This window comes from Scyliorhinus torazame, chromosome 31 (assembly GCF_047496885.1).
Source record: "Scyliorhinus torazame isolate Kashiwa2021f chromosome 31, sScyTor2.1, whole genome shotgun sequence".
Lineage (NCBI taxonomy): Eukaryota > Metazoa > Chordata > Chondrichthyes > Carcharhiniformes > Scyliorhinidae > Scyliorhinus > Scyliorhinus torazame.
The window spans coordinates 3,506,309-3,577,963 of NC_092737.1; the positions used below are offsets into that span (position 1 = coordinate 3,506,309).

The 71,655-nt window shown below is 54.1% G+C and overlaps 1 long non-coding RNA gene across 1 annotated transcript; it reads right to left on the reverse strand.

Annotated features, from left to right (window-relative positions):
• Positions 1-3,833: 3,833 nt before the first annotated feature.
• Positions 3,834-4,842, reverse strand: LOC140404795 (uncharacterized). The gene is made up of 3 exons (XR_011938582.1): positions 4,367-4,842; positions 3,966-4,019; positions 3,834-3,910 (listed from the first exon to the last, which is right to left on the reverse strand). It is a non-coding gene; the product is annotated as an uncharacterized lncRNA (long non-coding RNA).
• Positions 4,843-71,655: the final 66,813 nt, after the last annotated feature.

The following is a 71,655-nucleotide window of genomic DNA, read 5'->3' on the forward strand; positions in this document are numbered from 1 at the left end:
GAGGGTAAAAGAGGTGGGGGGGTGGCATTGTTAATTAGAGATAGTATAACAGCTGCAGGAAGGCAGTTCGAGGAGTATCACCCCAATGAGGTAGTATGGGTTGAAGTCAGAAATAGGAAAGGAGCAGTCACCTTGTTGGGAGTTTTCTATAGGCCCCCCAATAGTAGCAGAGATGTGGAGGAACAGATTGGGAAACAGATTTTGGAAAGGTGCAGAAGTCACAGGGTAGTAGTCATGGGCGACTTTAACTTCCCAAATATTGAGTGGAAACTCTTTAGATCAAATAGTTTGGATGGGGTGGTGTTTGTGCAGTGTGTCCAGGAAGCTTTTCTAACACAGTATGTAGATTGTCCGACCAGAGGAGGGGCAATATTGGATTTAGTACTGGGTAATGAACCAGGGCAAGTGATAGATTTGTTAGTGGGGGAGCATTTTGGAGATAGTGACCACAATTCTGTGACTTTCACTTTAGTAATGGAGAGGGATAGGTGCGTGCAACAGGGCAAGGTTTACAATTGGGGGAAGGGTAAATACAATGTTGTCAGACAAGAATTGAAGTGCATAAGTTGGGAACATAGACTGTCAGGGAAGGACACAAGTGAAATGTGGAACTTGTTCAAGGAACAGGTGCTACGTGTCCTTGATATGTATGTCCCTGTCAGGCAGGGAAGAGATGGTCGAGTGAGGGAACCATGGTTGACAAGAGAGGTTGAATGTCTTGTTAAGAGGAAAAAGGTGACTTATGTAAGGCTGAGGAAACAAGGTTCAGACAGGGCATTGGAGGGTTACAAGATAGCCAGGAGGGAACTGAAGAAAGGGATTAGGAGAGCTAAGAGAGGGCATGAACAATCTTTGGCGGGTAGGATCAAGGAAAACCCCAAGGCCTTTTACACATATGTGAGAAATATGAGAATGACTAGAGCGAGGGTAGGTCCGATCAAGGACAGTAGCGGGAGATTGTGTATTGAGTCTGAAGAGATAGGAGAGGTCTTGAACGAGTACTTTTCTTCTGTATTTACAAATGAGAGGGGCGATATTGTTGGAGAGGACAGTGTGAAACAGACTGGTAAGCTCGAGGAAATACTTGTTAGGAAGGAAGATGTGTTGGGCATTTTGAAAAACTTGAGGATAGACAAGTCCCCGGGCCTGATGGGATATATCCAAGGATTCTATGGGAGGCAAGAGATGAAATTGCAGAGCCGTTGGCAATGATCTTTTCGTCCTCACTGTCAACAGGGGTGGTACCAGGGGATTGGAGAGTGGCGAATGTCGTGCCCCTGTTCAAAAAAGGGACTAGGGATAACCCTGGGAATTACAGGCCAGTTAGTCTTACTTCGGTGGTAGGCAAAGTAATGGAAAGGGTACTGAAGGATAGGATTTCTGAGCATCTGGAAAGACACTGCTTGATTAGGGATAGTCAGCACGGATTTGTGAGGGGTAGGTCTTGCCTTACAAATCTTATTGAATTCTTTGAGGAGGTGACCAAGCATGTGGATGAAGGTAAAGCAGTGGATGTAGTGTACATGGATTTTAGTAAGGCATTTGATAAGGTTCCCCATGGTAGGCTTCTGCAGAAAGTAAGGAGGCATGGGATAGTGGGAAATTTGGCCAGTTGGATAACGAACTGGCTAACCGATAGAAGTCAGAGAGTGGTGGTGGATGGCAAATATTCAGCCTGAATCCCAGTTACCAGTGGCGTACTGCAGGGATCAGTTCTGGGTCCTCTGCTGTTTGTGATTTTCATTAATGACTTGGATGAGGGAGTTGAAGGGTGGGTCAGTAAATTTGCAGACGATACGAAGATTGGTGGAGTTGTGGATAGTAAGGAGGGCTGTTGTCGGCTGCAAAGAGACATAGATAGGATGCAGAGCTGGGCTGAGAAGTGGCAGATGGAGTTTAACCCTGAAAAGTGTGAGGTTGTTCATTTTGGAAGGACAAATATGAATGCGGAATACAGGGTTAACGGTAGAGTTCTTGGCAATGTGGAGGAGCAGAGAGATCTTGGGGTCTACATTCATACATCTTTGAAAGTTGCCACTCAAGTGGATAGAGCTGTGAAGAAGGCCTATGGTGTGCTCGCGTTCATTAACAGAGGGATTGAATTTAAGAGCCGTGAGGTGATGATGCAGCTGTACAAAACTTTGGTAAGGCCACATTTGGAGTACTGTGTACAGTTCTGGTCACCTCATTTTAGGAAGGATGTGGAAGCTTTGGAAAAGGTGCAAAGAAGATTTACCAGGATGTTACCTGGAATGGAGAGTAGGTCTTACGAGGAAAGGTTGAGGGTGCTAGGCCTTTTCTCATTAGAACGGAGAAGGATGAGGGGCGACTTGATAGAGGTTTATAAGATGATCAGGGGAATAGATAGAGTAGACAGTCAGAGACTTTTTCCCCGGGAGGAACAAACCATTACAAGGGGACATAAATTTAAGGTAAAAGGTGGAAGATATAGGAGGGATATCAGAGGTAGGTTCTTTACCCAGAGAGTAGTGGGGGCATGGAATGCACTGCCTGTGGAAGTAGTTTAGTCAGAAACATTAGGGACCTTCAAGCAGCTATTGGATAGGTACATGGATTACGGTAAAATGATATAGTGTAGATTTATTTGTTCTTAAGGGCAGCACGGTAGCATTGTGGATAGCACAATTGCTTCACAGCTCCAGGGTCCCAGGTTCGATTCCGGCTTGGGTCACTGTCTGTGCGGAGTCTGCACGTCCTCCCCGTGTCTGCGTGGGTTTCCTCCGGGTGCTCCGATTTCCTCCCACAGTCCAAAGATGTGCAGGGTAGGTGGATTGGCCATGATAAATTGCCCTTAGTGTCCAAAATTGCCCTTGGTGTTGGGTGGAGGTGTTGAGTTTGGGTGGGGTGCTCTTTCCAAGAGCCGGTGCAGACACAGGGGGCCGAATGGCCTCCTTCTGCACTGTAAATTCAATGATAATCTATGATTAATCTAGGACAAAGGTTCGGCACAACATCGTGGGCTGAAGGGCCTGCTCTGTGCTGTATTTTCTATGTTCTATGTACTCGGAGTTTAGAAGGATGAGGGGGGATCTTATTGAAACTTACAGGATACTGCGAGGCCTGGATAGAGTGGACGTGGAGAGAGACCTGGATAGAGCGGACATGGAGAGAGACCTGGATAGAGCAGACGTGGAGAGAGACCTGGATAGAGCGGACATGGAGAGAGACCTGGATAGAGCGGACGTGGAGAGAGACCTGGATAGAGGGGACGTTGAGAGAGACCTGGATAGAGGGGACGTGAAGAGAGACCTGGATAGAGCGGACGTGGAGAGAGACCTGGATAGAGCGGACGTGGAGAGAGACCTGGATAGAGCGGACAGGGAGAGAGACCTGGATAGAGCGGAGGTGGAGAGAGACCTGGATAGAGCGGACGTGGAGAGAGACCTGGATAGAGCGGACGTGGAGAGAGACCTGGATAGACCTGGATAGAGCGGACGTGGAGAGAGACCTGGATAGAGCGGACGTGGAGAGAGACCTGGATAGACCTGGATAGAGCGGACGTGGAGAACTGGATAGAGCGGACAGGGAGCGAGACCTGGATAGAGCGGACGTGGAGAGAGACCTGGATAGAGCGGACAGGGAGAGAGACCTGGATAGAGCAGACGTGGTGGAGAGAGACCTGGATAGAGCGGACAGGGCGAGAGACCTGGATAGAGCGGACGTGGAGAGAGACCTGGATAGAGGGGACGTGGAGAGAGGCCTGGATAGAGTGGACAGGGAGAGAGACCTGGATAGAGCGGACAGGGCGAGAGACCTGGATAGAGCGGACAGGGAGAGCGACCTGGATAGAGCGGACAGGGAGAGAGGCCTGGATAGAGCGGACAGGGAGAGAGACCTGGATAGAGCGGACGTGGAGAGAGACCTGGATAGAGCGGACAGGGAGAGAGACCTGGATAGAGCGGACGTGGGAGAGAGACCTGGATAGGGCGGACATGGAGAGAGACCTGGATAGAGCGGACAGGGAGAGAGACCTGGATAGAGCGGACGTGGAGAGAGACCTGGATAGAGCGGACGTGGAGACCTGGATAGAGAGGACGTGGAGAGAGACCTGGATAGAGCGGACATGGAGAGAGACCTGGATAGAGTGGACAGGGAGAGAGACCTGGATAGAGTGGACGTGGAGAGAGACCTGGATAGAGCGGACATGGAGAGGGACCTGGATAGAGCGGACATGGAGAGAGACCTGGATAGAGTGGACAGGGAGAGAGACCTGGATAGAGTGGACGTGGAGAGAGACCTGGATAGAGTGGACAGGGAGAGAGACCTGGATAGAGCGGACGTGGAGAGAGACCTGGATAGAGCGGACAGGGAGAGAGACCTGGATAGAGTGGACGTGGAGAGAGACCTGGATAGAGCGGACAGGGAGAGAGACCTGGATAGAGCGGACAGGGAGAGAGACCTGGATAGAGCGGACAGGGAGAGAGACCTGGATAGAGCGGACAGGGAGAGAGACCTGGATAGAGCGGACAGGGAGAGAGACCTGGATAGAGCGGACAGGGAGAGAGACCTGGATAGAGTGGACGTGGAGAGAGACCTGGATAGAGCGGACAGGGAGAGAGACCTGGATAGAGCGGACGTGGAGAGAGACCTGGATAGAGTGGACGTGGAGAGAGACCTGGATAGAGCGGACGTGGAGAGAGACCTGGATAGAGTGGACAGGGAGAGAGACCTGGATAGAGTGGACGTGGAGAGAGACCTGGATAGAGTGGACAGGGAGAGAGACCTGGATAGAGCGGACAGGGAGAGAGACCTGGATAGAGTGGACGTGGAGAGAGACCTGGATAGAGCGGACGTGGAGAGAGACCTGGATAGAGCGGACGTGGAGAGAGGCCTGGATAGAGCGGACGTGGAGAGAGGCCTTGATAGAGCGGACGTGGAGAGAGACCTGGATAGAGCGGACAGGGAGAGAGGCCTGGATAGAGCGGACGTGGAGAGAGACCTGGATAGAGCGGACAGGGAGAGAGACCTGGATAGAGCGGACAGGGAGAGAGACCTGGATAGAGCGGACGTGGAGAGAGACCTGGATAGAGGGGACGTGGAGAGAGACCTGGATAGAGGGGACGTGGAGAGAGACCTGGATAGAGCGGACAGGGAGAGAGACCTGGATAGAGCGGACGTGGAGAGAGACCTGGATCGAGCGGACAGGGAGAGAGACCTGGATAGAGCGGACAGGGAGAGAGACCTGGATAGAGTGGATGTGGAGAGAGACCTGGATAGAGCGGACGTGTAGAGAGGCCTGGATAGAGCGGACGTGGAGAGAGACCTGGATAGAGCGGACAGGGAGAGAGACCTAGATAGAGCGGACGTGGAGAGAGACCTGGATAGAGCGGACAGGGAGAGAGACCTGGATAGAGCGGACAGGGAGAGAGACCTGGATAGAGCGGACAGGGAGAGAGACCTGGATAGAGCGGATGTGGAGAGAGACCTGGATAGAGCGGACGTGGAGAGAGACCTGGATAGAGCGGACGTGGAGAGAGACCTGGATAGAGCGGACGTGGAGAGAGACCTGGATAGAGCGGACAGGGAGAGAGACCTGGATAGAGCGGACAGGGAGAGAGACCTGGATAGAGCGGACAGGGAGAGAGACCTGGATAGAGCGGACGTGGAGAGAGCCCTGGATAGAGCGGACAGGGAGAGAGACCTGGATAGAGCGGACGTGGAGAGAGGCCTGGATAGAGCGGACAGGGAGAGAGACCTGGATAGAGCGGACAGGGAGAGAGACCTGGATAGAGCGGACGTGGAGAGAGACCTGGATAGAGGGGACGTGGAGAGGATGTTTCCACTTGTAGGAAAAACTAGAAGCAGCGGACACCATTTCAGACTAAAGGGCCGATCCTTTAACACAGATTTTTTTTTTTAAATTCAGAGTTCCCAATTATTTTTTTTCCAATTAAGGGGCAATTTAGCGTGGCCAATCCTCCTACCCTGCACATCTTTGGGTTATGGGGGTGAGACCCACGCAGACACGGGGAGAATGTGCAAACTCCACACGGACAGTGACCCAGGGCCGGGATTCGAACCCGGGTCCTCAGTGCCGTTGGCAGCAGTGCTAACCACTGTGCCACGTGCTGCCCCCTTTAAAACAGAGATGAGGAGGAATTTCTTCAGCCAGAGGGTGGGGAATCTGTGGAACTCTTTGCCGCAGAAGGCTGTGGAGACAAAGTCACTGAGTGTCTTTAAGTCAGAGATAGATAGGTTCCGGATTAATAAGGGGATCGGGCATCACGGTGGTGCAGTGGTTAGCACTGCTGCCTCACCGCGCCGAGGTTCGGGTTCGATCCCAGCCCCGGTCACTGTTTGTGTGGAGTTTGCACATTCTCCCCGTGTCTGCGTGGGTCTCACCCCCATAACCCAAAGATGTGCAGGGTAGGTGGATTGGCCACGCTAAATTGCCCTTAGTATTCAAAAGGCAGGTGGGGGTTACGTGAATAGGGTGGAGGCGAGGGATTAAGTGTGGTGCTTTTTCCAAGGACTGGTGCAGACTCGATGGGCTGAATGGCTTCCTTCTGCACTGTAAATTCTATGCTTTTATTTAAATGGCGAAAGACTGCAGATAGCAAAGAGGATTTGGGGGTCCACATGCAAAAAAACATAAAAAGCTAGCCCGCAAGGTCAGCGGGTAATTGGGAGGGGAAATGGAATAGAATTCCATTTCCACTGCTAAAGGAGCAGTGGAAAGTATTGTTCTGTGTGCAGCTCAGACAGATCGTTCCGTACTTGAAAAGAAAATACATAATAGGGCAAACATAAAATACACAATGTAAATACATAGGCACAGGCATCGGGTAGATGCTGAGAGGGTGTTTCCCCTTGTGGGAGAGACTGGGAGCAGAGGGCAGGATCTCAGAGTGAGGGGTCACCATTTCAGACAGAGATGAGGAGGAATTTCCTCTCTCAGAGGGGAGTGAATCTGAGGAATTCCTTCCCGCAGAGAGCTGTTGAGGCCAGGTCGATAAGGCTGAGCGAGAGAGACAGGGTTTTTAATCAGGGAGGAATCGAGGGTTTTGGGGTTAAAGCGAGGAAGTGGAGTTGAGGATTATATCTGATCAGCCGTGACCTCATTGAATGGCGGAGCAGACTCGATTGGTTTCCTTACCTGAGAAAGGACGTACTGGCGCTGGAGGGTGTGCAGAGGAGATTCACTAGGTTAATCCCAGAGCTGAAGGGGTTGGATTACGAGGAGAGGTTGAGTAGACTGGGACTGTACTCATTGGAATTTAGAAGGATGAGGGGGGATCTTATAGAAACATATAAGATTATGAAGGGAATAGATAGGATAGATGCGGGCAGGTTGTTTCCACTGGCGGGTGAAAGCAGAACTAGGGGGCATAGCCTCAAAATAAGGGGAAGTAGATTTAGGACTGAGTTTAGGAGGAACTTCTTCACCCAAAGGGTTGTGAATCTATGGAATTCCTTGCCCAGTGAAGCAGTAGAGGCTCCTTCGTTAAATGTTTTTAAGATAAAGAGAGATAGTTTTTTGAAGAATAAAGGGATTAAGGGTTATGGTGTTCGGGCCGGAAAGTGGAGCTGAGTCCACAAAAGATCAGCCATGATCTCATTGAATGGTGGAGCAGGCTCGAGGGGCCAGATGGCCTACTCCTGCTCCTAGGTCTTATGTTCTTATGATGGGCCGAATGGTCTGCTTCTGCTCCTACACCTCATGGTCTGTGGGCACAGACATCGAGTCAGTAGATTTTGTGGATGGTGGAAGTGTCGATACCTAGAAGGACTTTGGTTTCTCCATACGCATTTCACAGCAGGTTAGCCTGCAGGTACAGCAAGCAGTTAGGGAGAAAATGGTGTTGGCGTACAGAACCATGGGCATCTGACTGAAATGATACAGCATTGCACTGTGACTGCACTGGGAGTGCCGTGTGTCGCTTTGGCCTAACTCCTAGGCAAATGGAAAGTTAGACTTGATTCAAAGAGAGTCTGATAAAGGTTTAATTGGACCGGTTACCGAGATGAGAGGTCGTCCTATGAGGAGAGGTTGAGATGAATGGGCCTTTACTCCCTGGAGTTTAGAAGAATTAGAGTGGTTTAGCACACTGGGCTAAATCGCTGGCTTTTAAAGCAGACCAAGGCAGGCCAGCAGCACGGTTCGATTCCCGTACCAGCCTCCCCGAACATGCGCCGGAATGTGGCGACTAGGGGCTTTTCACAGTAACTTCATTTGAAGCCGACTCGTGACAATAAGCGATTTTCATTTTCATTTCATTTCACTTTGCAATGTTGATACCGGGAGGCACAGCTCCCGGCGGGGGAGTCGATAGCTGGAGGTTATAATCTTAAGATAAGGGGTCAACCGTTTCGGGCTGAGATGGAGAGGTCCTTGTTCAGTCACAAGATTGTGAATCATTGCAACTGTCTGCCTCAGCGGGCTGTGGTTGGACATGTTCAACGCTGAGATTTGTAGATCTCGAGGTTAACGCAGATCATGAGCTTGGTGTTCAACCATGACTTTAATTAATTGGAATCAGTAAAACAACAGAAGATTCTGAAAATCAGTGAACAGACGGTTCGATAACTTGCTGCCTCTGAAACAGCGGGAACGCAGTTGTGAAAAAATGCTCACTCAGAACGAAGGCTGAGGGCCAATTAGACACCAAACACATTCCTCAGGTCATCATTCCTTTCCAGTGTTTCCACGCACTGCCTTTAACAGCAGCTTGAGTCTGTTGTGGGCCTCAAGTTCCCAATCATCTGAGTGCGAGGTCAGGATGTTACCAATAGAATAGACTCCCTACCGAGCAGAAGGAGGCCACCCGGCCTATCGAATCGGCACCAACCCTCTGAAAGAGCACCCTATCCCCACCTCACCGTTTGGACACTATGGCAGTCTCTCCCCGTGCTCTGTCAGACTCTGTGCTTCAGTGTGCACCTGATTGGCTAAGACAGCAATAGCCCCAAATCACCCTGCCGCTTGAGGGAGAAAGTCAGTGTTAACATTCCACTCTGCATCTCTCTTCCCAAGCCAGCTTGGAAGCAAATCTTTCTGGAACATTCCACACACACTTCTGTGTGTCCTGTACATAAACGATGTAAATAAGACGTGGTCCACATTGGCACTAACGACATAGGTAGGAAAGGGGACAAGGATGTCAGGCAGGCTTTCAGGGAGCTAGGATGGAAGCTCAGAACGAGAACAAACAGAGTTGTTATCTCTGGGTTGTTGCCCGTGCCACGTGATAGTGAGATGAGGAATAGGGAGAGAGAGCAATTAAACACGTGGCTACAGGGATGGTGCAGGCGGGAGGGATTCAGATTTCTGGATAACTGGGGCTCTTTCTGGGGAAGGTGGGACCTCTACAGACAGGATGGTCTACATCTGAACCTGAGGGGCACAAATATCCTGGGGGGGGAGATTTGTTAGTGCTCTTTGGGGGGGTTTAAACTAATGCAGCAGGGGCATGGGAACCTGGATTGTAGTTTTAGGGTAAAGGAGAATGAGAGTATAGAGGTCAGGAGCACAGATTTGACGTCGCAGGAGGGGGCCAGTGTTCAGGTAGGTGGTTTGAAGTGTGTCTACTTCAATGCCAGGAGTATACGAAATAAGGTAGGGGAACTGGCAGCATGGGTTGGTACCTGGGACTTCGATGTTGTGGCCATTTCGGAGACATGGATAGAGCAGGGACAAGAATGGATGTTGCAGGTTCCGGGGTTTAGGTGTTTTAGTAAGCTCAGAGAAGGAGGCAAAAGAGGGGGAGGGGTGGCGCTGCTAGTCAAGAGCAGTATTACGGTGGCGGAGAGGATGCTAGATGGGGACTCATCTTCCGAGGTAGTATGGGCTGAGGTTAGAAACATGAAAGGAGAGGTCACACTGTTGGGAGTCTTCTATAGGCCTCCAAATAGTTCTAGGGATGTAGAGGAAAGGATGGCGAGGATGATCCTGGATAAGAGCGAAAGTAACAGGGTAGTTATTATGGGAGACTTTAACTTTCCAAATATTGACTGGAAAAGATATAGTTCGAGTACATTAGATGGGTCGTTTTTTGTACAGTGTGTGCAGGGGGGTTTCCTGACACAGTGTGTTGACAGGCCAACAAGAGGCGAGGCCACGTTGGATTTGGTTTTGGGTAATGAACCAGGCCAGGTGTTGGATTTGGAGGTAGGTGAGCACTTTGGGGACAGTGACCACAATTCGGTGACGTTTACGTTAATGATGGAATGGGATAAGTATACACCGCAGGGCAAGAGTTATAGCTGTGGGAAGGGCAATTATGATGCCATTAGACGTGACTTGGGGGGGATAAGGTGGAGAAGTAGGCTGCAAGTGTTGGACACACTGGATAAGTGGAGCTTGTTCAAGGATCAGCTACTGCGTGTTCTTGATAAGTATGTACCGGTCAGGCAGGGAGGAAGGTGCCGAGCGAGGGAACCGTGGTTTACCAAAGAAGTGGAATCTCTTGTTAAGAGGAAGAAGGAGGCCTATGTGAAGATGAGGTGTGAAGTTTCAGTTGGGGCGATGGATAGTTACAAGGTAGCGAGGAAGGATCTAAAGAGAGAGCTAAGACGAGCAAGGAGGGGACATGAGAAGTATTTGGCAGGAAGGATCAAGGAAAACCCAAAAGCTTTCTATAGGTATGTCAGGAATAAGCGAATGACTAGGGAAAGAGTAGGACCAGTCAAGGACAGGGATGGGAAGTTGTGTGTAGAGTCTGAAGAGATAGGCGAGATACTAAATGAATATTTTTCGTCAGTATTCACTCAGGAAAAAGACAATGTTGTGGAGGAGAATGCTGAGCTCCAGGTAAATAGATTAGATGGTATTGAGGTACGTAGGGAAGAGGTGTTGGCAATTCTGGACAGGCTGAAAATAGATAAGTCCCCGGGACCTGATGGGATTTATCCTAGGATTCTCTGGGTGGCCAGGGAAGAGATTGCTGGACCATTGGCTTTGATTTTTATGTCATCATTGGCTACAGGAATAGTGCCAGAGGACTGGAGGATAGCAAATGTGGTCCCTTTGTTCAAAAAGGGGAGCAGAGACAACCCTGGCAACTATAGACCGGTGAGCCTCACGTCTGTAGTGGGTAAAGTCTTGGAGGGGATTATAAGAGACAAGATTTATAATCATCTAGATAGGAATAATATGATCAGGGATAGTCAGCATGGCTTTGTGAAGGGTAGGTCATGCCTCACAAACCTTATCGAGTTCTTTGAGAAGGTGACTGAACAGGTAGACGAGGGTAGAGCAGTTGATGTGGTGTATATGGATTTCAGCAAAGCGTTTGATAAGGTTCCCCACGGTAGGCTATTGCAGAAAATATGGAGGCTGGGGATTGAGGGTGATTTAGAGATGTGGATCAGAAATTGGCTAGCTGAAAGAAGACAGAGGGTGGTGGTTGATGGCAAATGTTAAGAATGGAGTTCAGTCACAAGTGGAGTACCACAAGGATCTGTTCTGGGGCCGTTGCTGTTTGTCATTTTTATCAATGACCTAGAGGAAGGCGCAGAAGGGTGGGTGAGTAAATTTGCAGACGATACTAAAGTCGGTGGTGTTGTCGATAGTGTGGAAGGATGTAGCAGGTTACAGAGGGATATAGATAAGCTGCAGAGCTGGGCTGAGAGGTGGCAAATGGAGTTTAATGTAGAGAAGTGTGAGGTGATTCACTTTGGAAGGAATAACAGGAATGTGGAATATTTGGCTAATGGTAAAGTACTTGAAAGTGTGGATGAGCAGAGGGATCTAGGTGTCCATGTACATAGATCCCTGAAAGTTGCCACCCAGGTTGATAGGGTGGTGAAGAAGGCCTATGGAGTGTTGGCCTTTATTGGTAGAGGGATTGAGTTCCGGAGTCAGGAGGTCATGTTGCAGCTGTACAGAACTCTGGTACGGCCGCATTTGGAGTATTGCATACAGTTCTGGTCACCGCATTATAGGAAGGACGTGGAGGCTTTGGAGCGGGTGCAGAGGAGATTTACCAGGATGTTGCCTGGTATGGAGGGAAAATCTTATGAGGAAAGGCTGATGGACTTGAGGTTGTTTTCGTTGGAGAGAAGAAGGTTAAGAGGAGACTTAATAGAGGCATACAAAATGATCAGGGGGTTGGATAGGGTGGACAGTGAGAGCCTTCTCCCGCGGATGGAAATGGCTGGCACGAGGGGACATAGCTTTAAACTGAGGGGTAATAGATATAGGACAGAGGTCAGAGGTAGGTTCTTTACGCAAAGAGTAGTGAGGCCGTGGAATGCCCTACCTGCTACAGTCGTGAACTCGCCAACATTGAGGGCATTTAAAAGTTTATTGGATAAACATATGGATGATAATGGCATAGTGTAGGTTAGATGGCTTTTGTTTCGGTGCAACATCGTGGGCCGAAGGGCCTGTACTGCGCTGTATTGTTCTATGTTCTATGTTCTAAGACCATGCATTGTCAGAAATATCCTTTGTTTTCTGCTTAAATCAACAGACAGGGTAATTCAGTCAGAGTTCGGGCAGCATTTTAAAAGGATCCCATTAAATGGGTGGACTTAGCAGATGTGTCCAGACCTGGGATTCCGAAGGTGGTGACACAAGACACAATACTGAGGATATGTGTAGCACAGCGGTTAGCACCGTTGCTTCACAGCGCCAGGTTCCCAGGTTCGATTCCCCGCTGGGTCACTGTCTGTGCGGAGTCTGCACGTCCTCCCCGTGTCTGCGTGGGTTTCCTCCGGGTGCTCCGGTTTCCTCCCACAAGTCCCGAAAGACGTGCTGCTGGGCGAATTGGACATTCTGAATTCTCCCTCTGTGACCCGAACAGGCGCCGGAATGTGGCGACTAGGGGCTTTTCACAGTAACGTCACTGCAGCGTTAATGTGAGCCTACTTGTGACAATAAAGATTTTTTTAAAAAATATTTTCTCTGGGGACAGGAAGCTACAATGATATGTTTTTTTAAGGAGGCTATTGCTCTTGGGGCTAAGGGAACAAAGGATATGGGGGAAAGCGGGATTATTACGTTGGGTGATCAGCCATGATCATAATGAATGGCGGAACGGGCTCGAAGGGCCGAATGCCTCCTCCTGCTCCTATTTTCTATGTTGCTAAAATGGTTTCCGATTGGTTAACAGAAGAGGGGAACCGAGTAAGATACTTTTGAATCCTCGATGTGTAAATTCTTTTTTTAAAAATAAATATTTTTATTCAAATTTTCAGTTTACAAACATATAAAATATTCAACCAGATTCATCAAAAAAATAGCCCCTCCCGACCCAACCCGTCTCCCCAACCTAAAATAATATATTATTCAGTTAACAATTTTCGAGAACAACATCAATACAGCCATTCGATGTGTGAATTCTGACCGGTCGCTGGGTGACGCTGAAACAGCGGGTAGAGTCTGTGACAGCACGGAAACAGGCCCTTCGGCGCAGCTGGTCCATGCTGCCCGGTTTCTATCACTAAGCTAGTCCCACTTGCCCACATTTGACCCCTCTATACCCACCCTGCCCATGTTACTGTCTACCTGCTTTTCAAAGGAAAGCCTCTGCCACTGCCTCTGGCAGCTCGTTCCAGATACTCACCGCCCTCTGTGGGAAGAAATGTCCCCTCTGGTCTCTCTTGTATCTCTCCCCTCTCACCTTAAACCTCTGCCCTCTAGTTCTAGACTCCTCTCCCTTCGGGAAAAGATGCCGACTATCTACCTTATCGATGCTCCTCATTATTTTATAGACCTCTATAAGATCACCCCTGAGCCTCCGACGCTCCAGGGTGAAAGTCCCAGCCTATCCAGCCTGTCCTTATAACTCAGACCATCAAGTCCTGGGAGCATCCTCGTCAATCTCTTCTGCACTCTTTCTAGTTTAACAATATCCTTCCTGGAATAGGGTGACCAGAACTGAACACAGTATTCCATGTGTGGCCTTACCAATGTCTTGTACAACTTCAACAAGACGTCCCAACTCCTGTATTCAATATTCTGACCAATGAAACCTCGCCTTCTTCACCACCCTGTCCACCTGCGACTCCACCTTCAAGGGGCTATGAACTTGTACCCCCAGATCTCTTTGTTCTGTAACTCTCCCCAACTCCCGACCGTTAACTGAGTCGGTCCTGCCCTGATTTGATCGACCAAAATGCACCGCCTCACATTTATCCAAATTAAACTGCATCTGACATTCATCGGCCCACTGGCCCAATTGGTCAAGATCCTGTTGCAATCCTGACTCCCTCGCATCGACTCCCTCACATCCTGACTCCCTCACGTCCTGACGCCCTCACGTCCTGACACCCTCGTGTCCTGACTCCCTCACGTCCTGACGCCCTCGTGTCCTGACTCCCTCACGTCCTGACTCCCTCACGTCCTGACTCCCTCATGTTCTGACTCCCTCATGTTCTGACTCCCTCGCATCGACTCCCTCACGTCCTGACTCCCTCACGTCCTGACTCCATCGCATGGACTCCCTCACGTCCTGACTCCCTCACGTCCTGACTCCCTCACGTCCTGACTCCCTCGCGTCCTGACTCCCTCACGTCCTGACTCCCTCGTGTCCTGACTCCCTCACGTCCTGACTCCCTGACGTTCTGACTCCCTCACATCCTGACGCCCTCGTGTCCTGACTCCCTCACGTCCTGACTCCCTCACATCCTGACTCCCTCGCATCGACTCCCTCACGTCCTGACTCCCTCACGTCCTGACTCCCTCACGTCCTGACTCCCTCGCGCCCTGACTCCCTCATGTTCTGACTCCCTCGCATCGACTCCCTCACGTCCTGACACCCTCGCGTCCTGACTCCCTCACGTCCTGACTCCCTCACGTCCTGACACCCTCGCGTCCTGACACCATCGTGTCCTGACACCCTCGCGTCCTGACTCCCTCATGTCCTGACACCCTCATGTCCTGACTCCCTCGCTTCCTGACTCCCTCGCTTCCTGACTCCCTCACGTCCTGACTCCCTCATGTCCTGACACCCTCGTGTCCTGACTCCCTCGCTTCCCGACTCCCTCGCATCGACTCCCTCACGTCCTGGCTCCCTCACATCCTGACTCCCTCACGTCCTGACTCCCTCGCATCGACTCCATCACGTCCTGACTCCCTCACGTCCTGACTCCCTCACGACCTGACTCCCTCACGTCCTGACTCCCTCGCATCGACTCCCTCACGTCCTGACTCCCTCGCATCGACTCCCTCATGTCCTGACTCCCTCACGTCCTGACTCCCTCACGTCCTGACTCCCTCACAACCTGACTCCCTCATGTCCTGACTACCTCACGTCCTGACACCCTCACATCCTGAGTCCCTCATGTCCTGACTACCTCGCGTCCTGACTCCCTCACGTCCTGACTCCCTCACGTCCTGACACCCTCACAACCTGACTCCCTCATGTCCTGACTACCTCGCGTCCTGACTCCCTCACGTCCTGACTCCCTCGCGTCCTGACTCCCTCACGTCCTGACTCCCTCACGTCCTGACACCCTCACATCCTGAGTCCCTCATGTCCTGACTCCCTCGCATCCTGACTCCCTCACGTCCTGACTCCCTCACGTCCTGACACCCTCACAACCTGACTCCCTCATGTCCTGACTCCCTCACGTCCTGACTCCCTCACATCCTGACTACCTCGCGTCCTGACTCCCTCGCATCCTGACTCCCTCACGTCCTGACGCCCTCGCATCGACTCCCTCATGTCCTGACTCCCTCACGTCCTGACTCCCTCACGTCCTGACTCCCTCACGTCCTGACTCCCTCACAACCTGACTCCCTCATATCCTGACTACCTCGCGTCCTTACTCCCTCGCATCCTTACTCCCTCGCATCCTGACTCCCTCACGTCCTGATTCCCTCATGTCCTGACTCCCTCACGTCCTGACTCCCTCACATCCTGACTCCCTCGCATCGACTCTCTCACATCCTGACTCCCTCACGTCCTGACACCCTCACATCCTGACTCCCTCACGTCCTGACTCCCTCACATCCTGACTCCCTCACGTCCTGACTCCCTCGCATCCTGACTCCCTCACGTCCTGACTCCCTCACATCCTGACTCCCTCGCATCGACTCTCTCACATCCTGACTCCCTCACGTCCTGACTCCCTCACGTCCTGACACCCTCACATCCTGAGTCCCTCATGTCCTGACTACCTCGCGTCCTGACTCCCTCACGTCCTGACTCCCTCACGTCCTGACACCCTCACAACCTGACTCCCTCATGTCCTGACTACCTCGCGTCCTGACTCCCTCACGTCCTGACTCCCTCGCGTCCTGACTCCCTCACGTCCTGACTCCCTCACGTCCTGACACCCTCACATCCTGAGTCCCTCATGTCCTGACTCCCTCGCATCCTGACTCCCTCACGTCCTGACTCCCTCACGTCCTGACACCCTCACAACCTGACTCCCTCATGTCCTGACTCCCTCACGTCCTGACTCCCTCACATCCTGACTACCTCGCGTCCTGACTCCCTCGCATCCTGACTCCCTCACGTCCTGACGCCCTCGCATCGACTCCCTCATGTCCTGACTCCCTCACGTCCTGACTCCCTCACGTCCTGACTCCCTCACGTCCTGACTCCCTCACAACCTGACTCCCTCATATCCTGACTACCTCGCGTCCTTACTCCCTCGCATCCTTACTCCCTCGCATCCTGACTCCCTCACGTCCTGATTCCCTCATGTCCTGACTCCCTCACGTCCTGACTCCCTCACATCCTGACTCCCTCGCATCGACTCTCTCACATCCTGACTCCCTCACGTCCTGACACCCTCACATCCTGACTCCCTCACGTCCTGACTCCCTCACATCCTGACTCCCTCACGTCCTGACTCCCTCGCATCCTGACTCCCTCACGTCCTGACTCCCTCACATCCTGACTCCCTCGCATCGACTCTCTCACATCCTGACTCCCTCACGTCCTGACTCCCTCACGTCCTGACACCCTCACATCCTGAGTCCCTCATATCCTGAGTCCCTCGCATCGATTCCCTCATGTCCTGACTCCGTCACATCCTGACTCCCTCACGTCCTGACTCCCTCACGTCCTGACTCCCTCACGTCCTGACTCCCTCACGTCCTGACTCACTCACATCGACTCCCTCACGTCCTGACTCCCTCACATCGACTCCCTCACGTCCTGACTCCCTCACATCCTGAGTCCCTCACATCCTGACTCCCTCGCATCGACTACCTCGCGTCCTGACTCCGTCACATCGACTCCCTCACGTCCTGACTCCCTCACATCCTGAGTCCCTCGCATCGACTCCCTCACGTCCTGACTCCCTCACATCCTGAGTCCCTCGCATCGACTCCCTCATGTCCTGACTCCCTCGCATCGACTCCCTCACGTCCTGAGTCCCTCACGTCCTGACTCCCTCGCATCGACTCCCTCACGTCCCGACTCCCTCATGTCCTGACTCCCTCGCATCGACTCTCTCGTGTCCTGACTCCCTCACGTCCTGACTCCCTCGCATCGACTCCCTCACATGCTGACTCCCTCACGTCCTGACTCCCTCACGTCCTGACTCCCTCACGTCCTGACTCCCTCACGTCCTGACTCCCTCACGTCCTGACTCCCTCACGTCCTGACTCCCTCATGTCCTGACTCCCTCGCATCGACTCCCTCACGTCCTGACTCCCTCACATCCTGACTCCCTCACGTCCTGACTCCCTCACGTCCTGACTCCCTCACGTCCTGACTCCCTCGCATCGACTCCCTCACGTCCTGACTCCCTCACGTCCTGACACCCTCGCGTCCTGACTCCCTCTTGTCCTGACTCCCTCGCTTCCTGACTCCCTCGCATCGACTCCCTCACGTCCTGACTCCCTCGCGTCCTGACTCCCTCACGTCCTGACTCCCTCACGTCCTGACTCCCTCACGTCCTGACACCCTCGCATCGACTCCCTCACGCCCTGACTCCCTCACGTCCTGACTCCCTCGCATCGACTCCCTCACGTCCTGACACCCTCGTGTCCAGACACCCTCGCGTCCTGACTCACTCACGTCCTGACTCACTCACGTCCTGACTCACTCACGTCCTGACTCCCTCACGTCCTGACACCCTCATGTCCTGACAACCTCGCGTCCTGACTCACTCACGTCCTGACACCCTCGCGTCCTGACACCCTCGCGTACTGACACCCTCACATCCTGACTCCCTCATGTCCTGACACCCTCATGTCCTGACTCCCTCGCTTCCTGACTCCCTCACGTCCTGACTCCCTCATGTCCTGACACCCTCGTGTCCTGACTCCCTCGCTTCCTGACTCCCTCACGTCCTGGCTCCCTCACATCCTGACTCCCTCATGCCCTGACTCCCTCGCATCGACTCCCTCACGTCCTGACTCCCTCACATCCTGACTCCCTCACGTCCTGACTCCCTCACGTCCTGACTCCCTCACATCAACTCCCTCACGTCCTGACTCCCTCACGTCCTGACTCCCTCACGTCCTGACTCCCTCACATCCTCACTCCCTCGCGCCCTGACTCCCTCATGTTCTGACTCCCTCGCATCGACTCCCTCACGTCCTGCCTCCCTCGCGTCCTGACTCCCTCACGTCCTGACTCCCTCACGTCCTGACTCCCTCATGTCCTGACTCCCTCACATCCTGAGTCCCTCACGTCCTGCCTCCCTCGCGTCCTGACTCCCTCACATCCTGAGTCCCTCATGTCCTGACTCCCTCACGTCCTGACTCCCTCACGTCCTGACTCCCTCACGTCCTGACTCCCTCACGTCCTGACTCCCTCACGTCCTGACACCCTCACATCCTGAGTCCCTCATGTCCTGACTACCTCGCGTCCTGACTCCGTCACGTTCTGACTCCCTCACGTCCTGACTCCCTCGCATCGACTCCCTCACGTCCTGACTCCCTCACATCCTGAGTCCCTCGCATCGACTCCCTCATGTCCTGACTCCCTCACATCCTGACTCCCTCACATCCTGACTCCCTCGCATAGACTCCCTCACGTCCTGACTCTCTCGCATCGACTCCCTCACGTCCTGACTCCCTCGCATCGACTCCCTCACGTCCTGACTCCCTCACGTCCTGACTCCCTCACGTCCTGACTCCCTCGCATCGACTCCCTCACGTCCTGACTCCCTCACGTCCTGACTCCCTCAGGTCCTGACTCCCTCGCATCGACTCCCTCACGTCCTGACTCCCTCACGTCCTGACTCCCTCATGTCCTGACACCCTCGTGTCCTGACTCCCTCGCATCGACTCCCTCACGTCCTGACTCCCTCACGTCCTGACTCCCTCGCATCGACTCCCTCATGTCCTGACTCCCTCACATCCTGACTCCCTCACGTCCTGACTCCCTCACGACCTGACTCCCTCGCATCAACTCCCTCACGTCCTGACTCCCTCACGTCCTGACTCCCTTGCATCGACTCCCTCACGTCCTGACTCCCTCACGTCCTGACTCCCTCGCGTCCTGACTCCCTCGCGTCCTGACTCACTCGCGTCCTGACTCCCTCGCGTCCTGACTCCCTCACGTCCTGACTCCCTCAAGTCCTGACGCCCTCGTGTCCTGACTCCCTCACGTCCTGACTCCCTCACGTCCTGACTCCCTCGTATCGACTCCCTAACGTCCTGACTCCCTCACGTCCTCACTCCCTCACGTCCTGACTCCCTCAAGTCCTGACGCCCTCGTGTCCTGACTCCCTCACGTCCTGACTCCCTCATATCGACTCCCTCACGCCCTGACTCCCTCGCATCGACTCCCTCACATCCTGACTCCCTCACGCCCTTGATGCACCTAGAATCATAGAATCATAGAAGTTTACAGCATGGAAACAGGCCCTTCGGCCCAACCAGTCCATGCCGCCCAGCTTTTACCATTAAGCTCGTCCCAGTTTCCCGCACTTGGCCCATAACCCTCTATACCCATCTTACCCATGTAACTATCTAAATGCTTTTTAAAAGACACAATTGTACCCGCCTCTACTACTACCTCTGGCAGCCCATTCCAGACACTCACTACCCTCTGAGTGAAGAAATTGCCCCTCTGGGCCCTTCTGAATCTCTCCCCTCTCACCTTAAACCTATGCCCTCTAGTTTTAGACTCCCCTACCTTTGGGAAAAGATGTTGACTATCTACCTTATCTATGCCCCTCATTATTTTATAGACCTCTATAAGATCACCCCTATGCCTCCTACGCTCCAGGGAAAAAAGTCCCAGTCTATCCAGCCTCTCCTTATAACTCAAACCATCAAGTCCCGGCAACATCCTAGTAAATCTTTTCTGCACTCTTTCCAGTTTAATAATATCCTTTCTATAATAGGGTGACCAGAACTGCACACAGTATTCCAAGTGTGGCCGTACCAATGTCTTGTACAACTTCAACAAGACGTCCCAACTCCTGTATTCAATGTTCTGACCAATGAAACCAAGCATGCCGAATGCCTTCTTCACCACCCTGTCCACCTGCGACTCCACCTTCAAGGAGCTATGAACCTGTACTCCTAGATCTCTTTGTTCTATAACTCTCCCCAACGCCATACCATTAACTGAGTAGGTCCTGCCCTGATTCGATCGGCCAAAATGCATCACCTCACATTTATCTAAATTAAACTCCATCTGCCATTCGTCGGCCCACTGGCCTAATTGATCAAGATCCCGTTGCAATCCTAGATAACCTTCTTCACTATCCACTGTGCCACCAATCTTGGTGTCATCTGCAAACTTACTAACCATGTCTCCTAAATTCTCATCTAAATCATTAATATAAATCACAAATAACAGTGGACCCAGCACCGATCCCTGAGGCACACCACTGGTCAAAGGCCTCCAGTTTGAAAAACAACCCTCTACAACCACCCTCTGCCTTCTGTCGTCCAGCCAATTTTGAATCCAATTGGCAACCTCACCCTGGATCCCGTGAGCTTTAACCTTCTGCAACAACCTACCATGCGGTACCTTGTCAAAGGCTTTGCTAAAGTCCATGTAGACAACGTCTACTGCACTGCCCTCATCTACCTTCTTGGTCACCCCCTCAAAAAACTCAATCAAATTTGTGAGACATGATTTTCCACGCACAAAGCCATGCTGACTGCCCCAAATCAGTCCTTGCCTCTCTAAATGCTTGTAGATCCTGTCTCTCAGAATACCTTCTAGCAACTTACCTACTACAGACGTTAGGCTCACCGGCCTGTAGTTCCCAGGCTTTTCCCTGCTGCCCTTCTTAAACAAGGGCACAACATTCGCCACTCTCCAATCTTCAGGCACCTCTTCAGGCTGCCGATGATTCAAATATCTCTGTTAGGGGACCCGCAATTTCCTCCCTAGCCTCCCACAACATCCTGGGATACATTTCATCAGGTCCCGGGGATTTAGCTACCTTGATGCGCTTTAAGACTTCCAGCACCTCCTCCTCTGTAATATGCACACTTCTCAAGACATCACTATTTATTTCCCTTAGTTTCCTAACATCCATGCCTTTCTCCACCGTGAATACCGATGAGAAATATTCATTCAGGATCTCACCCAACTCTTGTGGCTCTGCACATAGATGCCCTTGTTGATCCTTAAGAGGCCCTACTCTGTCCCTAGTTACTCTTCTCCCCTTTATGTATTTGTAGAATCTCTTTGGATTCTCCCTTGCATTATTTGCCAAAGCAATTTCATGTCCCCTTTTTGCCCTCCTGATTTCCCTATTAACTCTATTTCGACAATCTCTATACTCTTCAAGGGATCCACTTGATCCCAGTTGCTTATGTACGTCATATGCCTCCTTCTTCTTTTTGACCAGAGTCTCAATATCTCGAGTCATCCAGGGTTCCCTACTTCTACCAGCCTTGCCCTTCACTCTAAAGGGAATGTGCTTACCCTGCACCCTGGTTAACACATTTTTAAAAGCCTCCCATTTACCAGCCGTCCCTTTGCCTGCCAACAGTCTCCCCCAATCTACCTCTGCAAGTTCCTGTCTGATACCATCAAAATTGGCCTTGCCCCAATTAAGAATTTTAACTCTTGGGCCAGACCTATCATTCTCCATAGCTATCTTAAAACTAATGGAGTTATGGTCACTTGTCCCAAAGTGATCCCTCACTAGCACTTCTGTCACTTGCCCTTCCTTATTTCCCAAGACGAGGTCAGGTTTTGCCCCCTCTCTAGTCGGTCCATCCACATACTGAATGAGAAATTCCTCCTGAATACACTCAACAAATTTCCCTCCATCCAAGCCCCTAATGCTATGGCTGTCCCAGTCAATGTTGGGAAAGTTAAAGTCCCCTACTACTACCACCCTATTATTCTTGCAGCTATCTGTAATCTCCTTACATATTTGCTCCTCAATTTCCCGCTGACTATTTGGGGGCCTGTAGTACAGTCCTACCAAGGTGATCTCTCCCTTCTTATTTTTCAGTTCCACCCATATAGACTCAGTGGGCGAACCCTCGGATATATCCCCTCTAAGTACTGCCGTGATGTTCTCCCTAATCAAAAACGCCACTCCCCCTCCTCTCTTACCTCCTGTTCTATCCTTTCTATAGCATCTGTACCCCGGAACATTGAGCTGCCAGTCCTGCCCCTCCCTTAGCCATGTTTCAGTCATAGCTATAATATCCCAACCCCATGTGCCCGTCCATGCCCTGAGTTCATCCGCTTTGCCCGTCAGGCCCCTTGCATTGAAATAAATGCAGTTTAATGTAAACCTTCCTTGCTCTCTGCCCTGCTTTCTCAGGTCATGCTTTACACACTCTCCCTTCCTGCCTTTTGTTTCTGTCCCCACTGACTTCCTACATCGGTTCCCATCCCCCTGCCACATTAGTTTAAACCCTCCCCAACTGCACTAGCAAACACACCCCCGAGAACATTGGTTCCGGTCCCATCCAGATGCAGACCGTCCGATTTGTACAGGTCCCACCTCCCCCAGAACCGGTCCCAATGTCCCAGGAATTTGAAACCCTCCCTCTTGCACCATCTCTCAAGCCACGTATTCATCCTAGCTATCCTGTCATTCCTACTCTGACTATCACGTGGCACTGGTAGCAATCCTGAGATTACTACCTTTGAGGTCCTACTTTTTAGTTTAAGTCCTAACTCCCTAAATTCAGCTTGTAGGACCTCATCCCGTTTTTTACCTATATCGTTGGTGCCTATATGCACCACGACAGCTGGCTGTTCACCCTCCCCCTCCAGAATGCCCTGCAGCCGCTCCGAGACATCCTTGACCCTTGCACCAGGGAGGCAACATACCAACCTGGATTCTCGTTTGCGTCCGCAGAAACGCCTGTCTATTCAGCACTGTCAGAGGGTCAGTACTGAGGGAGTGCCGCACTGTCAGAGGGTCAGTACTGAGGGAGTGCTGCACTGTCAGAGGGTCAGTACTGAGGGAGTGCCGCACTGTCAGAGGGTCAGTACTGAGGGAGTGCCGCACTGTCAGAGGGTCAGTACTGAGGGAGTGCCGCACTGTCAGAGGGTCAGTACTGAGGGAGTGCCGCACTGTCAGCGGGTCAGTACTGAGGGAGTGCCGCACTGTCAGAGGGTCAGTACTGAGGGAGTGCCGCACTGTCAGAGGGTCAGTACTGAGGGAGTGCCGCACTGTCAGAGGGTCAGTACTGAGGGAGTGCTGCACTGTCAGAGGGTCAGTACTGAGGGAGTGCCGCACTGTCAGAGGGTCAGTACTGAGGGAGTGCTGCACTGTCAGAGGGTCAGTACTGAGGGAGTGCCGCACTGTCAGAGGGTCAGTACTGAGGGAGTGCCGCACTGTCAGCGGGTCAGTACTGAGGGAGTGCCGCACTGTCAGAGGGTCAGTACTGAGGGAGTGCCGCACTGTCAGCGGGTCAGTACTGAGGGAGTGCCGCACTGTCAGAGGGTCAGTACTGGGCTGCTTGCCCAGCCTCCCAGGGCAGGACTGAGCGCAGGGCACTAATTGCCAGCAAAGCTCTCAGGTACCTGGTCAGGGGCACCAGGTGTATTCAGCTTTGTTCAAGAGAGCTGAAATATCGAAAAATTCAGTCACCCCCCCCCCCCTCCGCCGGTTTATCTCGCTGACGGCAATAAGTCAACATCTCTTTCCTTATGATTATTATTTTTTTAAATTTAGAGTACCCAATTCATTTTTTCCAATTAAGGGGCAATTTAGCGCGACCAATCCACCTACCCTGCACATCTTTGGGTTGTGGGGGAGAGACCCACGCAGACACGGGGAGAATGTGCAAACTCCACACGGACAGTGACCCAGAGCCGTGATCGAACCTGGGACCTCGGTGCCGTGAGGCAGCAGTGCTAACCACTGCGCCGCCCTCCTCGGCGCCGTGAGGCAGCAGTGCTAACCACTGCGCCCCGTGCCGTAGTGCAGGGATTCACGATCAATGATTGTAGTCCAACTGAAGGCATTAATAAGTTTTGTCAGGGCCACGAAGAATCCAGCACGAGTTTCAAGGATACAAAGAAATAACATTTATTTACAATAACATATACACACAGCAGCAGCAGCAACTTCCCTTGCTGCTCACTCCTTCCTGCTGGTTCCAAACTGGCCAGCTTTATTTATACAGGGAGTCTGCTAATGATTTCTCCGCCCCCCTCATTGGGGAAGCTCATACTCCCACAGGATTGTGGGATTGTCATTAGTCCCCAGCCAATGGTAAGCAGGCAGGTTATAACATCCCCTCCCCCCGCAAAGTCCAAGGAATCCACCGAAGACCCTGGCGAAGGAGGGCGTCGGACTCGTTTTGCCGCAGGCCGGACACCATTTGCACGCGGCGCTGGATCGGGCGGTGTGTAACGAGACGGAGACTGGCGCTTCCGTGATGAACGGCGTAACGGTTGTACATCCACGGCCCGTGGACCCGAGGATTCCCCCTCTGATGCATCCTGTGTCTCCATCTCGGAGTCAGAGTCTGCTGCCTCCGTCATGTCAGCGTCTCTATCTCCGCACGGTTCTGTAACGACCTGCGCAGGCTTCGAGTGAGGCACCAGTGGAAGATTGTGAGGACTACCTTCCCTTGTCTCTGGTCTCTGCGGCTGTAGAAATGAGCTCCGGGGGCGGGGAATCTTTGGAGGGGATAGTCCTCTGGACCGAACGTGGTCTACATGTTTGCGCTAGAGACGACCCTGGGCTTGCACCTGGTAAGATATAGGGCCCGTTTGGCGAAAGATTACGCCAGGGACCCACTGGGCACCACCAGCAAAATTGCAAATGAACACTGGGTCACCGGGCGCAAACTGCCGAATCGGCCAATGCCGAGAAAATCCCTGTCCCTGCCGTTCTAGTGTGCAGCGTACTTTTGCGCCAATGTCCGGGAAAACCATACTAAGGCGGGTGCGAAGTCTCCGGCCCATTAGGAGTTCTGCGGGAGCTACCCCAGTCACCGCATGGGGTTGGTCCTATACGTAAACAAAAAGCGAGCCAGTCTCGTGTCCATTGATCCGGAAGACTGCTTCTTTAGGCCTCGTTTGAATGTCTGCACTGCGCGCTCCGCCAACCCATTTGAAGCTGGGTGGTATGGGGCAGTGCGGATATGGCGTATGCCGTTCATCTTCATGAACCTCGCAAACTCCTCACTGGTGAATGGAGTGCCATTATCCGTGACCAGCACCTCGGGGAGGCCATGCGTACTGAAAGACAAACGCATCTTTTCAATTGTTGCACAGGACGTTGTCCCCTGCATCTTATGCACCTCTAGCCATTTAGACTGGGCGTTGATTAATAAAAGGAACATGGATCCTTGAAAAGGGCCGGCGAAATCCGCATGCAAGCGTGCCCAAGGCCGCCCTGGCCATTCCCAGTGATGTAGGGGCGCGGCCGGCGGAAGCTTCTGATGCTCCTGGCAAATGGAGCAGTTTTGGGCCACCTTCTCAATGTCGGTGTCGAGGCCTGGCTACCAGACATAACTCCGGGCCAACATTTGCATCTTGGTCACTTGGTCACAATGCCCATTGTGCAAGTCTGTTAGTATCAGCTCCTGTCCTTTTTCCGGGACAATCACACACGTCCCCCACAAGAGGATGCCGTCTTCCACGCTGAATTCTGACAGCTTGGAGTAAAATGCCCGCAACTCGCCTGGGAGCTGTCTATGCTGCCCACCATACAGGACTATGTGTCGAACCTTTGACAGGACTGGCTCCATCTGGGTCCACTCACGGATCTGTGATGCCGTGACAGGTAAGGTGTCCATAAAATTTAGGGTTGCAACCATCTCACCGGTCGTGGGGGTCGACATGGGGCCGGTCGATAAAGGCAATCGGCTCAGTGCGTCGGCATTTGCTATCTGCGTACCTGGTTTGTGCTCCAGAGATTACTCGTATGCAGCAAGCAACAAAGCCCAGCGCTGGATCCGTGCAGAAGCAATGGGCGGTATTGGCTTATCCTCTCTGAAAAATCCCAGCAGAGGCTTATGATCAGTCACGATAGTGAAATGGCGGCCGTACACGTACTGGTGGAAGCGTTTCACCGCAAAAACCACTGCCAGGCCCTCCTTCTCGATCTGCGCATACTTTTTCTCCGCTGCAGTCAATGTGCGGGAGGCGAAAGCTATCGGTCGCTCGGCCCCGTTCTCCATCTTGTGGGACAGGACGGCCCCAATACCATACGGGGATGCATCACATGTGACGAGCAAAGGCTTTCCAGGATCACAGTGGGTTAGTAACCCAGACTGTGACAATTGTTGCTTTACCCGCCGGAAAGCGGTTTCTTGCGGCTGACCCCAAACCCAGGTGTGATTTTTCTTCAGCAGCAGGTGAAAGGGGCCAGCGTAGTTGCCAGATTGGGGAGGAACTTCCCGTAATAGTTTACGAGACCGAGAAAAGAACAAAGATGCGAAGTGTCAGTCGGGGCGGGGGCCTGTTGAATCGCGCACGCCTTCTCTGCGACGGGGTGCAAACCTTTGCGGTCCACCCGATAACCTAGGTAGACTACTTCCTTTGCCTGAAATACGCACTTTGTGCGATGTAAACGGACTCCAGCCTCCGAAAAGCGTCTAAGGACAGCCTCCAGATTTTCCAAATGTTCCTGCTCCAACGTCCCTGTGATCAAACCGTCATCTAAGTAGACAGCGACATGTGGTAAACCTCTCAAAATGCCCTCCATAACACGTTGAAAAATAGCGCAGGCAGAGGATACTCCAAAGGGCAAACGTGTATATTCATACAGGCCCCGGTGTGTATTAATCGTTACATATGGTCGGGAAGCAGAGTCCAGCTCCAACTGTAGGTAGGCGTGACTCATAACTAATTTTGTGAACAAGAGTCCACCTGCAAGCTTCGCGTAGAGATCCTCTATGCGAGGCATTGGATATCGGTCGAGTCGAGAAACCGTATTCACTGTAAGTTTATAGTCGCCGCACAAGCGAACTGTGGCATCTGGCTTCATTACAGGTACAATTGGTGCTGCCCAGTCAGCAAAACGGACGGGCCTGATAATACCCAAAGTTTCCAAACAAGTGAGCTCCCCTTCTACCCTCGAGCAAGGCTAAGGCACCGGGCGCGCCCGAAAATAGCGCGGCGTGGCTCCTGGTTCAACTTGGATACGGGCTACGGCCCCTTTTATTTTCCCCAAACCGGGCTGGAATACATCTGGGTATCGTCCTAGCACCTCAGTCAACCCTTCAGAAACTGTTTGGAGGATGTGCTGCCATTGCAACCGCAAATGGCGCAACCAGTCCTGACCCAACAGGCTGGGCCCATGGCCGCGCACCACGATAAGTGGGAAACGCCCCTCCTGGCGTCCATAAACAACAGGGGTCATCGTAGTTCCTGCAATGTCCAGTGGTTCCCCCGTGTAGGTGGCCAACCTGGCCTGTGAGTCGGTTAATGTAAGGGTCTGTATACCCTGCTTGATGCGGTCGAATGTCCTCTGGGCGATCACGTAGACCCCTGCGCCAGTGTCCGACTCCATCTCAAGCGGGTGACCATTGACCCGTACTGTCACCTTAATGGGGACCACACGGGGAGCTGCCACACAATGCAACTGCAGGCAGTCGTCCTCCGTCTCCACGTCCTCAGGAGTAGTCGCCGCAGGTTCGTCCACATGGAAGGTACGGCCCCTGGGCTGGTCCCAGTTTCAGTCGGAACGACGGCGCCTCTGGCGCCCCCAGGACCGGCGTCCGCGACGGGGTTGGCGCCTACAAGTCTGACACGGACATGGCTCCTCATCCATTGGCTCTGGAGAAGGCTCCCTTCGGGGAGGAATGTCCGACGGCCACTGGCGTCGATCCGGACGTCGTCTCGCCCAAGGTACCGCAGGAGTGCGGGGGGACGTTTTCGGACGGAAGGGGTTGCGCCCCAAGGCATGCACTTCCATTCCCTGTAGCTCCTGTACTCCTCGTTCTGCGCTCTCGCGGGACAATACTATTTGTATTGCCTGTTGAAAAGTCAATGTTGGCTCAGCTAACAACTTTCTCTGGGTGGCCGCATTGTTAATACCGCAAACCAAACGGTCGCGTAACATTTCTGACAAGGTCTCACCATAGTCACAGTATTCCGCAATCCCGCGTAGCCTGGATAGAAAGTCGGCAAGGGATTCTCCTGGGGTCCTCTCAGCGGTATTAAACCGGTAACGCTGGACTATCGTGGACGGGGTTGGGTTAAAATGTTGCCCCACTAAATCACAAGTTCCTCAAACATTTTGGTGTCCGGCACAGCTGGATACGTAAGGCTCCTAATCACCCCAAACGTATGCGGCCCGCAGGCGGTGAGCAATATGACCACCTGGCGCTCGTTTTCGGTGATGTTGTTTGCCCGGAAATAGTAACGCATCCGTTGTGTGTACTGGTTCCAGCTTTCCAGCGCAGCATCAAAAACACCCAAACGTCCGTACAGAGGCATGGTGTAATAGAAAACAACTTCCAACCTGTATCCAACAAAAATCCAGGGAGGTGGCTTCAGCAGTGTAGACAGCTATTCACTTTAACCCTCGTCGCCAGTTTTGTGAGGACCACGAAGAATCCAGCACGAGTTTCAAGGATATAAAGAAATAACATTTATTTACAATAACATATATATATATAACAGCAGTAACCTCGCTTGCTACTTACTCCTTCCTGCTGGTTCCAAACTGGCCAGCTTTATTTATACAGGGAGTCTGCTAATGATTTCTCCGCCCCCCTCATTGGGGAAGCTCATACTCCCACAGGATTGTCATTAGTCCCCAGTCAATGGTAAGCAGGCAGGTTATAACAATAAGCTAGATGTTTCCCCCAGCAGCTCAGGTACAGATTGAAGGCTGCCGGGGGGGCACGGGCTCTTACACCCCGCCTTGCAGGGCGGGGCTACCATACAGCTTGACCAATAGGAAACATACAATATCTACCAATGGTGTTCCAGCATTACCAGGTACCGTAATACCTCTACACAGACCCCCACATTCACCCCCGGCGGGGGTGGTGGCCTGATATTACAACATGGTAACGTGGTAGAAATTATAGTCATGGAGGTACCGTAATACCTCCGTACAGCATTTTGTAACTATTTACAATTCTATTTACTATTTACAATTTATGATTCATATTTAACTATACACTTTAAAATGAAGCAATCAGTCGATCGGGGGCCCTGGTCGTCCTCTGTGATCGTCGCAGCTTCGGTGGTGACTCCGGTGGAGGCTCGGGCGTCTGTAACTCCGGGGGCGTGGCCTCGATCTCTGTGGCAACTTCGACACCCCTAGACGGTGCTGGTGGGGAAAACGGTTGACCTGGGAAGGGAGCGTCTGCGGGGTGCGTCGGTGAGTGGGGGGGCCTAGACGGGGCCGGCGGAAGGACCGATCCTCCTGTAAGGTGCACTGGTGGGAGGGAGGGTGGGACTGGTGGCTGGGGTGTACGTGGGGCTCCGGCGGGCGCCAGGTCTCATAGGGAGACCGTATCTTGTCAGCCGTCGGGGTACGCCACGTAGGCGTACTGGGGGTTGGCGTGGAGAAGATGGACCCTCTCGACCAACGGGTCCGACTTGTGCGCCCGCACGTGTTTTCGGAGCAGGATGGGTCCGGGAGCTGCCAGCCAGGACGGGAGCGAGGTCCCAGAGGAGGACTTCCTGGGGAAGACAAGGAGACGTTCGTGAGGTGTCTGGTTGGTGGACGTACGAAGCAGTGACCGGATGGAGTGGAGGGCATCCGGGAGGACTTCCTGCCAGCGGGAGACTGGGAGATTCCTGGACTGTAGGGCCAGTAGGACGGTCTTCCAGACCGTTCCGTTCTCCCTCTCTACCTGTCCGTTTCCCCGGGGGTTGTAACCGATCATCCTGCTCGAGGCGATGCCCTTGCTGAGCAGGAATTGACGCAGTTCGTCGCTCATAAAGGAGGACCCCCTAACACTATGTATGTAAGCGGAGAAACCGAACAGTGTAAAGATGCTATGGAGGGCCTTGATGACGGTGGTTGCGGTCATGTCGGGGCAGGGGATGGCAAATGGGAACCGGGAGTACTCGTCAATCACGTTCAGGAAGCACGTGTTGCGGTCGGTAGAGGGGAGGGGGCCTTTGAAGTCCATGCTGAGGCGTTCAAAGGGACGGGAAGCCTTTATCAGGTGCGCTTTCTCTGGCTGGAGAAGTACGGTTTGCACTCCGCGCAGATTTGGCAGTCCCTGGTGACGGTCCTGACCTCCTCGATGGAGTAGGGCAGGTTGCGGGCACATAAGACCATAAGACATAGGAGCGGAAGTAAGGCCATTCGGCCCATCGAGTCCACTCCACCATTCAATCATGGCTGATTTCAACTCCATTTACCCGCTCTCTCTCCATAGCCCTTAATTCCTCGAGAAATCAAGAATTTATCAACTATCTTAAGACACTCAACGTCCCGGCCTCCACCGCCCTCTGTGGCAATGAATTCCACAGACCCACCACTCTCTGGCTGAAGAAATTTCTCCTCATCTCTGTTCTAAAGTGACTCCCTTTTATTCTAAGGCTGTGCCCCCGGGTCCTAGTCTCCCCTGCTAATGGAAACAACTTCCCTACGTCCACCCTATCTAAGCCATTCATTATCTTGTAAGTTTCTATTAGATCTCCCCTCAACCTCCTAAACTCCAATGAATATAATCCCAGGATCCTCAGACGTTCATCGTATGTTAGGCCTACCATTCCTGGGATCATCCGTGTGAATCTCCGCTGGACCCGCTCCAGTGCCAGTATGTCCTTCCTGAGGTGTGGGGCCCAAAATTGCTCACAGTATTCTAAATGGGACCTAACTAATGCTTTATAAAGCTTCAGAAGTACATCCCTGCTTTTATATTCCAAGCCTCTTGAGATGAATGACAACATTGCATTTGCTTTCTTAATTACGGACTCAACCTGCAAGTTTACCTTTAGAGAATCCTGGACTAGGGTCTTGATAAAGTGGAAAAAGTGAGCGACCCCCGGGTGGCAGAGGTCCTCATGGAGGGCTCAGAGGCAGTCCACTTGTGCGTTGGCACAAGTGCCGCGGGACAGGGCATCAGGACGGCATTAGCTTCCCGGGACGATACATGGGCTCGTAGTTGTAGGTGGAGAGTTTGATCCTCCATCGCAAGACCTTATCGTTTTTTATCTTGCCCCGCTGTGCATTATCGAACATGAAAGCAACCGACCATTGGTCAGTGAGGAGAGTGAATCTCCTGCCAGCCAGGTAATGCCTCCAATGTCGCACAGCTTCTACTATGGCCTGGGCCTCCTTTTCGACTGAGGAGTGGCGGATTTCGGAAGCATGGAGGGTATGTGAGAAGAAGGCCACGGGTTTGGCCGCTTGGTTGAGGGTGGCCGCCAGAGCTACGTCAGATGCGTCACTCTCGACCTGGAAGGGGAGGGACTCGTCGATGGTGCGCATCATGGCCTTTGCAATGTCTGCTTTGATGTGGCTGAAGGCCTGGCGGGCCTCTATCGATAGGGGAAAAACTGTGGATTGGATCAGGGGATGGGCCTTGTCCGCGTAGTTGGGGACCCACTGGGCATAGTAAGAGTAAAACCCTAGGCAGCGCTTCGGGGCCTTGGAGCAGTGAGGGAGGGGGAACTTCATAAGGGGGCGTTCAGGGTCGGGGCCTATAACTCCATTTCGCACTACGTAGCCGAGGATGGCTAGGCGGTCGGTGCTAAACACGCATTTATCCTTGTTATATCTAATGTTAAGGAACTTTGCGGTCTGGAGGAATTTTCGGAGGTTGGTGTTGTGGTCCTGCTGGTCGTGGCCACAGATGGTGACATTATCGAGATACGGGAATGTTGCCCGTAAACCGTACCGGTCAACCATTCGGTCCATCTCGCACTGGAAGACCGACACCCCGTTGGTGACACCGAAGGGAACCCTTAAGAATTGATAGAGCCGCCCATCAGCCTCGAAGGCAGTGTACTTGCGGTCACGAGTGCGGATGGGGAGCTGGTGGTAGGCGGACTTAAGATCCACCGTGGAGAAGACCTTGTAATGCACAATCCTGTTTACCAGGTCGGATATGCGGGGGAGAGGGTACGCGTCCAGCTGCGTAAACCTGTTGATGGTCTGACTGTAGTCGATGACCATCCTATACTTCTCCCCGGTCTTTACCACCAGTACTTGAGATCTCCAGGGGCTGTTACTGGCTTCAATGGCTCCTTCCCTCAGTAGCCTTTGGACCTCTGACCTAATAAAGATCCGATCCTGGGCACTGTACCGTCTGCTCCTGGTGACGACGGGTTTGCAATCCGGGGTGAGGTTCGCAAACAGGGAAGGCGGATCGACCTTGAGGGTCGCGAGGCCGCAGACAGTGAGGGGGGGTATAGGGCCGCCGAATTTGAAAGTTAGACTTTGGAGATTGCACTGGAAGTCCAAACCTAGGAGTGTGGCCGCGCAGAGGCGGGGAAGGACGTAGAGCCGGTAATTTTTAAACTCCCTTCCCTGGACCGTGAGATTTGCTACACAAAACCCCTTTATCTCCACTGAGTGGGAACCGGAGGCCAGGGAGATGTTTTGATTAACGGGGTGGACGAGGAGAGAACAGCGCCTTACCGTGTCGGGGTGTATGAAGCTCTCCGTGCTCCCAGAGTCGATTAAGCAGGACGTCTCGTGCCAGTTGATTAGTACAGTTGTTGTAGCAGTTGAGAGTGTTCGAGGCCGGGACTGATCCAGGGTCACCGAGGTTAATCTCAGCAGTTGAGTGTTCTCTTCGGGCGGTGTATGGTCAGCCGAGCTGGGGTCCTGGGAGTCCATCCAAGATGGCGGCGCCCGGGGGCCGCACGGGGACTGTGGAGAGGTTTGTGGTGGGGGTCCGCATTCACCGCTGGAGACCGCGGCGACCGCATGGGCCTGGCATACCACCACGAAGTGGCCCTTTTTACCGCATCCACTGCAGGTGGATGCGCGGGCCGGGCAGCGCTGGCGGGGGTGATTGGCCTGCCCGTAAAAGTAGCAGCGGGGCCCCCCGGGGTTACCAGGCCGCCTTGCAGCACAAGCTTGTGGGGGGATGGGGGATGTCTCGGTGTCGGCTGCAGAGGGGGGCTGCCGCGCGGTCAGGAACGTAAGCGCGGGCGTTTCTGGAGGCCACATCCAGGGAGCCTGCAAGGGTCCGTGCCTCCTTGAGGCCGAGGGTGTCTTTTCCCAGCAGTCGCTGGCGGATTTGGGAGGACAGCATACCTGCCACGAAAGCGTCCCGGATCAAGGGTTCTGTGTGGTCGCTCGCCGAAACTTGCGGGCAGCTGCAGTTTCTCCCCAACACCAGGAGCGCACGGTAGAATTCTTCCAGCGATTCCCCAGGGATTTGTCGCCTCCTTGCTAGCAGATGTCGGACGTAGACCTGGTTTACCGGGCGCATATAATGTCCTTTTAGCAGCTCTACTGCTGCATCGAAGTCTTCCGCGTCCTCGACGAGGGTGTAAATCTCCGGGCTCACCCTCGAGTGCAGGACTTGCATTTTCTGCTCTCCCGTGGGTGTGTTTTCGGCCGTCCCGAGATATCCTTTAAAACACGCCAGCCAGTGCTTGAAGGTTGCCGCTGAGTTCGCCGCGTGGGGGCTGAGTTGCAGACACTCCGGCTTGATTCGGAGCTCCATCCTTTTAAATCTAGCTTATTAAATTGATGCACGATCAATGACCACTAAAGTGAGGTTGTAGTCCAACTGAAGGCTTTAATAAGCTAGATGTTTCCCCCAGCAGCACAGGTACAGAATGAAGGCTGCTGGGGTGGCACAGGCTCTTATACCCCGCCTTGCAGGGCGGAGCTACCATACAGCTTGACCAATAGGAAACATACAATATCTACCAATGGTGTTCCAGCATCACCAGGTACCGTAATACCTCTACACAGATTACCACATGCAGCAATGCTAACCACTGTGCCACCGTGACTTGGTGCTAACCACTGTGCTGCCATGCCATGCCGTGGTGCAGCAGCTAACCACTGTGCCACCGTGACTTGGTGCTAACCACTGTGCTGCCATGCCGTGCCGTGGTGCAGCAGCTAACCACTGTGCCACCGGGCCTGGGTGCAGCAGTGCTAGCCACTGTGCTGCTGTGCCGTGTCTTGGTGCAGCAGTGCTAACCACTGTGCTGCCCCAAATTCTGTGATTATTAATCCATTTGAAAAGTATCCTCAACTAAAGAAATCTAAACCGAACACAAAACGTTTGCCTTTACCTGGGCGATGTTAAAGATTATCTCTGCTCCATACACGCCCACATCGCCAAACTCCACCCCCTTGACTCCCAGCCATTCTCAATGCTCCGGAACCCCTCCGCTCCTATTCCGGAAGTGGACAGAATGTCCCACCTTCCAATGCTGCAGGACCGCACCCAGCTCAGGGGCCACTCTGCCATCAGTTCTGCTGCCTCTCTGTGGTAGCGTGGCTCCTTTAAGGGGCTGACCTTCACGGCCAACCTGACTGGCCCAGAGCCTACCATGCGTGAGCACAGGAACCCGCATGGGGCATTGGGAGCCGGGGCTGGGGGCAGGGTGGGCCCGGGTGTCGCAGTGTGAAGAGATCTCTGTACCTGTGGAAGGTTATCCTATCCCTTCTCCTCCAGAAGCCCCTTTTGGTTTTACAAGGAGCCTCCGCAGTCTTGCCTCGAGGCGCCACATCATCCCTGTCCTTCGAAGCCTCCTCCCCCCCCCCCCCAATGGGCCATTAGCTGCAGAGGCCCCTGGCCGGTGGTGAATGACATTGGTTAGTCCTCATTCACCCAATGTCCATGGACAGCTGTTTGTCTGCACAGGTCATTGATCAAGATGTCGGAATTCTGGCCTGTCTTTCTGCTCCTAACACCAAACATATGAAACTAGTTTTAGCAAACGCACCGCCAGCAGAATCCCAGGTGTGTAACTGTGCGGAGGAGTCAGGTCTCCTACATCAATGATCTCCAATTCAGACCCTTGTACTCCAGACCAGGTCCGGTTCAGTTTGGTTATTTGGTTTTCTAAAGGTGACAATAAAAACAAATCTCAGGTTGTGGCCCAGATATTGAAATTCAAATCTCCACCTGCCGTGTCTCATTTTAAACGTTAAACCCCAGTTCTCCAGAGCAGAGTTATTTCTGCATTCTCTGTATTTTATTTGCAATACTTTTATGTTGTGGTTTCATTTTGAACTTTCCCCCTCACCTGGCGCCCAGCACTGCGACCCTTGCCCCCTAACCTGGTGCCCAGCACTGCGACCCTTGCCCCTGACCTGGTGCCCTGCACCGGGACCCTTGCCCCCTGAACTGGTGCCCAGCACTGCGATCCTTGCCCCCTGACCTGGTGCCCAGCACTGCAACCCTTGCCCCCTAACCTGGTGCCCAGCACTGCGACCCTTGCCCCTGACCTGGTGCCCTGCACCGGGACTCTTGCCCCCTGACCTGGTGCCCAGCACTGCGATCCTTGCCCCCTGACCTGTGCCCTGTACCGGGACCCTCGCCCCCTGACCTGTGCCCTGTACCGGGACCCTTGCCCCCTGACCTGGTGCCCAGCACTGCGATCCTTGCCCTCTGACCTGTGCCCTGTACCGGGATCCTCGCCCCCTGACCTGCTGCCCTTCACCCGGACCCTCGCCCCCTGACCTGTGCCCTGTACCGGGACCCTCGCCCCCTGACCTGCTGCCCTGAACCCGGACCTTCACCCCCTGACCTGTGCCCTGCACCGGGACCTTTACCCCCTGACCTGTGCCCTGTACCGGGACCCTCGCCCCCTGACCTGGTGCCCTGAACCTGGACCTTTGCCCTGCGACCTGCTGCCCTGTACCAGGACCTTTACCCCCTGACCTGCTGCCCTGCACCGGGACCTTTACCCCCTGACCTAGTGCCCTGCACCGGGACCTTTACCCCCTGACCTGTGCCCTGTACCGGGACCCTTGCCCCCTGACCTGTGCCCTGTACTGGGACCCTTGCCCCCTGACCTGTGCCCTGTACCGGGACCCTCGCCCCCTGACCTGCTGCCCTGAACCCGGACCCTCGCCCCCTGACCTGTGCCCTGCACCGGGACCTTTACCCCCTGACCTGTGCCCTGTACCGGGACCCTTGCCCCCTGACCTGTGCCCTGTACTGGGACCCTTGCCCCCTGACCTGTGCCCTGTACCGGGACCCTCGCCCCCTGACCTGTGCCCTGTACCGGGACCCTCGCCCCCTGACCTGTGCCCTGTGCCGGGACCCTTGGCCCCTGACCTGCTGCCCTGAACCCGGACCTTTGCCCCCTGACCTGCTGCCCTGCATTCAGATCCTTGCCCCTTTTCCTCAAATTCTAAATTTAAAAGGTGCGTTTCTATTAAATTTGGGGAATAAACTTGTGTCCCGGCTCCTGCAGAGTTCCTTTGTGAAAGTGTGAATGACAGAAAGACAAGTGGAAAGATCTGTGGCCCAGGACGAGCTCCGTGGCTAACGCCCCACCCAAAGTAAACAGCAATTGCACAACCCTTTGCAGCTCGTCCACAACAATAACTTATCTGTATCCCCGGCCTGCACCACTCGGCCTGCACCACTCGGCCTGCACAAACTGCTGGAGACAGTTCGCAGCCACCTTCTCAAGGGGCACGAATTCTGGCTTTACCAGGGACCCCAGCCCCACCCAGGCGAGGCGCCGACCTCGCGGTCACAAGGCTGCAGATTGTGCAGCAGCCTGGGGAAAGCAGAGGGGACAGGGAGATGAAACTGGGACAATAAGAAACCAATAAATGCGTGGGTGTCTTTGGTAAAGGCAAGAAGGCCTGACGGGGGGGGGGAGAGGAATGTAAAGCTGCTGTGGCGCATGTTGTAACAGAGAATTTGGTGGTTACTGAGCAGATCGAACGCTGCAGGCACCTCTCACTCAGGGACAAGGCGGACATGGAGCTATGTTGGTTTCTGGTTAGCCTGAGGCCCAATGTGGAAACGCCCATTGCACTAATGCTGAAAAGAACTTTGGTTGCGAGGATACAGGTTTTGTGTCCGACGTTTGTGTTAAGCTTTTGCTGATCACAGGGTTGTAGGCGTGACTGCCAGGGTGCAGGGCACAGTCGGGCAGCATTCAGAGAGTCATGCTCACTTCCTCCCCTGAGGCATAGACTGCTTGCTGTGCTCTGGCGTGTTGTTTGTTTACAGATTTACTGATTACTGTGCCACTGATAAACCAGGCCATTAAAAAACAAACCTAATTCCTTTATGGGACGTGGGTGTCGCCAGTCGGGACCAGCATTTACTGCACACCCTTAATATCCGCTTGAAAGGAGGTGGTGTTATGGGTTCGGGTTTGGATTGGATTGGGTTGGATTTGTTTATTGTCACGTGTACCGAGGTACAGTGAAAAGTATTTTTCTGCGAGCAGCTCAACAGATCATTAAGTACACGGGAAGAAAAGGGAATAAAAGAAAATACATAATAGGGCAACACAAGGTACACAATGTAACTACAAAAGCACTGGCATCGGATGAAGCATACAGAGTGTAGTGTTAATGAGGTCAGTCCATAAGAGGGTCATTTAGGAATCTGGTGACAGTGGGGAAGAAGCTGTTTTTGAGTCTGTTCGTGCGTGTTCTCAGACTTCTGTATCTCCTGCCCGATGGAAGAAGTTGGAAGAGTGAGTAAGCCGGGCGGGAGAGGTCTTTGATTATGCTGCCCGCTTTCCCCAGGCAGCGGGAGGTGTAGATGGAGTCAATGGATGTGAGGCAGGTTTGTGTGATGGACTGGGCGGTGTTCACGGCTCTCTGAAGTTTCTTGCGGTCCTGGGCCGAGCAGTTGCCATGCCAGGCTGTGATGCAGCCTGATAGGATGCTTTCTGTGGTGCATCTGTAAAAGTTGGTAAGGGTTAATGTGGACATGCCGAATTTCCTTAGTTTCCTGAGGAAGTATAGGCGCTGTTGTGCTTTCTTGGTGGTAGCGTCGATGTGGGTGGACCAGGACAGATTTTTGGAGATGGGCACCCCATAGGAATTTGAAACTGCTAACCATCTCCACCTTGGGTTTAGAGAACCCCAAAGTGTTTCATGGAGTTCAACAGACCCACAACTTGTAATAGATTGTGGTATGGGGAGCACACGGCGTACTCTCCAGGTGTGATACAGCAGAAATGGACAAGTGGTTTTTAAAACAAAACAATGTTTATTCTATGAACTCAAGTTAATCTTTTAAAACAAACATTGAATATCTTAACACCCATTACTTCAAAGATAACCCCAAAAGACTACAACACTAAATAATTCTTCAAACTGTTCCTTTAAACATCCAAAAGACTTCAAACTTTCAAAAATAGGAGCACATTAGGTTACATTCAATATATTTATAGTCTTTGGATTGCAGAAATGAAGAGACCAGCTCTGTGTTTCTTCCTGCAGCTCACAGCAAAACACACAGACACTCCCAGCTGTGTTCTCTAACTGAAACTCAAAAAGCAGAAGTGAGCTCAGCTGCCCCACCCTCTGACATCACTTCAGTAATACGATCAGCTCCATTTCTTAAAGGTACATTGCTTAAACCTCCATTTCTTAAAGGTACTCTCACATGACAGTGGTGGGTGAGCTGCCTTCGGGGGCCGCTGCAGTCCGTGTGGTGTAGGTACACCCACTGTGCTGTTAGGGAGGCAGTTCCAGGATTTTGCCCCAGCGACAGTGAAGGAACGGCCGATATATTTCCCAGTCGGGTTGGTGAGTGACTTGGAGGGGGACCTCCAGGTGGTGGGGTTCCCAGGTATCTGCTGCTCTTGTTCTTCTCGATGGTAGAGGTCGTGGGTTTGGAAGGTGCTGCCTCAGGAACCTTGGTGCAGTGCATCTTGTAGATGGGACACACGGCTGTGCGTCGGTGGGGGAGGGAGTGAATGTTTGTGGAAGGGGGGAACAATCAAGCGGGGCTGCTTTGTCCTGGATGGTGTCGAGCTTCTTGAGTGTTGTTGGAGCTGCGCTCATCCAGGCAAGTGGAGAGTATTTCATCACACTCCTGACTTGTGCCTTGTGCTTGGGGGGGGGGGGGGGGGCAGTTTTAATTTGCTGTGAAGTTGTAGGGAGGCTTTTCAAATGGAAATGTGGATTCCCAGCCTCCGACCTACTCTTCCAGCCGTTTGCACACTCTCCTCGTGCCTGCGTGGGTTTCGCCCCCACAACCCAAAGCTTTCGGAGCACAACTGTTGCATTACATTCACCCCCCCACCATCTGGCCTGCGAAATCCTACCAACTGTCCTGGCTTGGGACAATTCACACCTCTTTAACCTGGGGTTACCCCTCCCTCTGGACCTGTAAAGACTTAATTACCTGCAAAGATGCACATTCCAAGCATTGTCTGGCATCATTGACTTTGTCTATATTTGAGTTTCTGGAACCCACCTCTTCATTCACCTGAGGAAGGAGCAGCGCTCCGAAAGCTAGTGATTCGCAACAAGCCCGTTGGACTTTAACCTGGTGTTGTAAGACTTCTTACTGTGCTCACCCTAGTCCAACGCATCATCTCCACACCATGGCTTCATTTCCTCGGAAGAGATTGGGGTGCCATGTTTAAAGGCCGGCCCATTCTCTCGACTCCCCCACCCCCACTGCGGCCTCCAGCCCGTCAAACAACCCAACCGGTTAGGGGGTCCTTGAGCCCCTCCCCCCTTGAGCCCCCCCCCCCCCCCACCTCATGAGAGGACAGGGACCCCCCCAGGACTGATGCCTGGCATGGGAAACCGGCCACCCAGCCACCTGGCAGTGCGGGGGGCGGGGCGAGGGGGGGGGTGGCGCTGAGTGATAATGCTGGTGTGGAATCAGGATGTGTTGCATAGTTTCACTCTGTGTTCACCAGGAACACTGCGCAATGTACAGCACAGTGTGTGCGCATCCCAGCACACTTCACGTTGCCTTAACCCCTCCCAACATCTGGAAATATTTGGGAGAGATCTCATTTAAAGCCAAAGTAGGCACGGAATGTGAAATAAAGAGATGGAAAGACAGACAGGATGGAATTGAGACTGGTGCACTTTGAGATCACCTCACACTGACGCTGAGTTCTATCCAGTCAAAGGCATGGGTTTTGTGGAATGTGTTTCTGTTGTGTTCTGTTGTGTGCATCGTCAGAGCAGAATGGGACTGACAGCATTGTTTCACAGATAGCCCCAGGATATAGAAACTCTTCAAAATACAGCCCAATTCTGTTCTGAGCTGTACCTGTCCTGGGAGTGTTTGATGGGGACAGTGTAGAGGGAGCTTTACTCTGTATCTAACCCCGTGCTGTAACTGTCCTGGGAGTGTTTGATGGGGACAGTGTAGAGGGAGCTTTACTCTGTATCTAACCCCGTGCTGCACCTGTCCTGGGGGTGTTTGATGGGGACAGTGTAGAGGGAGATTTACTCTGTATCTAACCCCGTGCTGTACCTGTCCTGGGAGTGTTTGATGGGGACAGTGTAGAGGGAGCTTTACTCTGTATCTAACCCCGTGCTGCACCTGTCCTGGGGGTGTTTGATGGGGACAGTGTAGAGGGAGATTTACTCTGTATCTAACCCCGTGCTGTACCTGTCCTGGGAGTGTTTGATGGGGACAGTGTAGAGGGAGCTTTACTCTGTATCTAACCCCGTGCTGCACCTGTCCTGGGGGTGTTTGATGGGGACAGTGTAGAGGGAGATTTACTCTGTATCTAACCCCGTGCTGTACATGTCCTGGGAGTGTTTGATGGGGACAGTGTAGAGGGAGCTTTACTCTGTATCTAACCCCGTGCTGTACCTGTCCTGGGAGTGTTTGATGGGGACAGTGAAGAGGGAGCTTTTCTCTATATCTAACCCCGTGCTGTACCTGTCCTGGGAGTGTTTGATGGGGACAGTGTAGAGGGAGATTTACTCTGTATCTCACCCCGTGCTGTACCTGTCCTGGGAATGTTTGATGGGGACAGTGTAGAGGGAGATTTACTCTGTATCTAACCCCGTGCTGTACCTGTCCTGGGAGTGTTTGATGGGGACAGTGTAGAGGGAGCTTTACTCTGTATCTAACCCCGTGCTGTACCTGTCCTGAGAGTGTTTGATGGGGACAGTGTAGAGGGAGGTTTACTCTGTATCTAACCCCGTGCTGTACCTGTCCTGGGAGTGTTTGATGGGGACAGTGAAGAGGGAGCTTTACTCTGTATCTAACCCCGTGCTGTACTTAGCCTGGGACTGTTTGATGGGGACAGTGTAGTGGGAGCTTTACTCTGTATCTAACCCCGTGCTGTACCTGTCCTGGGAGTGTTTGATGGGGACAGTGTAGAGGGAGCTTTACTCTGTATCTAACCCCGTGCAGTACCTGTCCTGGGAGTGTTTGATGGGGACAGTGTAGAGGGAGCTTTACTCTCTAACCCCGTGCTGTACCTGTCCTGGGAGTGTTTGATGGGGACAGTGTAGAGGGAGCTTTACTCTGTATCTAACCCAGTGCTGTACCTGTCCTGGGAGTGTTTGATGGGGACAGTGTAGAGGGAACTTTACTCTGTATCTAACCCCGTGCAGTACCTGTCCTGGGAGGGTTTGATGGGGACAGTTTAGAGGGAGGTTTACTCTGTATCTAACCCCGTGCTGTACCTGTCCTGGGAGTTTTTGATGGGGTTAGTGTCGAGGGAGATTTACTCTGTATCGAACCCCGTGCTGTACCTGTCCTGGGAGTGTTTGATGGGGACAGTGTAGAGGGAGCTTTACTCTGTATCTAACCCCGTGCTGTACCTGTCCTGGGAGTGTTTGATGGGGACAGTGTAGAGGGAGCTTTACTCTGTATCTAACCCCGTGCTGTACCTGTCCTGGGAGTGTTTGATGGGGACAGTGTAGAGGGAGCTTTACTCTGTATCTAACCCCGTGCTGTACCTGTCCTGGGAGTGTTTGATGGGGACAGAGTGGAGGGAGCTTTACTCTGTATCTAACCCCGTGCTGTACCTGTCCTGGGAGTGTTTGATGGGGACAGTGTAGAGGGAGCTTTACTCTGTATCTAACCCCGTGCTGTACCTGTCCTGGGAGTGTTTGATGGGGACAGTGTAGAGGGAGCTTTACTCTGTATCTAACCCCGTGCTGTACCTGTCCTAGGAGTGTTTGATGGGGACAGTGTAGAGGGAGCTTTACTCTGTATCTAACCCCGTGCTGTACCTGTCCTGGGAGTGTTTGATGAGGACAGTGTAGAGGGAGCTTTACTCTGTATCTAACCCCGTGCTGTACCTGTCCTGGGAGTGTTTGATGGGGACAGTGTAGAGGGAGATTTACTCTGTATCTAACCCCGTGCTGTACCTGTCCTAGGAGTTTTTGATGGGGACAGTGTAGCGGGAGCTTTACTCTGTATCTAAACCCGTGCTGTACCTGTCCTGGGAGTGTTTGATGGGGACAGTGTCGAGGGAGATTTACTCTGTATCTAACCCCGTGCTGTACCTGTCCTGGGAGTTTTTGATGGGGACAGTGTAGCGGGAGCTTTACTCTGTATCTAACCCCGTGCTGTACCTGTCCTGGGAGTGTTTGATGGGGACAGTGTAGAGGGAGATTTACTCTGTATCTAATCCCGTGCTGTACCTGTCCTGGGAGTGTTTGATGGGGACAGTGTAGAGGGAGCTTTACTCTGTACCTAACCCCGTGCTGTACCTGTCCTGGGAGTGTTTGATGGGGACAGTGTAGAGGGAGCTTTACTCTGTATCTAACCCCGTGCTGTACCTGTCCTGGGAATGTTTGATCGGGACAGTGTAGATGGAGCTTTACTCTGTATCTAACCCCGTGCTGGACCTGTCCTGGGAGTGTTTGATGGGGACAGTGTAGGGGGAGCTTTACTCTGTATCTAACCCCGTGCTGTACCTGTCCTGGGAGTGTTTGATGGGGACAGTGTAGAGGGAGCTTTACTCTGTATCTAACCCCATGCTGTACCTGTCCTGGGAGTGTTTGATGGGGACAGTGTAGAGGGAGCTTTACTCTGTATCTAACCCCATGCTGTACCTGTCCTGGGAGTGTTTGATGGGGACAGTGTAGAGTGAGCTTTTCTCTGTATCTAACCCCGTGCTGGACATGTCCTGGGAGTGTTTGATGGGGACAGTGTCGAGGGAGCTTTACTCTGTATCTAACCCCGTGCTATAACTGCCCCCACTAATTGTAGAGCTGTAATTAAATGTTTCTGATTGTTGACAGATCAGTTGAGCTGCAGGAGAAGGTTCTGGGTAATTGTGAGCGCGGTGTCTGCTGAATTCTGGGCTGCCTGGGCTGGGGCACAAACTTCTGCTACTTTCTGTTCTTGTCAGTTTTGACTGTTGATGCCTTTTGGGTGGTTGGGGGGAAGGGGGGGGGTTCAAATTCAGTGTTTAAATAGCGTTGTGTGAGCGCCAGCTTGCAGTGAGGTGGGGGTGGGACAGGCTGCAGCTTGGTGGAGTCCAGCGTGTCGGGTTCTGTTGACTCTCGCCTGCCTTCAGGTCTGCTGCAGACGCACGGCACTTCCTGCTTTGAAAAGTGCGCTGCCTGAGCAGCGAGTGTGAGCAAGTACGGAATCAGCCCAGAACATTCCATCCGACCAACGCTTATCTGAGTTTTCAAGTTGAGGCACATTCCTTCATTCTGAGTCGCACCTATTTTCATTCCTTGAAACTGTGTTTTATTTTGTGTGACTCTCTCTCTCTTGTTGGTTTGATAAGCCCCCAATTCTTGCTCACACCTCCCATTTTAGTCAACACCCCCGCCCCCTCCCTCCATCCCAGTACCTGACACAAGGGCGCCAGTCCAAGCCGGGGTGTGCGCTGTTATGTGATGCCACCTCAGGTTAACCTGGGCACACAGGGGCAAGGCTGCGCCTCCGAGGGTCGCAGGGAGCCCATTGCAAGGCCGGGAGGGCGAGAGGTTAATCCCTCCCGGCCCGTGTGGGGTGGCCTTCAGCCCCGCCAACCCCCCCCCCCCCCCCCACCCACACCCCTCCCAACGAATTCTCATCCCAATTTACCACGAGGGTCACAATTCACAATGGGGACCAGGGTGAAGGTCCGAGTCTTGAGGGACACGCCCTTAAACTGCCGCCATTCGAAGAACACGAGAACTCGGAACAGGAGTGGGCCCCTCGAGCCTGCTCCGCCAGTCAGTGAGATCATGGCTGATCTTTTGTGGACTCAGCTCCACTTTCCGGCCCGAACACCATAACCCTTAATCCCTTTATTCTTCAAAAAACTATCTATCTTTATGTTAAAAACATTTAATGAAGGAGCCTCAACTGCTTCACTGGGCAAGGAATTCCAGAGATTCACAACCCTTTGGGTGAAGAAGTTCCTCCTAAACTCAGTCCTAAATCTACTTCCCCTTATTTTGAGGCTATGCCCCCTAGTTCTGCTTTCACCCGCCAGTGGAAACAACCTGCCCGCATCTATCCTGTCTATTCCCTTCATAATCTTATATGTTTCTATAAGATCCCCCCTCATCCTTCTAAATTCCAACGGGTACAGTCCCAGTCTACTCAACCTCTCCTCAGAAACCAATCCTCTTAACTCCGGAATCAACCGAGTGAATCTCCTCTGCACCCCCTCCAGTGCTGGCACATTCAGACACCAGATACCTCATTCCATCGGTCTCACCCCTACCCAGAGTGACTGCCGGAGCATTTCCACCACAGGCCAGAGGGAGGCACTGGCCATGAATCTCCCGCCCCACTCGGTGATAGGTTTGGTGGCAGGAGGGTGGTAACTGGGGTCCCTGCTTTCCTCTGTCCCTCCTAAACCTCTGTCAGGACGGCCAGCAGAGCACCACTCCATCCCACATTGATCGGGAATCCTCTGTGCCCCAGGGAGAGTCAGTGTGTGTGGGACCCGTACCCCAGTGAGAGTCAGTGTGTGTGGGACCCGTACCCCAGTGAGAGTCAGTGTGTGTGGGACCCGTGCCCCAGAGAGAGTCAGTGTGTGGGGGACACGTACCCCAGTGAGAGTCAGTGTGTGTGGGGCCCGTACCCCAGGGAGAGTCAGTGTGTGTGGGACCCGTACCCCAGTGAGAGTCAGTGTGTGTGGGACCCGTACCCCAGTGAGAGTCAGTGTGTGTGGGACCCGTACCCCAGTGAGAGTCAATGTGTGTGGGACCCGTACCCCAGTGAGAGTCAGTGTGTGGGACCCGTACCCCAGTGAGAGTCAGTGTGTGTGGGACCCGTATCCCAGTGAGAGTCAGTGTGTGTGGAACCCATACCCCAGTGAGGGTCAGTGTGTGTGGGACCCGTACCCCAGTGAGAGTCAGTGTGTGTGGGACCCGTACCCCAGTGAGGGTCAGTTTGTGTGGGACCCGTAACCCAGTGAGAGTCAGTGTGTGTGGAACCCCTACCCCAGTGAGAGTCAGTGTGTGTGGGACCCGTACCCCAGTGAGAGTCAGTGTGTGTGGGACCCGTACCCCAGTGAGAGTCAGTGTGTGTGGAACCCGTACCCCAGTGAGAGTCAGTGTGTGTGGGACCCGTACCCCATTGAGAGTCAGTGTGTGAGGGACCCGTACCCCAGTGAGAGTCAGTGTGTGGGGGACCCGTACACCAGTGAGAGTCAGTGTGTGTGGGACCCGTACCCCATTGAGAGTCAGTGTGTGAGGGACCCGTACCCCAGTGAGAGTCAGTGTGTGTGGGACCCGTACCCCAGTGAGTCAGTGTGTGTGGAACCTGTACCCCAGTGAGAGTCAGTGTGTGTGGGACCCGTACCCCAGTGAGAGTCGGTGTGTGTGGGACCCGTACCCCAGTGAGAGTCAGTGTGTGTGGGACCCGTACCCCAGTGAGAGTCGGTGTGTGTGGGACCCGTACCCCAGTGAGAGTCAGTGTGTGTGGGACCCGTACCCCAGTGAGTCAGTGTGTGTGGAACCTGTACCCCAGTGAGAGTCAGTGTGTGTGGGACCCGTACCCCAGTGAGAGTCGGTGTGTGTGGGACCCGTACCCCAGTGAGAGTCAGTGTGTGTGGGACCCGTACCCCAGTGAGAGTCAGTGTGTGGGACCCGTACCCCAGTGAGAGTCAGTGTGTGTGGAACCCGTACCCCTGTGAGAGTCAGTGTGTGTGGGACCCGTACCCCAGTGAGGGTCAGTTTGTGTGGGACCCGTACCCCAGCGAGAGTCAGTGTGTGTGGAACCCCTACCCCAGTGAGAGTCAGTGTGTGGGACCCGTACCCCAGTGAGAGTCAGTGTGTGTGGAACCCGTACCCCAGTGAGAGTCAGTGTGTGTGGAACCCGTACCCCTGTGAGAGTCAGTGTGTGTGGGACCCGTACCCCAGTGAGGGTCAGTTTGTGTGGGACCCGTACCCCAGCGAGAGTCAGTGTGTGTGGAACCCCTACCCCAGTGAGAGTCAGTGTGTGTGGGACCCGTACCCCAGTGAGAGTCAGTGTGTGTGGAACCCCTACCCCAGTGAGAGTCAGTGTGTGTGGGACCCGTACCCCAGTGAGAGTCAGTGTGTGGGGGACCCGTACCCCAGTGAGAGTCAGTGTGTGTGGGACCCGTACCCCAGTGAGAGTCAGTGTGTGTGGGACCTGTACCCCAGTGAGAGTCGGTGTGTGTGGGACCCGTACCCCAGTGAGAGTCAGTGTGTGTGGGACCCGTACCCCAGTGAGAGTCAGTGTGTGGGGGACCCGTACCCCAGTGAGAGTCAGTGTGTGTGGGACCCGTACCCCAGTGAGAGTCAGTGTGTGTGGGACCTGTACCCCAGTGAGAGTCGGTGTGTGTGGGACCCGTACCCCAGTGAGAGTCAGTGTGTGTGGGACCCGTACCCCAGTGAGAGTCAGTGTGTGTGGGACCCGTACCCCAGTGAGAGTCAGTGTGTGTGGGTCCCGTACCCCAGTGAGAGTGAGTGTGTGTGGGACCCGTACCCCAGTGAGAGTGAGTGTGTGTGGGACCCGTACCCCAGTGAGAGTCAGTGTGTGTGGGACCCGTACCCCAGTGAGAGTGAGTGTGTGTGGGACCCGTACCCCAGTGAGAGTGAGTGTGTGTGGGTCCCGTACCCCAGTGAGAGTCAGTGTGTGTGGGACCCGTACCCCAGTGAGAGTCAGTGTGTGTGGGACCCGTACCCCAGTGAGAGTGAGTGTGTGTGGGTCCCGTACCCCAGTGAGAGTCAGTGTGAGTGAGACCCGTACCCCAGTGAGAGTCAGTGTGTGTGGGACCCGTACCCCAGTGAGAGTGAGTGTGTGTGAGTCCCGTACCCCAGTGAGAGTCAGTGTGTGTGGGACCCGTACCCCAGTGAGAGTCAGTGTGTGTGGGACCCGTACCCCAGTGAGAGTCAGTGTGTGTGGGTCCCGTACCCCAGTGAGAGTCAGTGTGTGTGGGACCCGTACCCCAGTGAGAGTCAGTGTGTGTGGGACCCGTACCCCAGTGAGTCAGTGTGTGTGGGACCCGTACCCCAGTGAGAGTCAGTGTGTGTGGAACCTGTAACCCAGTGAGAGTCAGTGTGTGTGGAACCCGTACCCCAGTGAGAGTCAGTGTGTGGGACCCCTACCCCAGTGAGAGTCAGTGTGTGTGGGACCCGTACCCCAGTGAGAGTCAGTGTGTGTGGGACCCGTACCCCAGTGAGAGTCAGTGTGTGTGGAACCCCTACCCCAGTGAGAGTCAGTGTGTGTGGGACCCCTACCCCAGTGAGAGTCAGTGCGTGTGGGACCCCTACCCCAGTGAGAGTCAGTGTGTGTGGGACCCGTACCCCAGTGAGAGTCAGTGTGTGTGGGACCCCTACCCCAGTGAGAGTCAGTGTGTGTGGGACCCCTACCCCAGTGAGAGTCAGTGTGTGTGGGACCCGTACCCCAGTGAGAGTCAGTGTGTGTGGGACCCGTACCCCAGTGAGAGTCAGTGACCCCAATGAGGGTCAGCCCCCTCAGTTTTGTGAGAATGATGGGTGAATACCGCCACCTGGCTGTGGTACACGGATCTGTATCTCGAATATCTGGGCCTGGGGTTGTTGCCTCTCCGACACGGACCCTCGGCGAAGCTGGAAAAGGCGCAAATCCCATTGCGGGGCGCGGACAGCCACGGAGAAGAATATCCGGATGTCTGGCTGATTAACAGCCCCCCAACATGGCACATACTCTGTGAGAGGTCGTGTGCTGCCAGGGAGTGGGGAGGGGGAGTGGGGTAGGGGGAGTGGGGGAGTGGGGAGGGTGGAGGGGGAGTGGGGGTGGGGCAGTGCTGCCAGGGGGAGGGGGAGTGGGGGAGGGGGAGTGGGGGAAGGGGAGTGGGGGAGTGGGGAGGGTGGAGGGGGAGTGGGGGTGGGGCAGTGCTGCCAGGGCGAGGGGGAGGGGGAGTGGGCGAGGGGGAGTGGGTGAGGGGGAGTGGGAGTGGGGGAGGGGGAAGTGCTGCCAGGGAGTGGGGGAGGGGGAGTGGGGGAGGGGAAGTGGGGGAGGGGGAGTGGGGGAAGGGGAGTGGGCGAGGAGGAGTGGGGGAGGGGGAGTGGGGGAGGGGGAGTGGGGGAGGGGGAGTGGGGGAGTGGGGGAGGGGGAGTGGGAGTGGGGGAGGGGCAGTGCTGCCAGGGAGTGGGGGAGGGGAGTGGGGGAGGGGGAGGGGGAGTGGGAGTGGGGGAGGGGCAGTGCTGCCAGGGAGTTGGGGAGGGGGAGTGGGGGAGGGGGAGTGGGGCAGGGGAGGGGGAGTGGGGAAGGGGGAGTGGGGTGTGGGGGGAGTGGGGGAGGGGGAGTGGGGGAGGGGGAGTGGGGGAGGGGAGGGGGAGTGGGGGTGGGGGAGTGGCGGTGGGGGAGGGGCAGTGCTGCCAGGGAGTGGGGGAGAGGGATTGGGGGAGTGGGGGGAGGGGGAGTGGGAGTGGGGGACGGGCAGTGCTGCCAGGGAGTGGGGGAGAGGGAGTGGGAGTGGGGAAGGGGCAGTGCTGCCAGGGAGTGGGGGAGAGGGAGTGGGAGTGGGGAAGGGGCAGTGCTGCCAGGGAGTGGGGGAGAGGGAGTGGGAGTGGGGAAGGGGCAGTGCTGCCAGGGAGTGGGGGAGGGGGAGTGGGGGAGGGGGAGTGGGGGAGGGGAGGGGGAGTGGGGGAGGGGGAGTGGGGTGTGGGGGAGTGGGGGAGTGGGGGTGGGGGAGTGGCGGTGGGGGAGGGGCAGTGCTGCCAGGGAGTGGGGGAGGGGGAGTGGGGAGGGGGAGTGGGAGTGGGGGACGGGCAGTGCTGCCAGGGAGTGGGGGAGGGGGAGTGGGGGAGGGGGAGTGGGAGTGGGGAAGGGGCAGTGCTGCCAGGGAGTGGGGGAGGGGGAGTGGGGGAGGAGGAGTGGGGTGTGGGGGAGGGGCAGTGCTGCCAGGGAGTGGGGGAGGGGGAGTGGGGGAGGGGGAGTGGGGGAGGGGGAGTGGGGTGTGGGGAGTGGGGAGGGGGAGTGGGGGAGGGGGAGTGGGGGAGGGGGAGTGGGGGAGGGGGAGTGGGGGAAATGGCAGTGCGGCCATCGTGGAGGAGGGTGGGGCAGGGGGTGGCTGTGTGGTGGACCCCCACCCTCTGCGGAACCGGGTCAGGGAGCCGCTGACTTGTGAGAAATAAATATTGACGTGAAAACTGTGCGTCTAGCGTCTGGGCGACACAATCGAAGCGGAAACCTCGGCCCCTGGACAGGTTTGTTCGTTCAATTTCTGTCCTGACTGTTTAACCCGCCCTGCATCGAGGGCAGTTGACCAATCGGCTGGCCCGCCAACCACAGGGTGGCTCAGTGGTTAGCACTGCTGTCTCACAGCACCAGGGTTTCCTCCCACAAGTCCTGAAAGACGTGCTGTTGGGTGAATTGGACATTCTGAATTCTCCCTGTGTACCCGAACAGGCGCCGGAATGTGGCGACTAGGGGCTTTTCACAGTAACTTCACTGCAGTGTTAATGTGAGCCTACTTGTGACAATAAAGATGATTAACGTGTGATCAAGGGGAGGAGTCAGTAGACGGACTATATTTGAATCTCCAGAAGGCATTTGATAAGGTGCCAAATCAAAGGTTATTGGGCAAAATACCAGGTCATGGTGTAGAGGGTAACAGCTTAGCTGGAGTGAAGATTGGCTGACCGGGAGCCAACAGAGTTGGTGTAAACGGGTCTCTTTCTGAGTGGGAAGGTGTGATGAATGGATTCCTGCGGGAACTCCGAAGAGCAGGCGAGGATTCTCATACAGGCCCGAATGGGTGTTGACCGTGACGTACCTGCGGGAGGAGGAGGCTGGCCCAATTTGAGGTAGCAGGTAGACGTCACTCATGCCTAACCTAGTGGACGTCCGGCCTCCTGTCCGCTTGGTGTTTAGGTCTTCGAATCGAGGCGAGGGCCACCCACCCATCTTGGAAACCCGATTGACCAGAGGTGCACTGATGTGCCCGGTTTGAGTACGGGGACAACAGGTGCTGCCCACTCTGCGAATAGTACAGGTCTCATTATACTTAGAATTCCCAAGTGCCCAAGTCCAGACTCTACGTTTTCCAGGCGGGAATATGGAACGGAGCCTTGTTCTGAAATATTGAGGTGTAGCATCGGGGTTGACGTAAATTCTGGCTCCTTTCATTTTCCCCAGCCCTCCTGGAAGAGGCCAGTCTTCACACTCCCAACCTGAAAATCCCAGCCAGTTCAGCCTGATCCACCGGAGCCAATCTCTCTCCCTGTTAGACTCGGTCCCCGCCCTCCTCGCACAGCGACGAGTGGGAGTCGGCCCGATTTACTGCCTGTAGGACCCCGGATTATTATGGTACCCTTAATCGCAAACCTTCCCCCCTGTAGGAGGCTAGTCTGGTCCTAGTGCCTTCTAAACTCAAGGGTTGGGTACCGAATGTCTGCTCTCTCATGACGGAGACGGCAGCTCCAATGGATGACTATTTAACCACAGCCCTATCATTATTGGCGGCCTTTCTCGTGATGATACAATTTAGTTGCGTTGCCTCTGCTTCTCGGAACGGGTGTAACAGCACGGACTGGGTCTGTGCTGGTCGTGGCGTATTCCCCAAGTAGCGCACCTATTGCCGATTCCTACATCTTTGCCCTTTTCCAGTGTTTACAATCGTCTCCCATGTGACATGTGGAACCTTCCGGAACGGGTTCCCTCGCACCCTTCGGACCCTCATCGTATGTCACTGACTGCCGGGGACAGAAGCTGAGCACCAGTTTGGTGAGGGCCTATTTGCACAGACGTCTTCATTCGAGGAATGGTCATTTTTACCCCCTAACCAGAGGTCTCAGCTGTCTGATGGAGTTTAACCCTGAAAAGTGTGAGGTTGTCCATTTTGGAAGGACAAATATGAATGCGGAATACAGGGTTAACGGTAGAGTTCTTGGCAATGTGGAGGAGCAGAGAGATCTTGGGGTCTATGTTCATACATCTTTGAAAGTTGCCACTCAAGTGGATAGAGCTGTGAAGAAGGCCTATGGTGTGCTCGCGTTCATTAACAGAGGGATTGAATTTAAGGGCCGTGAGGTGGTGATGCAGCTGTACAAAACTTTGGGAAGGCCACATTTGGAGTACTGTGTACAGTTCTGGTCGCCTCATTTTAGGAAGGAGGTGGAAGCTTTGGAAAAGGTGCAAAGAAGATTTACCAGAATGCTACCTGGAATGGAGAGTAGGTCTTACGAGGAAAGGTTGAGGTGCTAGGCCTTTTCTCATTAGAACGGAGAAGGATGAGGGGCGACTTGATAGAGGTTTATAAGATGATCAGGGGAATAGATAGAGTAGACAGTCAGAGACTTTTTCCCCGGGTGGAACACACCATTACAAGGGGACATAAATTTAAGGTGAAAGGTGGAAGATATAGGAGGGATATCAGAGGTAGGTTCTTTACCCAGAGAGTAGTGGGGGCATGGAATGCACTGCCTGTGGAAGTAGTTGAGTCGGAAACATTAGGGACCTTCAAGCAACTATTGGATAGGTACATGGATTACGGTAAAATGATATAGTGTAGATTAATTTGTTCTTAAGGGCAGCACGGTAGCATTGTGGATAGCACAATTGCTTCACAGCTCCAGGGTCCCAGGTTCGATTCCGGCTTGGGTCACTGTCTGTGCGGTGTCTGCACATCCTCCCCGTGTCTGCGTGGGTTTCCTCCGGGTGCTCTGGTTTCCTCCCACAGTCCAAAGATGTGCAGGGTAGGTGGATTGGCCATGATAAATTGCCCTTAGTCCAAAATTGCCCTTGGTGTTGGGTGGAGGTGTTGAGTTTGGGTGGGGTGCTCTTTCCAAGAGCCGGTGCAGACTCAATGGGCCGAATGGCCTCCTTCTGCATTGTAAATTCAATGATAATCTATGATTAATGTAGGACAAAGGTTCGGCACAACATCGTGGGCCGAAGGGCCTGTTCTGTGCTGTATTTTTCTATGTTCTATGATGTCCCTTGTCGCTCCTCAACCCCCTTTTCCTGCAATCTCCAGGAATAATTTAACCTCAATGGCTGGTTTTCCGATCCAGATTAGGCTCTGCCAGGAACTTTCTTTGAGTTGCCACATTGTTTGTGCCGCACCCTAATCTGTCTCGCAGCGTTTCGGTCACGGGGGGCCCGAATTCCGGGTGGAAGCGGTATCTCTGGAGGACGATACAGGGCTTCGGGTCCCACTGATTTCGCATTGGGTCGAATGTTCTCGAGTCAGGGGTAGTCGGGTTGACCTTGTTGTTGAATGTTGGCACCCCGCATGCTGTCCGCAGGATCCCCTTCTACTCCTCATCTCCCACAATGTTAATAGCCTGGAAGAAGTGACGCACGGGCCCCGCGTATTGGGCCCAGTCTCCTCCGCTAACGCCACAGGGCTCGGATTTACCGAAGAGAGGATTGTTGACTCTTCCCAGCGAAGCAGCTCGGTTTCAACTCTGGAGGTGTCTCAGGGGGGGGAAAAAAAAGTATTTTCTCCTCGTCGCCAGTGTAGCAACTTTGCCGAGGTCACTCTTCCAGCGCCGAACGCTTTAATTGAAGTAACGGAAAAGGCCGATGCCATGGGACCCACGGGATAGCGGTGTTGATTGGGGCCCTGGGGTTTCAGCTCCTGCTTCACATTTCCTATTGGGCGAGCTGCAGCCCACTCAGGAGTGTGTACCCCGTGGGGTTACAGGGATCTGGGGAACAGGTGGGGAGGTGGATTTGAGACCAGGAAGAGATCAGCCAGAATCTGATTGTGGCAGAGCAGGGCTTGAGGACTGAATTGTCGACGTCTGCTCCTAATTCCTACGCTCCTATTGAGATCGATTGCCGATTCCCTTTGTGGCCACCATAACAGTGGAGCAGAGTAACAAAATGAGATTGCACAATCCACCCTGGGCCCCGCTCTAGACAGGATTTCAGACCCTGAGTTAGGACAGTATTAGTTACAGTCTTTCCACAGTGGCAGCCTATCACCCTGTAGAAATTCAGTTAATCCTCGGAGACACTGCACTCTCCACAGAAACACACCAGTCCCGGGAAGAGGGGCTTCGTCTTCAGAATCACTGCTCAGGACTTCCTGTTTGTCTGAAATTGTTATCACTTTTCAGGGCTTTTCACACATCCAGACAGGCAGACAGACAGACTGACAGACAGATAGACAGACCGGCAGACAGACAGGCTAACAGACAGACGCACACACACACACAGGCAGACAGACAGAGAGGCAGACAGACAGGCGGACAGACAGACAGGCAGGCAGACAGACTGACCAGCAGACAGGTTGACAGACAGACAGACACACACACAGGCAGACAGGTGGACAGACAGACTGACAGACAGACAGACAGGCAGGCTGACAGAGAGACAGACACACACACAGACAGACAGACACACACACACAGACAGGCAGACACAGACACACAGAGAGAGACAGACAGGACAGGCGGACAGACAGAGACAGGACAGGCGGACAGACAGGCTGACAGACAGTCACACACACAGACAGGCACAGACACACACACACAGACAGGCACACACACAGACAGACAACACACACACAGACAGACACACACACACACACAGACACACACACAGACAGACAACACACACAAACACACACACACAGGCAGACACACACACAGACAGACACACACACAGACAGACAACACACACAAACACACACATACACAGGCAAACAGACAGACTGACAGACAGACACACACAGACAGAGGCAGACTGACCGGCAGGCAGACATGCACACAGACATACACACACACGGACAGACACACATACAGACACACAGACAGACTGACCGGCAGACAGACACACACACACGCAGATACAGGCACACAGACAGACAGACAGACACATACACACACACAGGCAGACTGACAGACAGACAGACGCACAGACAGGCAGACTGACCGGCAGACACACACACACACACAGACTGACAGCACCAATCCAGTGTTCCTCACGGGCTGTTTAGCACAGGGCTAAATCGCTGGCTTTGAGACCAAGGCAGGCCAGCAGCATGGGTTCAATTCCCATACCAGCCTCCCCGAACAGGCGCCGGAATGTGGCGACTAGGGGCTTTTCACAGTAACTTCATTTGAAGCCTACTTGTGACAATAAGCAATTTTCATTTCATTTCAATGAGTTGACAGGTTTGTCAGTAACCTCAGTACCCACAGGATTGGTGCCTCCGCCGTGTTGGAAGCTGGAATCACAATTGTCCAATCTGTTCAATCGTGTGGACTCGGGGAGTTCAGGCGACAGAACCGGGAGGTGCAGTTCGTGTCTGATGTTGGAGGATGTGGTTCCCTGGTCCTCACACTAGAGGGAGCCTGGATCCCAGGACGGAGCCGTTAATGTCAATCATCAAACAAACTTTTTAAAATGGTGAAGTGGTTCAAAAGCGTAAACGTAAATAAGGGTCTGGATTCTCTGATTTTGCGGCTATGTCCGGAGCATGTGTCTGGTCTTACGACCAGAAAGTCGGCGTTGCCCCCGCACCGATGTTCCACCCGGTGGGGGGCTAGCAGCCTGGCCACGTAAACCCCGGATTTACCTGTAGATTCGGACAGAGAATGGCCGGGGCTGTGGCCGCGTGGTGACCAGCGGCAGTCACACCGTACAACATGGCACCGGCCACGCACGACCCGGCCTGTCAGATAGAGCCCCCCTGTAACTCCCCTCGCCACCCCGGGACCACCCCCCACCAGCCCCACCGGGCAGCGGAATGCCCCCCCCCCCCCCCCCCGACTATATTGGACACAGTAGCCGGGATTCTCCGAAATCGACGTAAACAGTGGAGTGGGGAAGACCGGCGACAATGGGCCTTGTGACTCAGCGCTTCAGCAGTCTTCGCGGGGCTAGCACGGCGGCGGAGAGCTGCGCGCTGCTCCGGCGCCGAAAGGCAGAGCGCGGGTTCGCGTGGATCCCGTGGAGACCCCCCCTCCGGAGTCAGATCCACCCCTGCCCCCCCCCACCCCCCCACCACCCCCAGGACGTCCACATCGGCCCCGGCTGTGAGCTTCCGCGGGTGGTACCAGGTTGGAACCACGCCAGCGGGACTCAGTGGAACTCGGCGGGAGTTCGGCCGGTCGCCCGCAGAGAATCGCCACTCAAAGGAAGAGCTGGTCTCTGTTAGAGCCACAGGAGGCGCTGTTCTCTGATAGACCCGCAGGAGGCGCTGTTCTCTGATAGACCCACAGGAGGCGCTATTCTCTGATAGACCCGCAGGAGGCGCTGTTCTCTGATAGACCCACAGGAGGCGCTATTCTCTGATAGACCCGCAGGAGGCGCTGTTCTCTGATAGACCCACAGGTGGCGCTGTTCTCTGATAGACCCACAGGAGGCGCTGTTGACTGATAGACCCACAGGTGGCGCTGTTCTCTGATAGACCTGGAGGTGGTGCTGTTCTCTGATAGACCCACAGACGGCGCTGTTCTCTGATAGACCCGCAGACGGCGCTGTTCTCTGATAGGCCCACAGGAGGCGCTGTTCTCTGATAGACCCACAGGAGGCGCTGTTCTCTGATAGACCCGCAGACGGCGCTGTTTTCTGATAGACCTGGAGGTGGTGCTGTTCTCTGATAGACCCACAGACGGCGCTGTTCTCTGATAGGCCCACACGTGGCGCTGTTCTCTGATAGACCCACAGGTGGCGCTGTTCTCTGATAGACCCACAGACGGCGCTGTTCTCTGATAGACCCACAGACGGCGCTGTTCTCTGATAGACCCACAGACGGCCCCGTTCTCAAGTAGACCCACAGGAGGCGCTGTTCTCTGATAGACCTGGAGGTGGTGCTGTTCTCTGATAGACCCACAGACGGCGCTGTTCTCTGATAGACCCACAGACGGCGCTGTTCTCTGATAGACCCACAGGAGGCGCTGTTCTCTGATAGACCCACAGACGGCGCTGTTCTCTGATAGACCCACAGGAGGCGCTGTTCTCTGATAGACCCACAGACGGCGCTGTTCTCTGATAGACCTGGAGGCGGTGCTGTTCTCTGATAGACCCACAGACGGCGCTGTTCTCTGATAGACCCACGGACGGCGCTGTTCTCTGATAGACCCACAGACGGCCCCGTTCTCAAGTAGACCCACAGGAGGCGCTGTTCTCTGATAGACCTGGAGGTGGTGCTGTTCTCTGATAGACCCACAGACGGCGCTGTTCTCTGATAGACCCACAGGAGGCGCTGTTCTCTGATAGACCCACAGGAGGCGCTGTTCTCTGATAGACCCACAGACGGCGCTGTTCTCTGATAGACCCACAGGAGGCGCTGTTCTCTGATAGACCCACAGGAGGCGCTGTTCTCTGATAGACCCACAGACGGCGCTGTTCTCAAGTAGACCCACAGGAGGCGCTGTTCTCTGATAGACCTGGAGGTGGTGCTGTTCTCTGATAGACCCACAGACGGCGCTGTTCTCTGATAGACCCACAGACGGCGCTGTTCTCTGATAGACCCACAGGAGGCGCTGTTCTCTGATAGACCCACAGGAGGCGCTGTTCTCTGATAGACCCACAGACGGCGCTGTTCTCAAGTAGACCCACAGGAGGCGCTGTTCTCTGATAGACCTGGAGGTGGTGCTGTTCTCTGATAGACCCACAGACGGCGCTGTTCTCTGATAGACCCACAGGAGGCGCTGTTCTCTGATAGACCCACAGACGGTGCTGTTCTCTGATAGACCCACAGGCGGCCCCGTTCTCAAGTAGACCCACAGAATCATAGAATTCATGGTGCAGAAGGAAGCCATTCGGCCCATCGAGTCTGCCCCAGCCCTTGGAAAGAGCACCCTACTTAAGCCCTCACCTCCACCCTAAACCCGTTACCCAGTAACCCCACCTATCGTTTTTTGGGGAATTGAACCTGGGACCGTGGACCCGTGCTACCGTGCCTCCTGTGGAGGACAGGGAACAGCACCCCCTGTGGGTATAGATCCACAGGGGGCGCTGTTCACTGATAGACCCAAGGAGGCGCTGTTCACTGATATACCCACAGGTGGTGCTGTTGTCTGGTAGAGCCACAGGGGGTGCTGTTCTCTGGAAGACCCACAGGGGGTGCTGTTCTCTGTTAAATTGACAGAAGGCACTGTTCTCTGTTGGAGCCACAGGTGGCGCTGTTCACTGATAGGCCCACAGGAGGCGCTGTTCTCTGATAGACCCGGAGGTGGTGCTGTTCTCTGATAGGCCCACAGGAGGCGCTGTTCTCTGATAGACCCACAGACGGCGCTGTTCTCTGATAGGCCCACAGGAGGCGCTGTTCTCTGATAGACCCACAGGCGGCGCTGTTCTCTGATAGACCCACAGACGGCGCTGTTCTCTGATAGACCCACAGACGGCGCTGTTCTCTGATAGAACCTGCAGGAGGCGCTGTTTTCAAGTAGACCCACAGAATAAGAGATTTCATGGTGCAGAAGGAGGCCATTCGGCCCATCGAGTCTGCCCCAGCCCTTGGAAAGAGCACCCTACTTAAGTCCTCACATCCACCCTAAACCCGTGACCCAGTAACCCCACCTAACGTTTCTTGGGGCATCGAACCTGGGACCCTGGACCCGTGCTACCGTGCCTCCTGTGGAGGACAGGGAACAGCACCCCCTGTGGGTATAACCGGGAACAGCACCCCCTGTGGGTAAAACAGGGACCAGCCCCCCTGTGGGTAAAACAGGGAACAGCACCCCCTGTGGGTATAACAGCGAACAGCCCCCCTGTGGGTATAACAGGGAACAGCGTCCCCTGTGGGTATAACAGGGAACAGCACCCCTGTGGGTATAACAGGGAACAGCGTCCCCTGTGGGTATAACAGTGAACAGCACCCCCTGTGGGTATAACAGGGAACAGCACCCCCTTTGGGTATAACAGGGAACAGCACCCCCTGTGCGTATAAGAGGGAACTGCACCCCCTGTGGGTATAACAGATAACAGCACCCCTGTGGGTATAACAGGTAACAGCGTCCCCTGTGGGTATAACAGTGAGCAGCACCCCCTGTGGGTATAACAGGGAACAGCACCCCCTGTGGGTATAACAGGGAACAGCACCCCCTTTGGGTATAACAGGGAACAGCACCCCCTTTGGGTATAACAGGGAACAGCACCCTTTGTGGGCAAAACAGGGAACAGCGCCCCCTGTGGGTATAACAGGGAACAGCGCCCCCTGTGGGTATAACAGGGAACAGCAACCCCTGTGGGTATAACGGAACAGCGTCCCCTGTGCGTATAACATGGAACAGCACCCCTGTGGGTATAACAGGGAACAGCGTCCCCTGTGGGTATAACAGTGAGCAGCACCCCCTGTGGGTATAACAGGGAACAGCACCCCCTGTGGGTATAACAGGGAACAGCACCCCCTTTGGGTATAACAGGGAACAGCACCCCCTTTGGGTATAACAGGGAACAGCACCCTTTGTGGGCAAAACAGGGAACAGCGCCCCCTGTGGGTATAACAGGGAACAGCGCCCCCTGTGGGTATAACAGGGAACAGCAACCCCTGTGGGTATAACGGAACAGCGTCCCCTGTGCGTATAACATGGAACAGCACCCCTGTGGGTATAACAGGGAACAGCGTCCCCTGTGGGTATAATAGGGAACAGCGTCCCCTGTGGGTATAACAGGGAACAGCACACCTGTGGGTATAACAGGGAACAGCGTCCCCTGTGGGTAAAACAGTGAACAGCACCTCCTGTGGGTATAACAGGGAACAGCACCCCCTGTGGGTATAACAGGAACAGCACCCCTGTGGGTATAACAGGGAACAGTGTCCCCTGTGGGTATAACAGGGAATAGCACCCCCTGTGGGTGTAACAGGGAACAGCACCCCCTGTGGGTATAACAGGGAACAGCGTCCCCTGTGGGTATAACAGGGAACAGCACCCCCTGTGGGTATAATGAGGAACAGCACCCCCTGTGGGTATAACAGGGAACAGCACCCCCTGTGGGTAAAATGAGGAACAGCACCCCCTGTGGGTATAATGAGGAACAGCACCCCCTGTGGGTATAACCGGGAACAGCACCCCCTGTGGGTATAACAGGGAACACCACCCCCTGTGCGTATAACAAGGTTCAGCGTCCCTTGTGGGGATAACAGGAACAGCATCCCCTGTGGGTATAACATGGAACAGCACCACCTGTGGGTATAATGACGAACAGCGCCCCCTGTGGGTATAACAGGGAACACCACCCCTCGTGGGTATATCCGGGAACAGCACCCCTTGTGGGTATAACAGGGAAAAGCGTCACCTGTGGGTATTACAGGGAACAGCGTCCCCTGTGGGTGTAATGTGGAACAGCGCCCCCTGTGGGTATAACAGGGAACAGCACCCCTGTGGGTATAACAGGGAACAGTGTCCCCTGTGGGTATAACAGGGAACAGCACCCCCTGTGGGTATAACAGGGAACAGCACCCCCTGTGGGTATAACAGGAACAGCACCCCCTGTGGGTATAACAGGGAACAGCACCCCTGTGGGTATAACAGGGAACAGTGTCCCCTGTGGGTATAACAGGGAACAGCGCCCCCTGTGGGTATAACAGGGAACAGCGCCCCCTGTGGGTATAACAGCGAACAGCCCCCCTGTGGGTATAACAGGGAACAGCGCCCCCTGTGGGTATAACAGGGAACAGCGCCCCCTGTGGGTATAACAGGGAACAGCACCCCCTGTGGGTATAACAGGAACAGCACCCCCTGTGGGTATAACAGGGAACAGCACCTCCTGTGGGTATAACAGGGAACAGCACCCCCTGTGGGTATAACAGGGAACAGCACCCCCTGTGGGTATAACAGGGAACAGTGTCCCCTGTGGGTATAACAGGGAACAGCACCCCTGTGGGTATAACAGGGAACAGCAACCCCTGTGGGTATAACGGAACAGCACCCCCTGTGGGTATAACAGGGAACAGCACCCCCTGTGGGTATAACAGGGAACAGCAGCCCCTGTGGTTATAACAGGAACAGCACCCCCTGTGGGTATAACAGGGAACAGCGTCGCCTGTGGGTGTAACAGGGAACAGCACCCCCTGTGGGTATAACAGGGAACAGCACCCCCTGTGGGTATAATGAGGAACAGCACCCCCTGTGGGTATAACAGGGAACACCACCCCCTGTGCGTATAACAGGGTACAGCGTCCCTTGTGGGGATAACAGGAACAGCATCCCCTGTGGGTATAACATGGAACAGCACCACCTGTGGGTATAATGACGAACAGCGCCCCTTGTGGGTATAACTGGGAACAGCGCCCCTTGTGGGTATATCCGGGAACAGCACCCCCTGTGGGTATTACAGGGAACAGCGTCCCCTGTGGTTGTAATGAGGAACAGCACCCCCTGTGGGTATAACAGGGAACAGCACCCCTGTGGGTGTAATGTGGAACAGCACCCCCTGTGGTTATAACAGGGAACAGCACCACCTGTGGGTATTCCAGGGAACAGCGTCCCCTGTGGGTGTAATGTGGAACAGCCCCCCCTGTGGGTATAACAGGGAACAGCACCCCCTGTGGGTATAACAGGGAACACCACCCCCTGTGCGTATAACAGGGTACAGCGTCCCTTGTGGGGATAACAGGAACAGCATCCCCTGTGGGTATAACATGGAACAGCACCACCTGTGGGTATAATGACGAACAGCGCCCCTTGTGGGCATAACTGGGAACAGCGCCCCTTGTGGGTATATCCGGGAACAGCACCCCCTGTGGGTATTACAGGGAACAGCGTCCCCTGTGGGTGTAATGTGGAACAGCCCCCCCTGTGGGTATAACAGGGAACAGCCCCCCCTGTGGGTATAACAGGGAAAAGCGGCCCCTCTCTGTACAAGTGGCTCGTGACGATTGTATGATCTCTCTGGAGTAACGCGTGAGACCAAAGATTTTTGTAAAAGGCGACTTTCACAGAACCTGGTGGCCGAGGCCCATTCGGCCCCTTGAATCTTCTCTGCTGTACGATGACATCATGGACGGTCTGGTTCTGGTCTCAACTTCACATTCCTGGCTGCCTCTGCAAACCTCGACTCACTTGTCAATCAAAAATGTGAATAACCCAGTTTGAATAAAGGATTTCCCCGTGACCCAATGGAAATGACCCCAGGCAAGATTCTCCAAATTCAGCCTCTCACACACTAAAACCAACATGAGCAGATGTTACTCGGTAGACAACGAAGACAACACCAAATAAAAGGCACTTCGTGATGGCGATCACTAAGTTCCCTCCCACAGCTGCGTTTGCTGAGCTCGACAGTTCCGATAATGTTTCCAGCAGGTTCACACATCTCCCAGACAATCCAGGTTGAATCTTCCAGTTTCGTAGAAACTTAGAAAATAGGAGCAGGAGGAGGACATTCGGCCCTTCGAGCCTGCTCCACCATTCATCACCATCATGGCTGATCATCCAACTCAATAGCCCAATCCCGCTTCCCCCTATCCTTTGATCCCCTTCGCCCTCAGTGCGATATCTAACTGCTTCCTGTAAACAGACAATGTTTGGACTCAACTGCTTCCTGTGGTAACGAATTCCACAGGCCGACCACTCTCTGGGTGAAGAAATGTCTCCTCACCTCTGTCCTAAATGGTCTCCCCCGTATCCTCCGACTGTGCCCCCTGGTTCTGGGCACACGCACCATCGGGAACATCCTTCCTGCATCGACCCTGTCCAGTCCCCCCCACCATCAGGAACATCCTTCCTGCATCGACCCTGTCCAGTCCCCCCCACCATCGGGAACATCCTTCCTGCATCGACCCTGTCCAGTCTCCCCCACCATCGGGAACATCCTTCCTGCATCCACCCTGTCCAGTCCCCCCCCACCATCGGGAACATCCTTCCTGCATCGACCCTGTCCAGTCTCCCCCACCATCGGGAACATCCTTCCTGCATCCACCCTGTCCAGTCCCCCCCCACCATCGGGAACATCCTTCCTGCATCCACCCTGTCCAGTCCCCCCCACCATCGGGAACATCCTTCCTGCATCGACCCTGTCCAGTCCCCCCCACCATCGGGAACATCCTTCCTGCATCGACCCTGTCCAGTCCTCCCCCCACCATCGGGAACATCCTTCCTGCATCGACCCTGTCCAGTCCCCCCCACCATCGGGAACATCCTTCCTGCATCGACCCTGTCCAGTCCCCCCCCACCATCGGGAACATCCTTCCTGCATCCACCCTGTCCAGTCCCCCCGCACCATCGGGAACATCCTTCCTGCATCCACCCTGTCCAGTCCCCCCCACCATCGGGAACATCCTTCCTGCATCGACCCTGTCCAGTCCCCCCCCACCATCGGGAACATCCTTCCAGCATCGACCCTGTCCAGTCCCCCCCCACCATCGGGAACATCCTTCCTGCATCGACCCTGTCCAGTCTCCCCCACCATCGGGAACATCCTTCCTGCATCCACCCTGTCCAGTCCCCCCACCATCGGGAACATCCTTCCAGCATCGACCCTGTCCAGTCCCCCCCACCATCGGGAACATCCTTCCTGCATCGACCCTGTCCAGTCCCCCCCCCCAACCATCGGGAACATCCTTCCTGCATCGACCCTGTCCAGTCCCCCCCCCCACCATCAGGAACATCCTTCCTGCATCGACCCTGTCCAGTCCCCCCCACCATCGGGAACATCCTTCCTGCATCGACCCTGTCCAGTCCCCCCCCACCATCGGGAACATCCTTCCAGCATCGACCCTGTCCAGTCCCCCCCCACCATCGGGAACATCCTTCCAGCATCGACCCTGTCCAGTCCCCCCCCACCATCGGGAACATCCTTCCTGCATCGACCCTGTCCAGTCCCCCCCCACCATTGGGAACATCCTTCCAGCATCGACCCTGTCCAGTCCCCCCCCACCATCGGGAACATCCTTCCAGCATCGACCCTGTCCAGTCCCCCCCCACCATCGGGAACATCCTTCCTGCATCCACCCTGTCCAGTCCCCCCCACCATCGGGAACATCCTTCCTGCATCGACCCTGTCCAGTCCCCCCCCACCATCGGGAACATCCTTCCTGCATCCACCCTGTCCAGTCCTGTTTAAAGTTTCTCTCTGAACCCCCCCTCATTCTTTTGAACTCCAGCGAATCCAATACTTTTTTTTAAATTTAGAATGCCCAATTATTTTTTTCTAATTAATGGGCAATTTAGCGCGGCCAATCCACCTGCCCAGCACAGCTTTGGGTTGTGGGGGTGAGACCCACGCAGACACGGGGAGATTGTGCAAACCCCACACGGACAGTGACCCAGGGTCGGGATTCGAACCCGGGTCCTCAGCACTGCAGTCCCAGTGCTAACCACTGCGCCACCATGCTGCCCCTAGCGAATACAATCCTAACTGACTCAATCTCTCTTCGTACGTCAGTCCCACCATCCCAGGAATCAGTCTGGTAAACCTTCGCTGCTCTCCCTCGAGAGCAAGAACATCCTTCGCTGCTCTCCCTCGAGAGCAAGAACATCCTTCGCTGCGCTCCCTCGAGAGCAAGAACATCCTTCGCTGCTCTCCCTCGAGAGCAAGAACATCCTTCGCTGCTCTCCCTCGAGAGCAAGAACATCCTTCGCTGCTCTCCCTCGAGAGCAAGAACATCCTTCCTCAGATAAGGAGACCAAAACTGCCCACACTATTCCAGGTGAGGCCTCACCGAGGCTCCTGTATAATCGCAGCAACACATCCCTGCTCCTGTGCTCAAATCCTCTCGATATGAAGGCCAGCATATCACTTGTCTTCTTTACTGCCTGGATGAGTGCAGCTCCAACAACACTCAAGAAGCTTGACACCATCCAGGACAAAGCAGCCCCGCTTGATTGCTCCCCTTCCACAAACATTCACTCCCCCCACCACTGCCACACAGTGACAGCCGTGTGTACCGTCTACAAGATGCACTGCAGCAACTCACCGAGGTTCCTGAGGCAGCACCTTCCAAACCCACGACCTCTACCATCTAGAAGGACAAGAGCAGCAGATACCTGGGAACCCCACCACCTGGAGGTTCCCCTCCGAGTCACTCACCCCCCCCCCCGACTGGGAAATATATCGGCCGTACCTTCACTGTCGCTGGGGCAACACCCTGGAACTCCCTCCCTAACAGCACTGTGGGTGTACCTACACAACATAGACTGCAACGGCTCAAGAAGGCGGCTCACCCACCACCTTCTGAAGGGACAGTTAGGGATGGGCAGTAAATGCTGGGCCCGGCCAGCGACACACACATCCCGGGAAGGATTTGTCAAAACCGTAAAGGTTGAAACAGTGGAGAACTGGCTGTTTTGCTGATGGACTTTCAAACGGTGCAAGGTTGCACCTAGTAGACTTGTTGGGAAAAGTAGGTGGAAGATAAGTGTCTCCCTCCCCAATCCATCAGCTCCTTCTGTAGTGACACCATTAACACGTCCCTTTACCTGACGTCTGTAACACCCCTGCCCAATCGCTCCCCTGCCCAATCTCTCCCCTGCCCAATCCCTCCCCTGCCCAATCTCTCCCCTGCCCAATCTCTCCCCTGCCCAATCTCTCCCCTGCCCAATCTCTCCCCTGCCCAATCTCTCCCCTGCCCAATCTCTCCCCTGCCCAATCTCTCCCCTGCCCAATCCCTCCCCTGCCCAATCTCTCCCCTGCCCAATCTCTCCCCTGCCCAATCTCTCCCCTGCCCAATCCCTCCCCTGCCCAATCTCTCCCCTGCCCAATCCCTCCCCTGCCCAATCTCTCCCCTGCCCAATCTCTCCCCTGCCCAATCTCTCCCCTGCCCAATCTCTCCCCTGCCCCCTGCTCCCTGCCCCCTGCCCCTGCCCCTACCCCCTGCCCCCTGCCCCTATTTGTTAGGCGGAGGGTATAGTCTAGGGCAGCACTATTAACCTCCCTCCCAACCTGTTCCACCACTTGACGTTACTCCAGGCCTCCCAAAAGCCAGCGTGAAGTAGAGGCACAAATATGTAGACTGATTATAGAGAAATGTCGGAGCAATAGGGTGGCCATGATGGGAGATTTTATCTTCCCCAACATTGAATGGGACTCGTGTAGTGTTGGAGGCGCAGATGGAGCAGAATTTGGAAGGAGCATCCAGGAGAGTTTTTTAGAGCAGTATGTGGATCGCCCAACTCGGGAAGGGGCCATACTGGACCTGGTATTGGGGAATGATCCCGGCCAGGTGGTTGAAGTTTCAGTCGGGGATTACTTTGGGAATAGCGATCACAATTCCGTAAGTTTTAGAATACTCATGGACAAAGACGAGAGTGGTCCTGAAGGAAGAGTGCTAAATTGGGGAAAGGCCAAGTATAACAAAATTCGGCAGGAGCTAGGGAATGTGGATTGGGAGCAGCTCTTTAAGGGTAAATCCACATTTGAAATGTGGGAGTCTTTTAAGGAAAGGTTGATTGGAGTGCAGGACAGACATGTCCCTGTGAAAATGAGGGATAGAAATGGCAAGATTAGGGAACCATGGATGACGGGTGGAATTGTGAGATTAGCTAAGATGAAAAAGGAAGCATACATAAGATCTAGGTGACTTAAAACTGATGAAGCTTTGGAGGAATATCGGGAAAGTAGGACAAATCTTAAACGCGCAATAATGAGGGGTAAAAGGGGTCGTGAAATATGTTTGGCGAACAGGGTTAAGGAAAATCCCAAAGCCTTTTATTCGTATATAAGGAGCAAGAGGGTAACTAGAGAAAGGATTGGCCCACTCAAAGACAAAAGAGGGAATTCATGCGTAGAGTCAGAGGAAATGGGTGAGATTCTTAATGAGTACTTTGCATCGGTATTCACCAAGGAGAGGGACATGACGGATATTGAGGCTAAGGATGGATGTTTAAATACTCTAGGTCAAGTCGGCATAAGGAAGGGAGACGTTTTGGGTATTCTAAAAGGCATTAAGGTGGACAAGTCCCCAGGTCCGGATGGGATCTATCCTAGGTTACTGAGGGAAGCAAGGGAAGAAATAGCTGGGGCCTTAACAGATATCTTTGCAGCATCCTTGAGCACGGGTGAGGTCCCGGAGGACTGGAGAATTGCTAATGTTGTCCCTTTGTTTAAGAAGGGTAGCAGGGATAATCCAGGGAATTATAGACCTGTGAGCTTGACGTCAGTGGTAGGCAAACTGTTGGAGAAGATACTGAGGGATAGGATCTATTCACATTTGGAAGAAAATAGACTTATCAGTGATAGGCAACATGGTTTTGTGCAGGGAAGGCCATGTCTTACAAACCTAATAGAATTCTTTGAGGATGTGACAACGTTAATTGATGAGGGAAGGGCTGTAGATGTCATATACATGGACTTCAGTAAGGCGTTTCCCATGGCAGGTTGATGGAAAAAGTGAAGTCGTATGGGGTTCAGGGTGTACTAGCTAGATGGATAAAGAACTGGCTGGGCAACAGGAGACAGAGAGTAGTGGTGGAAGGGAGTGTCTCAAAATGGAGAAAGGTGACTAGTGGTGTTCCACAAGGATCCGTGCTCGGACCACTGTTGTTTGATATACATAAATGATCTGGACGAAGGTATAGGTGGTCTGATTAGCAAGTTTGCAGATGATACTAAGATTGGTGGAGTTGCAGATAGCGAGGAGGACTGTCAGAGAATACAGCAGAATATAGATAGATTGGAGAGTTGGGCAGAGAAATGGCAGATGGAGTTCAATCCAGGCAAATGCGAGGTGATGCATTTTGGAAGATCTAATTCAAGCGCTGACTATACGGTCAATGGAAGAGTCCTGGGGAAAATTGATGTACAGAGAGATCTGGGAGTTCAGGTCCATTGTACCCTGAAGGTGGCAACACAGGTCGATAGAGTGGTCAAGAAGGCCTACAGCATGCTTGCCTTCATCGGACGGGGTATTGAGTACAAGAGTCGGCAGGTCATGTTACAGTTGTATAGGACTTTGGTTAGGCCACATTTGGAATACTGCGTGCAGTTCTGGTCGCCACATTACCAGAAGGATGTGGATGCTTTAGAGAGGGTGCAGAGGAGGTTCACCAGGATGTTGCCTGGTATGGAGGGTACTAGCTATGAAGAAAGGTTGAGTAGATTAGGATTGTTTTCGTTGGAAAGACGGAGGTTGAGGGGGGACCTGATTGAGGTCTACAAAATTATGAGAGGTCTGGACAGGGTGGATAGCAACAAGCTTTTTCCAAGAGTGGGGGTGTCAATTACAAGGGGTCACGATTTCAAGATGAGAGGGGAAAAGTTTAAGGGAGATGTGCGTGGAAAGTTTTTTACGCAGAGGGTGGTGGGTGCCTGGAACGCTTTGCCAGCGGAGGTGGTAGAGGCGGGCACGATAGCAACATTTAAGATGCAGCGAGACAGATATATGAACGGGCGGGGAACAGAGGGAAGTAGATCCTTGGAAAATAGGCGACAGGTTTAGATAAAGGATCTGGATCGGCGCAGGCTGGGAGGGCTGAAGGGCCTGTTCCTGTGCTGTAATTTTCTTTATTCTTTCAATGATCTCGGCACATCTACAGCCCCGTCCCATGTCCCTGCTCCTTGCTCCCCGCCCCCTGCCCCCGCCCCTGCCCCCCACTGCCCCTGCCCCCACCCCTGCCCCCCACCCCTGCCCCCCACTGCCCCTGCCCCCACCCCTGCCCCCCACCCCTGCCCCCCACCCCTGCCCCCCACTGCCCCCGCCCCTTGCCCTTTCCGCCTCCCGTCTCTCTCAACATCACTGAAACCGACTTCCCTGGTCCTCAGTAACGGAGACACACACACACCCATAGACACAGACACACCCAGAGACACACACAGAGACACAGACACAGACACACACACACACCCAGAGACACAGACACACACAGAGACACACACTGACACAGAGACACAGACACAGACAGACACAGAGACACAGACACACACACCCATAGACACAGACACACCCAGAGACACACACAGAGACACAGACACAGACACACACACACACCCATAGACACAGACACACACAGAGACACACACAGACACAGAGACACAGACACAGACAGACACAGAGACACAGACACACACACCCATAGACACAGACACACACAGAGACACACACAGACACAGAGACACAGACACACACAGAGACACACAGAGACACACACGGACACAGAGACATAGACACACCCAGAGACACAGACACACACAGAGACACACACAGACACAGAGACACACACAGACACAGAGACACACACAGACACAGAGACACACACACACACTCACCTATAGACAGACACACACAGAGACACACACAGACACAGAGACACAAACACACACACACACCCATAGGCACAGACAGACACAGAGACACATACAGACACAGGCACACACACACACCCAGAGACACAGACATACCCAGAGACACAGACACACACACACCCATAGACACACCCAGAGACACAGACACACCCAGAGACACAGACACACCCAGAGACACAGACACACATACAGACACACACAGACACAGACACAGGCACACACACGCGCACACACAGACACACACAGACACCCACACACACCTAGAGACACACACACACAGACACACCCAGACACAGACACACGCACACACACACACAGACACACCCAGAGACACACACATACAGACACAGACACACTCAGACACAGAGACACACACAGACACAGAGACACACACACACACTCACCTATAGACAGACACACACAGAGACACACACAGACACAGAGACACAAACACACACACACCCATAGACACAGACAGACACAGAGACACATACAGACACAGGCACACACACACACCCAGAGACACAGACACACACACACCCATAGACACACCCAGAGACACAGACACACCCATAGACACAGACACACCCAGAGACACCGACACACCCAGAGACACAGACACACATACAGACACACACAGACACAGACACAGGCACACACACGCGCACACACAGACACAGACACACACACCTAGAGACACACACACACAGACACACCCAGACACAGACACACGCACACACACACACAGACACACCCAGAGACACACACATACAGACACAGACACACTCAGACACACCCAGAGACACACACATACACAGACACACCCAGTGACACAGACATACACAGAGACACCCAGAGACACAGACACACCCAGTGACACAGACACACACAGAGACACACCCAGAGACACACACATACAGACACAGACACACTCAGGCACACCCAGAGACACACTCAGACACAGAGACACACACAGACACACACACCCAGTGACACAGACACACCCAGAGACACAGACACACACAGACACACCCATAGACACAGACACACCCAGAGACACAGACACACCCATAGACACAGATACACCCAGCGACACAGGCACACCCAGAGATACAGACACACCCATAGACACAGACACACCCAGAGACACAGACACACACAGACACACCCATAGACACAGACACACCCAGAGACACAGACACACCCATAGACACAGATACACCCAGAGACACAGGCGCACCCAGAGACACAGACACACCCATAGACACAGGCACACCCAGAGACACAGACACACCCATAGACACAGATACACCCAGAGACACAGACACACCCAGAGACACAGACACACCCATAGACACAGATACACCCAGAGACACAGACACACCCAGAGACACAGACACACCCAGTGACACAGACACAGACACACACACAGAGACACAAATCCACTTTCTATTAGCACTTTTTGGATAAAGACCAGAATTTAGGTTAAACTCCCTGCTGGAAGCGAGGACTGTGCCCCTCCACTTCTGATGGTTTTGGTGAGGATAGCTCTCTGCAAAGTTAAAACTGCTGCAGCTAATCGATCGGAGCCTCCTCCCTGATTAACCGTAGCTAATCGATCGGAGCCTCCTCCCTGATTAACCGTGCTCCAGCGCCTGCTTTTACTCCAGCTCTGTCAGCTCAGCTGCAGAACCTTTGCTTTGACATTCAGTGACCTTGAGAACTCCTGGTGTCCCCTCCGTGGGTTAAATTCCCGAGTGATTCGGTCTCTGTAATATCAGGAATATCATTAAAGGGTGGCGCAGTGGTTAGCACTGCTGCCTCTCGGCGCCGAGGTCCCGGGTTCGATCCCGGCCCCGGTCACTTTCCGTGTGGAGTTTGCACATTTTCCCCGTGTCCTGCGCGGGTCTCAGCCCCACAACCCAAAGATGTGCAGGGCAGGCGGATTGGCCTCGCTAAGCTGCCCCTTAATTGGAAAAATAAATAATTGGGTACTCTAAATTTATTTTTAAAAGGATTATTATAAAAAATAATAGATCAGGCGGAGAGAGAGAGAGAGAGACGGAAAAAGCATGAGGAAGGAGCATGGAGACAGGAAGCAGGCTGCGGCAAGGGTTTGTGAGAGAGAGAGAGGGACAGATAGAGACGGAGAGGGAGACGGAGAAGTGGTGGGTGTAAAGAGGGAGGGTGAGAGAGAGGGCGCGCGAGAGAGGGAGCGGGAGGTGAGAGAGGGGGAGCGAGAGAGAGGGGAGCGAGAGAGAGGGGAGCGAGAGAGAGAGGGAGGGTGAGAGAGGGAGAGGGAGGGTGAGAGAGAGGGAGGGTGAGAGAGAGGGAGCGAGAGAGAGAGGGAGCGAGAGAGAGAGGGAGGGTGCGAGAGAGGGGGAGGGTGAGAGGGAGGGAGGGTGAGAGAGAGGGTGAGGGTGAGGAGAGGGGGAGCGAGGGAGAGGGGGAGCGAGAGCGAGGGAGGGTGAGAGAGAGAGAGAGAGGGTGAGGGGGGAGGGGAGAGAGAGAGGGGGGGGGGGGGAGGGGGGAGAGAGAGGGGGGGGGAGGAGGGGGAGAGAGAGAGGGGGGGAGGGGGAGAGAGAGAGAGGGAGAGGGGGAAGGTGAGAGAGAGGAGGGTGAGAGAGAGAGAGCGAGGGAGGGGTGAGAGAGAGGAGCGAGGGTAAGGAGAGGGGGAGCGAGAGAGAGGGTGAGGGAGAGAGAGAGGGAGGGTGAGAGAGAGGGAGAGGGAGGGTGAGAGAGTGGGAGAGGGGAGAGGGTGAGAGAGTGGGAGAGGGGGAGCGAGGGACTGGGAGATGGAGAGTCTGTGCTTTGGGGAACAGGCCTCGGTTGTGAGTGCCGCAGTGCTATTTGCTAGAAGGGATTGCGTTACTCAGAGTCTTTACGTGCTCAGCTGCAGGTCAGCAGTGGTGCTGCAAGCTGCGGCTGAACTTTAACCTTCCGCAATCTGGCGGAGGCATTCAGGGACCGTCCACATTTATCCTCGGCTCGACATGAGCTGCAGGCCGCAGCGACCT